The 72,089-nt window shown below is 40.9% G+C and overlaps 1 protein-coding gene across 1 annotated transcript; it reads right to left on the bottom strand.

Annotated features, from left to right (window-relative positions):
• Window positions 1-10,794: 10,794 nt before the first annotated feature.
• Window positions 10,795-18,566, bottom strand: LOC309328524 (vomeronasal type-2 receptor 26-like; the record flags this gene model as incomplete). Its single annotated transcript, XM_081838520.1, has 6 exons — window positions 10,795-11,693; window positions 12,642-12,768; window positions 13,530-13,757; window positions 15,321-16,184; window positions 16,572-16,863; window positions 18,307-18,566. 6 exons carry the CDS (start codon window positions 18,564-18,566, stop codon window positions 10,795-10,797), a joined length of 2,670 nt encoding a protein of 889 aa, XP_081694646.1.
• Window positions 18,567-72,089: the final 53,523 nt, after the last annotated feature.

A 72,089-nucleotide genomic window follows, 5' to 3' on the forward strand; every position in this document is an offset into this window, starting at 1 on the left:
TCAGTTCTTTCTCATTATTTGCTCCCTATTGTTCAGCTCTGGCCTCAGCAGAATGATGTAGCATTTAGGGGCAAAAATGCAGCCCAATAATCCGGCGCTGGAGGACAAAATGGAGAAGATCTCCACCTCCACCATTGATTTCCCTTTGGTGCTCAGATATGTTGGGATAAAGGTCAGCCAAACACTGCAAAACAACAACATGCTGAAGGTAATAAACTTGGCTTCATTAAAACTGTCCGGTAATTTGCGAGCTGCAAATGCCACAATGAAGCTGGCAAGGGCCAGGAGGCCCATGTAGCCCAGGACACAATAAAACAGGGTCACAGACCCTTCATTACATTGCACAATGGTCTCTTCTGCTACAGAGTCCATGTCTAGATCGGGGAATGGGGGGGAAGTCATCAACCACACAGTACAAATACTTGTTTGAGTAAGAGAGCAGGAAAGGACAGTGGCATAAGCCAGCCGTTTTCCTACCCACTTCCTTTTGCTAGATCCTGGTTTTGTGGCCATGAAAGCTACAATTACAGTGACAGTCTTTGCCAACACACATGAAACAGCCAGTGAGAAGACGATGCCAAACGTTGGTTGGCGAAGAAGGCAGGTCACTTCCCCAGGTTTCCCAATGAATAGCAAAGATGAGAGGAAGCAAAGCAGTAGCGAGATGAGGAGAATGTAAGTGAGATCCCGGTTGTTGGCTTTGACAATGGGAGTATCTTTGTATTTAATAAAAGTTCCTATCACCAAACTTGTGAGCAGTGAAAAAGAAAGAGCAAGTGAGGCCAAGCTGATCCCAAAGGATTCATTGTAGGAAAGAAAGCTTATTATTTTGGGGATGCATCCAGTTCTCTTCTTGTTTGGATACTGATCTCCTGGGCATATGATGCACTCATCCATATCTGAAAAGTAGAATAAGGTCAGATTCCAGTATCAATTCACGTGTGCTCTTTATGTTTTTTTTTTTTTTTATCTTATCCTTCTGATTTTAAGGGATTGATAATTATATAACAGTATATGAAATACTTTTTGAGTATTCTGCTGAATGTATCATGTTTGAATTTAAATATTAAGCTGCTGCTCCATGCACCCTGCACATCAGGGCTTGTTCCAACTACACTTATACGGGGGTGGGCATCAGGCACTGGTGGGTTCTTGTGTTGCTTGGGAGGGCACAAGGGGCCTGGTAGAGCATAGAATGAAAGCATGCCCCTAGATCAAGTGAGACTGGCCTTACATAACTCATCCCATGGTTGCCTTCTGGGATCCATGATATTTGTCTTGTGACACACCAGTGTCCAATGCTGGTCAACTCTCAAGGGTATTGATTGGGTGCATTTCAACCATCAAGTGGAATTTGAACTGTACGTGCTCATTGAAATTATAACCCTTATGCTTTTGCCAGCCCTGCTTGCCTGTCCAATAATGAATACAAATCTGGCCTAATTGCAACCTAATTGCAACTCCTAGGCAATTATAGCTCAAACATAACTTTGTTTATTTGGCGATCAGTACTATGAACGCGAGTGGTGCTGTGTGGGACACGGGTGGCACTGTGGTATAAACCACAGAGCCTAGGGCTTGCTGATCAGAAGGTTGGTGGTTTGAATCCCCGCGATGGGGTGAGCTCCCATTGCTCAGTCCCTGCTCCTGCCAACCTAGCAGTTCCAAAGCAATTCAAAGTGCAAGTACATAAATAGGTACCACTCCGGCAAGAAGGTAAATGGCGTTTCCGTGCACTGCTCTGGTTCACCAGAAGCGGCTTAGTCATGCTGGCCACATGACCTGGAAGCTGTATGCTGGCTCCCACGGCCAGTAAAACGAGATGAGCGCCGCAACCCCAGAGTCATCTGCAACTGGACCTAATGGTCAGGGGTCCCTTTACCTTCATCTTTAGGCAATTATAGTACTTGATATGTGTACAACAAAATACATTTGAGCGAAGTGGGGAGCACTTCCGTATCTAAGTTCATAGTATTGCACCAGGTTTATTTGTTTTTGAATATTTCCTTCAAATGTTACTGGGAAAATGCAGAAAAACATTAGCACACAACTCTAAGCAGGATAGTCTGGTTGCATGTAAAAATGTAGCATTTAAATAGATTTGACACAATAATCTTTACTAATATTGAACAATGAAAAATGTTGTGCACCATTTTGGTTGGAAATCTTCCCTTCTGGACATGGAGTACAATCATAGCAGCAAAATTTTTGTCCTTCCTTCCTTTTCTTCTGATTACCAGGGCGGCAGTAGTCATTACACAGAGAAATGGGCATCACCTTTCCAGAAACAAGAAATAATTTCATAAGGGAGAAACTGAACATCTTATCCAAAGTGCTTCATATGAGGTGCAGCAAATATCCCATATTTTGTTAGGGGACCAGAAAAAAGAAGCAAGACCAGAAAAAATGCAAGATACATGAAATCAGCTAGGGCCATTTTATCAGCTGTAACTTTAGGATAGCAAAGGACATGTGTGGAAAATGCTTAAATCTATCAGGCTCCTAAACTGGCACTAATTGAGTGAGGTCTTCATGATTCATAACACCTTTAAAATCTTGCAGTTTCTTACACAGAACCCTGTGACAAGTCTCTAGAATTAGAATCCACAAGGGGCTCAATTTTTTTGCCAATCTCTTTCCTTTCCCACACCCACCTGCCAAGTGACCAGAAACCAATTCAAGTAATGTGTATCCCACCTGTAGTTGCACCTGTTTGACACTCCTGGTGGAAGTATCAAAGTAGGTGGAATGAAGGTAGGCAGAAAAGGTCAACCACCCCATTTTGACCAGTCAATCATAGGAAGGAACATAAATTCCTGCTTGACACCAACTATGATGACAAGCTTATCTCATACTGCATATTGGGAGGGAAAGCTTGGTGCAACCTCTCCTAAGAAGGATGGGCGGAGGTAGGTGGAAATGACTTTATATCCTTTGTGATTTACTAACTAGCAGTAGCTCAAAACCAGACATGAAGCCAGAAAATGAGTTTTGGGCCTTCTAAGATGGGGTTCAGATTATGAAGCAATATTAGTTCTCTAGGAATACTGCAAAGGTTGGTTTTTTGTCAGTCCAATTGTCATGAAATTAATTTGATATGGGATCTGCAACTGAGCCATGGACTCTTTTCAAATGAAGCAGTAACCACCCATATCTGCCCCATGACTAAATTTTATCTGAATCTTTCCAAGCTCTGTCAAACAAAATGAAACCCAATGAATATTGTTAAAACTTCATTTCAACTAAGAACATAGAAATTAAAGCTCCGTTCACGGTTGCATCCAGCTAGGTTTTCAGATTTTTCCCATGAAGCAATCAAAAAGAAAAGTGGTGCTTATCAAGAGAGTGCATTGGGTCAAAGAAATACCCAAATTCCAGACCTGGTTAAAGCCTTTGTTCCACATAATCATGTCCTCATGAATGATTATCTCGTTTCTATTGACAGCAAGGGGATCCACCCATCCAACCTTCACTCGAAGGAAAGACTTGTTTGGGAAGGTGACCATGTTTGTGATGTCAAATCTACCTCCCATTTCTCTTTTATTAGCAAAGGTCACTCTTTCTCCAGCTGAGTTGTTAAATGAAATGTCAGGAAGAAAATGGTGCAACTAATTGAAAGAGAAAAGAAAGATTAAGGCAAAAGAACATAGTAGAGATATTGAAGAAAATGGCTTGATGTATAAATGAGCACCATTTACATATAATTATGTTTGCTCACTTTACTTGACAAAGCAGATGAAAAAATTGTTATGCATACAGTGAAAAAAAATTCAGCCAAATATACAGGATTAAATATGAAAATATAAAGCTTTGCCAGTTAGTGACATGAGGAATACCATTGCAGCATTACTTCTGCATGAAAATTGTGATGAAATCTTAAATTTGTAAAGCATTACCTGCCAAGGCTGCAGATCTTGAAGTTTTAATTTTCCACTGCTACCCAATGTTCTCTGCTTGGATGTAGACAAGTAAATAGCATGCAAAGTGTGAGCCACAACAAAAACAGCATTGTAGATACTGTAACTATGGCCAGATAGTTCCATTGCAAAAAGAGAGCCTGGAAGACTATCCAAACTCTCCTCCCCAGTACACAGTTCTTTGGGCTCCACTGTCAGATGGGGATTTGGAACTATACAGTCAAATGCTTGCTCCCAGAAGTCCTTGAGAAAATGATCTCCCTGACTCCAGGAAGGCTTGATGGTCAGAAGAAAATCTTTGAAATTTAGAAGATTTTCTGAATGAATTGTGAGGGATATGGCACCTTGAAAGAGTTGAAAATCCCAAGAACTAACAAGCCCTGTTGCAATGAAATCAGTATGTGCTGTCAAAATCCACACCTTTTTAATTGCTAAGTTTTCCTTATTGGTTGGATCTCGCAAAAATATAATAGCTCTCAGCGCTATAATTGTCAGAGATTCTCCATAGACAATAAATGTAGTGACTTTATTATCTGTGAGCAATGCATACAAATTCAAGGCGACCTCATGCATTTCATCCAGCTTATCAAGATGAAGTTGACGTGGGATTCTTTGTGTAAAGGCTGAACAAATTCCATTTTGAGAAAGCAGTGGCTCCAGGGTCTTGATGAAATATTCTCCAGTGTTATCATTTGGAGCAAAGAGTCCAACCCAGATCCATCCAAAATGCTTAAGCAAGCTAATAACCCCCCAAAATTGATGGGCTTCATTGGGCACCATTCGATAAAAGGACGGGGACTGACTTGTGTCACCCTCTGGAGGAAATGAACCATACGCAAGCTATATATATATAAAAAAAATCACAGTTATGAAGTTATGTGAAAAGAATTCATAATGTGCAATGTGAAATTTCATTTAACAAATATTTGTTTAAACAATGTATAGGTTAAATCCAATATGGTCAGTAGGAATACAAAAATCCCTATGCACCCCTTCATACATCTTACCTGGGGAATTTTGTAGAGACTTAATATATCAGCCATATGTAAGGAGGTATCAGAGCCAAGTCCTCCAATGATGGATATGAGGGTTTTCTTGGTGTCACATTTGTAGTTGGAAATAAATCTACCCATTTTGAAGAGGAGGTCTAACGTAGTGCGGTAGGTCATCCTTGCATCATAGTAGCTATCATAGATGTGGAACCCCAGTGTGACATTGTGCAAAATGTTGGGATTCTCATTTATTTCTTTCACAGCAAATGCCAAGGCAAGGACATGTTGGTAGAATTTTGTCACCACACTGCAAATAAAGTAAAGGAATTACAGAAATGAATAAACCACAATACTGGACACATTCCTCATCAAATTAATCAAAACCGAAAAGAAATTATTGGAAACCAAGCATTATGCGGAGCGATTGAAAGAGCTGGGTATGTAGATCCCGGAAAAGAGGAGACTCAGAAGAGATATGATAGCCGTCTTCCAATATCTCAAGGGCTGTCACATGGAAGATGGAGCAAGCTTGTTTGCTGCTGCTTTGGAGGGTAGGACTCAAGACAATGGCTTCAAGTTATAATTAATGAGGTTCTGGGTAAACATCAAGAAGAACTTTCTACAAGAGCACTCTGACTGTAAGACTTGTTCACCAATGCAACTGTCTTACTCTCCCTCACTTTTTCTTTCTTCTGCCCCAACCTTACTCTGTATACAATGTCTCACATCAAATGTAACTGTTCTGTAGAAAGAACACTACAGCCTGAACAAAGAGACGATGCACATACTTTTGTAAACGAAGAAAATATTTAATAAAAATTATTTAAAGAAAACAGTAGGTGACTGAAATGAGGAGTCCCTCAAGGTTGGAAAAACAGAAATTTTTGTCAATTATTTAAATCATTCCTTGCGAGCTAGTAAGTTACTGTTTAGATTGAAATATGTATCTTTTTATATTCCACCATTAAGCCAAAAAAATGTTTCACATTATAGCTTACAGACATCAGTGATAAGACAGTCCCTCCCCTTATTATGCTTGTTTAAAATACATGAGGCAAAAGGAAATGTGATTTGGAGGAATGTTAGGGGCATGGAAGATTCTTACTATGAAACATCAAAGAGGTTCTGTGTTGGGTTTTCCTTGAAGAAAACTTCATAGAAAATATAACAGATATGTGAAGCTATTTCACCAATGATGAGATCACCTGGCTGGTACCACTCATGTGGAACAGGAATAGGAACATTCACAGGACACCTGATAGCATTATCGGTATTAGAAACAGAAGGCATTAGAAAAAGCAACACCAATAGCATCAACATCCTGGTAGTCGAGCTTCCTTCTGAACACAGACTCTATTGTATTTGTTCCTACTAGCTGCCTAAGAAACGGCTACATTTGATGATGCATGACTCATTTCCCCCACACATATAATAAAGAGTATGAGCTGCATTCAGAGATTACAGCATCAGAAATTGATGCTGCTCCTGGCCCCTACTCCAGTTCTCAGTACATGGGGTTAGTTATAACCACTTTCAGGCTTGCTTGTTGTTTTCTAGCTGCTTCTGGGAAGCATCTGGAGGTTTGTTCTTGTGAAGAAATTGCCATGATTTGGGTAATTGCAGGGTAGGATTATGAATTACTTCTTCAGGCTTTTCATTCTGAGTGGCTCTTTTGCTATTTTTGCTCATAGTTCTGCCCCTTACAGGCATAAAAAGTGATTGAATGACTTTTCCATGGCATAAAAAGTGACTGAATGACATATCAATAAATTCAGAGTGAAGTCATTGGATAAATAACAAGGCTACATTTTGAGATAACGGCCACTTCCAAATGCCATTTCGCTTCAAGGGAATGGGAATAAAGACCTCTCTATACAGTGTGTGTGTGTGTGTGTGTGTGTAGCTTGACTGTCTTGCATGAATGAAGAGAAGGTGTTTGGAGGAGTGGGGAATCTTTTTCAGCCTGAGGATTGAATTCCCATCTGAGTAATCTTCCAAAAGTCATATGACCGTGGTGGGTAGAACAAGATGTGAAAATGGACTGAGCAAATTTTACTAATGCATAGTGTCTACTTTTTACTCTAACACATACACTCCTCTCTATTCCCATTCAGGTCACCAGGAGGCATTGTCAGAGTTCAAGGACATATTCCAGGGAGGCAACAACTCAGAATATGAAGTGGAGTCACTGAGCAATACATCCTAGGGAGAGCTCTGGGGTTTTAGAAAAAGACATTTTGAGGGCCACATGCAGCCGGTTGGCCAGGAGTTTCCTCTCCGCCACTGAATTAAAACTGCTTACCATAAACCAACCCACAGTAATGATTTCCTCAGCTCAATATGCCAGTGTGTTCTGTTCTCTTTTCCCCTTAATATTGCTTTGTACAAATCCTTTGTCAGCCTGTCCTATATTATATTGTAATGAACCTCAATCCAATAAAAGAGAACACCACACCGAGTTTCCTGATTTGCTCACTTAAATTCCAGAAACCATTGTGGGATGCAAGTCTGGTTGTAGTTAGCTGCTTCAGACACTTGCACACCCTCCAATATTCCTCAGGTGAAAATAATGACATTTTATTCTACATCAGTATCACTGCTTGACTCTTGGTCAAGTATAAACGTTATTAGAGGAAACACACAAAACTCCAGTATTTTAACATAGGTGAAGAATCTTCATTACAAACAGTCATTTAACCAAACAATCAATTGCTCTCCATTGCTATTGCTTCCACTTCCAACTGGATTTTTTAAACAACAGAAGTCCCTACAAAACCTTTAGGGAACATCTATGCTACTACTGAATTCCAGAACATGAGCACAGTCAATCTACATTTCAGCTTTCCTGAGAAGTTTACTCTTTTCTTCACATCAAGCCTCCGTATGTCACAGATTTTGCTTTGTGGATCAGCAGTCCACAAAGTCCAGTGGTTGGTCAGCAGCCTGTGCATTGGAAACTCTTAAATAGATTGATTTTGCTGCTACCACTGCAGAGAGACTTTTTCTTATCCCTGTGTGATCTGCATAGCCTCTGGGTTGAAGCATTTCTTCTGACTGTCCTAAAGAGGTTCAAATCTCACTTGGTTTTGTTTTTTTATCATGCTAAAAATGCCTTCACAAAAAACCATTGCAGTGTGGGAAAAGGAAGTCATATTTGGCTAATTGAGAGAAAAACTTAAAGTGTGGTTTCCCAATTGTCCGCACTCAATCAATCAACATTTGTAACAAAATTAACTTACTAACCTGAGACCTGTACAACAGTGCTAGGAGGTGCTATCTGGTGAAACTAAGGTGAAACTTAACTGTCAGACCCAACGTATCCTACATATATTTTTTGTCTGTCTCAAGAGAATGGATTGCACCTCTGGGGTGAAGCCAAACTGCTGTGTCAGCAGCCTCGCTGATGTGGTCCAAAGGAAAACAGAACTGTTACCGGACTTTAGTAATTGAAAATTAATAAAAATTATTTAACAAACAACAAAAACAAAGGAAAACAGAGCAATACATTTAACATCAGTTTGCCTGTGGAAGTTGCAGGAAGGAAGTGTAAAAGGTGTAACAATCTTAGGGGCTCCACTCCAGTTTCATATAGGCTTTACTCCTTAGCCTTTTCTTCTTCTGAAGATATTTCACAGGGAAGCAGAAGTTCTGGATCAGCATTTTTCTTCTCCTAGATGGGCTAACTCCCCAGGTTAAAAAGCCCTATCTGCCCCTCACTTTCCTCTACAGCATGTGTATAAACAGCCATCTTGACCATTGGACCCACCATTTGTCTTTTCCACTCAATCTGCTGGAGCCTGTCTTCACAAGCAGTTGAAGTCCCTAACTCACAGAGGGTTTGAGACTCATCAGCTACACTCACTTGATTTAGCCAGCCAGTTGAAGTCGTTCCCAGGATATGGTGGCTGTCGCATGGTGACAGCTGATAAGACCCACAGGTGAGAAATGAGTGCAGGGTGGAGACCAAAGGTTGACAAACAACCAAAGAAGGAGAATGATGTGTCCCCCAACAGAGGTACAACTCCTCTCCCAAAACAGAGATATCTGCCCTCTCAGCAGAGCAGACGGGACACCAACCATCAATCAAAACCAACAAGCAAGGCATGGTGGCATCCGCCTATTTCTAAAACTAAAGTAACAGTTCACCAACACACCCAAAAAGAAGACATGGAGATCAATTGAAGTGGGAGCAGAGGAACAGATTTTATTAGATTGACACCTTGTGCTCCTAGAAAAGGGCTAATGGCAGCAGAGTTGTTGCAAGTGGAATCCCTGGTCTTGTTCAGAGAATAAATGAATAAGCTCTCCACCAAAAGAAAGAGTCTCAAATGTTTCAATGTGAACTGTCTTAAACTAGTTACAAAATAAGTAAGCGAGAGTCCACAATTTAAAGGACATGAGTAAAACGAGAAAGCGGATTTGGAGGGATGTATATTCCAGAGAATATGTGGCTGTGGTTGTTGCTGTTTGCTGCTTTAAAGAATGCACAATACTAAGAATGCGACTGAGAAAGAGGAATGCCCAGGTTGGATCAAGTCGGTTATTTAAGGACTCATAGATTTATTGAGTCAAGCATTTCTTTGCCCCTCTCTTCACATAAACAAATCTGCCACACCAGTGGATAAATATCAACAATGTGATGCTACCTTGTCTGAGGCTTGCAATCTAAAAGGCATGAGACAAAAGGAAAGGAAACTGAGAGAGATGTAGAGAGGGAAACAGTCTTACTGTGGAACCTCAAACAGATTCTGTGAAGGAGGCTCTTTGAAAAAAACTTCATAAAATACATAATAGAGCTGAGAAGCTATCCCACCGATGATGAGGCCACCTGGCTGGTACCACTCGTGTGGAACAGGAAATGGATCATTCACAGGGCATGCCAAAGTATATTCTTTGCATGCAACAGGCGATTGCAGAAACAGAAATACCAAGAGCCACAACATCCTGCCTCTTAAAACGCAGAGCTTCCTGTGCCCATCAGTACCAGGTTCCTGCCTTGAACTGGCTACTGTGAATGATGCCTGGCTTTGCCAATGCAGTTCTACAAGAGAGCTCTGTGAGCTGTTTTTGAGAATCAGTTTCTTGGAAACAGGTGCCTTTAATAGATTGTCAGCACTTTGATTTCAAGTCTGGCAATTAATATGGGGTGGGAGAGTCAGAAAGGCAACTGATGAAGTATTGCCTATATTTTGCCCCTATTCCCAGCTCTCGATGGCACATGTTAATAATTTTCAGTCTTGCTTTTCGACTTTTTTAGTGCCTTCTTAAAAACCTATCTAGCCTTGATTATGTGAGGAAATTATAATGATTTGGATTATTGCAGGTTGAGATAATAAGTTGCTCAGGGTGGTTCCCCCCCCCAGCGGCACTTTTGGCAACAAGAGGCTGGTATTTGTGTCATCAAGTCTCATCACAAGCTGCCTATGCTCCTTTGTGGCACACAAATAGATGGCAATTGCCTTTCCATTTTCCAATGTAAGTCAATGCCAGAGTGGAGCCATTTTCTTCATGGCTGCAAAGCAGAAATTCCCAAACTATGATCACAGCCCAACTGAAGTTGCACCCACACAGTGAATATTCTTCTACACAATTTTTTTTTAAAAGTGTAGTCTAGAAAAGGACAGTTACAGGCCAATCCTACACATGAAAGTCTGGTTTAAATGTAAATTAAGCTGGGGAGAAGTACACCAGATTGAAAGACCATTCTGGAGCAGGGCTACTGCTGGCTGAGAAACCCAAACCTTGTATAAGGAAAAGAGAGCTTGAAAATAGAGTTTGAATCCTTCCTGCAAAAAAGGGACACTCTGAGGACATTTTTAGTAACCACCTATATACTAAAACCCTTAATATATAACAAATTAATACGACAAAAACAAAGGTATTTCTCAGTTCTTTCTCATTATTTGCTCCCTATGGTTCAGCTCAGGCTTTAGCAAAATGGTATAGCATTTAGGGGCAAAGATGCAGCCCAATAGTCCAGCACTGGAAGATAAGATGGAGAAGATCTCCACCACCACCATGGATTTCCCTTTGGTGCTCAGGTATGTTGGGACAAAGGACAGCCAAACACTGCAAAACAGCAACATGCTGAAGGTGATGAACTTGGCTTCATTAAAACTGTCTGGTAATTTGCGAGCTGCAAATGCCACAATGAAGCTGGCAATTGCCAGGAGTCCCATGTAGCCCAAGACACAGTAAAATAGGGTCACTGAGCCTTCATTGCACTGCACAATGGTTTCTTCCATTGCTGAGTGCATGTCTAGAGCAGGAAATGGGGGAGAAATAATCAACCACACAGTACAAGTAATCACTTGAATGAGTGAGCCAGAAAGGACAATGGAGTTGGTCAGTCTTTTTCCTACCCACTTCCTCATGCTGGATCCTGGCTTAGTGGCCATGAAAGCTGCAACTACAGTGATGGTTTTGGCCAACACACAGGAAACAGCCAGTGAGAAGACGATGCCAAAAGTGGGTTGACGAAGAAGACAGGTCACTTTCCCAGGGTGTCCAATAAACAGAAAAGATGAGAGGAAACAGAGCAGGAGGGCGATAAGGAGAATGTAGGTGAGATCCCTGTTGTTGGCTTTGACAATGGGCGTGTCTTTGTGTTGAATAAAAGTTCCTAGCACCAAAGCTGTGATCAGGGAAAAAGAAAGAGCAACTAAGGCTAAGCTGACACCTAAAGGTTCCTCATAAGAAAGAAAGCTTATAATTTTGGGGATGCATCCATTTTTCTTCTTATTTGGATACTGATCTTCTGGGCATCTGAAGCAGTCATCCATATCTGAAAAATAGAATAAAGTCAAACTCCAGTAGCAATTCATGCGTGCCTTTTGTCTACTGTATAACATTTCTGCTGGATCTTACATAGGTTTTTTAAAAAGTATTTTAAGAAGCCATGCTGTGCACCCAGCAGGGTGGTGGCCTTTGTCCAATGTCACCCAGATGGCAGAGCGAGTGGGACCTTGGTTTTTTGCGTTGACAGTTAACTGAGACAAAAATGTATTCTGCTCCCACATTTATCCAGGCTGGAATACAATTTGCCTTTCATTTGTTGCTGTAGCCATTTTTAGGCATTCTAAAGCCTTTGTGGGCAGGAAAGCCATTAGGCAGAACCACATCAATAGGGATGTACCATAAAGGCTTTATAAAATAATAGGAGCAAGGCATGTCCAATCTTGCCTAACTCTCTCTCTCTTTGACACGCACTCACATGCATGTGGTTACCTACTGGGACTCTGGAAGCTTATCTTACCAAACACAGAGGTGCAACCTTGTTCAACTCTGAAGGGTGCAGAGTGCATCCGCAACATCAAGTAGAATGGCACTCAAACAACAAGTGCTGCTTGGAATAATGACCCTATATTCACCTTTGTGCCATGCCATTCCCTCTTACCTGAAGCATAATGACTAGATTTCTGGCGTAATTTCACCCAGGATGGATGTCTAGGTTGTCCCAGCCACCACATAATTCTCAAATATTGTACTATGTGTCAGTTTCTCTTAAATTATGTCTAGAATGAAATCATTTTGGGGGGCTTAATTTCAGATCCACATGCATGGGATTTCACCAGCCTTCTACATTTTTGAAGTTTTTGATGTGAAGTTACTGGAACGTAGCAACGAAATATTAACACTACTCTGGGCAGGATATTGTGGTTACATGCACATTGTATTATTTAAATTCTTTTCAACAGATATTTGCTGATCTTGTACAATGAAACCTGTCTACCATTCTGGTTTGAAATCTTCCCTTCTGGACATGGAACACAATCATAGCAGCAAAATTTCTGTCCTTCCTTCCTTTTCTTCTGATTACCAGGGCGGCAGTAGTCATTGCACACAGAGATAGGCATCACCTGTCAATAAACAGGAAATAATTTCAGAAGGCAGAAACATTTGAAACTAATGTTCAGCCCCTGAACTTCAGATAAGAAAGTGGACCTCTCTTCACATAAATATCTGCATTGGATGGCTGCTTTGTATAATGAACAGGTATTAGCTTATTTTTGTTAGGAAACCAGAAAAAAAGAGACAACACATTTGGCATGGATTAAACTAGGGCCCCTATCACTCTCCTAAACCTGTCAGGATTTGGTAAGCCCTTTTTGATTCACACTGCCTTTGAGTCATAAAACTTCATGAAAGTGAAACAAGTCAACCTGAAAAGACATCCTTGTCTTCCCCACAGGCTTAAGAGGCCCATTGTAGAAGCCTCTTAAATCAGAATTCAGCTGAGAAGCATAACACAATATCTTCTTACCTTTAATATACACAGCTGTCAAGTGATGAGAAAGGCAATTCTTAAAATTATGTGGCTCCCACCAGTAGCGTGGGAAAATGTGCCAACCCTACCCCTGACCCCTTTTCTATTGAAACAGAGACCACCCTTTCGTCTCTCATGAACCAATTTTATCTGGATCATCCTGAGCACTATCGTACACAGTAAATATTATTTCAAAATTTATTTCAACTGGGAACATAGATTTGTTTGGCATGTTCATAATTTCATCTACCGCTATCCAAAATATTTCAATGGAAATAGTAATGGTTATTTTGGATAATCTAATTGACCCATATGGAGAATGTGGGGCCTAGAAGAAAACCCTACTCTCCAAACCTGATTAAAACCATTGTGCCACATGATCTTGTCCTCATGAATGATGAATTCTTTCCCATCAACTGCATCAGAATCAACCCATCCAACCTTCACTCGAAGAAAGGACCTGTTTGGGAATGTGACTGTATTCATGATGTCAAATCCACCTCCCATTTCTCTTTGATCAGTAAAGGATACAATTTCTCCCGCTGAGTTGTTAAAGGAAATGTCATGAAGAACAGGGTGGAGCTAATAAAAAGAGAAAAGAGAGTTGAATACAAAATGATATAGTGTAGATTTTGAACAAAATGCCATGGTTTACAGAAAGCCTTCTTTATGAATCTTATTTAGGTATAGTAAAATAGCTTCAGTTAACAAAGAACACGTGTGAAAAATCTGTGATTTTGACACAACAGGTGGAGACTTTATTATGTATTCAATGAATACATAATATTATTTCTATCAATATGCACACTATTTAAAATGCACACATTAATCTTTTTTCAGTGAATGAGATTTGCAATAACATTTCAACAGCACTTCTGGATTAAAATGTAATAGAGTAATAATAAATGAATCGTATTTCAACAGGCTGAAAGGAGCATAGTGTAAGACATTATAACTGAACGTGTTATTCCAAAACATAAACTAAAAATACCATTTTCCCGTAAATGTGTTAGGTTGGTCTATATGTATTCTTTTATAAGTTACTGTAATCATAGCTACTATGCACCAAATCTTCTCAATCAATTCAGATATAATAGGAGGAAGGCTACTTTCCCCCATTTTTAGCAATATTACTCTCCACAAAATAATAAAATTGCATACTATTACTTTATCATTTTCTGGAATAACATATTTTAGATAATGAAGCAGAAATGTTTTAGGTTCCAAGGGTATGTAAAATCTTCTGTTGTACTACTACTACAACTAATAATAATAATAATTTATTATTTATACCCCGCCCATCTGGCTGAGTTTCCCCAGCCACTCTGGGCGGCTCCCAATCAAGTGTTAAAAACAGTACAGCATTAAATATTAAAAACTTCCCTGAACAGGGCTGCCTTCAGATGTCTTTTAAAGATAGGGTAGCTGCTTATTTCCTTCACATCTGAAGGGAGGGTGTTCCACAGGGCGGGCGCCACTACCGAGAAGGCCCTCTGTCTGGTTCCCTGTAACCTCACTTCTTGCAATGAGGGAGCCACCAGAAGGCCCTTGGCGCTGGATCTCAGCGTCCGGGCTGAACGATGGGGGTGGAGACGCTCCTTCAGGTATACAGGTATATATATAATGCAGATATAATAACTTTTTTCTCTTCAGAAGTTAAAAATGCATTGACTAAGGTATGCAATGCCATTTAACAGCATGTGTGGATGAAAAGTATGATTAAGTTTGCTTCAGTCTTATTTTTCTAGAAAAAGAGGTGTCGGAACTCACCATGAACTCCTCCTTCTTTCTCTTAGAATGGGAATGTCACCCATCTGAGAGGTGCTGGAACTCACCTGACATGTTCCTGAACCCACCTGAGACTAGCCAGAACTGAGCTCTGGTGAGAACCCCCAAAAAGCCGTGGTCTGCTTTCCTTAAACTATCAGTCAGCGAGTGGGCAGCTCAGTTCAGGGGCAGCTCATGGGCTGGTTAAATGACCCCCGTGGGCCGCTTGTGGCACATGGACCTTAGGTTGCTGACGCCTGCCATCATCTGTCAGGCGGCATTGCTGCTTGGTCACAGTCCCACGTCAGTGATCCGATCTTGTACTAATTTATTCATGAAAACAATATATTTTGTTTCTCTTTATTTCGAAAACATTACCTGCCAAGGTTTCAGATCTTGAAGTTTTAATCGTTTGATTCTACTCATTGCTCTCTGCTTGGATCTAGTTGAGTAAATGTTCTGCAAGGCATGAGCCACAGTATAGACACCATTATAAATGCTGTAGCTGTGACCAGTCATGGACATTTCAAATAGAGACCTTGGAAGGTTCTGCAACCTCTCTTCCCCAGTACACATGTCACTGACCTCCATTGGCGCATCAAGATTTGGAAATACACAGTCAAATGCTTGCTTCCAGAATTTCTTGAAAAAACCATCTCTTTCGGTCCAAGGAGGCTTTATGCTCTGAAGAAACTCTTGGAATGCTAGAAGATTTTGTGAGTGGATTGTGAAGGAAATGGCACCTTGGAAGAGCAGAACATTCCAAAACTTAAGAAAACCCATGGATACAAAATCAGTCTGGGCTGTAAAGATCCATACCTTTATAAATGATGCGTTTTTCTTATTTGTAGGATCTGACAGAAATATAATAGTTCTCAGTGCTGTAATTGCTAGAGATTCTCCATAAACAATAAAGGTAGTGACTTTATTATCTCTGATTCGTACATACATATTTAAAGCTATATCTTGCATTTCATCGACATTATCAATGTGGAGTTGTTTTGGGATTCTTTGTGTGAAGGCTGAGCAAATGCCATTTTCAGAAAGCAATGGCTCCAGAATCTGCAAGAAATGTTCTCCACTGTTATCATTCAGAGCAAGGAGTCCGATCCACGTCCATCCAAAATGCTTAAGCAAGCGGATAATCCCAAGAAACTGGTGGGCTTCATTGGGCACCATCCGATAAAAAGAAGGAACCTGACTTGCATCACTCTCCACTGGGGGAAATGAACCATATGCAAACTGAAAGAAAATGTGAATATAATCTCAAATCATATGGAAAACATTCATCCTGTAGCATTTGGCTTTTTCTTCAACAAATTCTAAGCTTTCTTTTTTCTAATTGCACATTTTGATTTGAGCTGTGACTAGATCAGTCTCACATCCTTAGAAATAAAACAGAAAAAGAAATGTACAAGGAATATGGGATAAAGATGTAGCCTTTTATATAACTAAATTTTAAATTATTGATCCTGACTAAAACAGATCCATTAATTTTGTTGAGTTTGCTCTGAGTAAAACCACTGAATAGAATACTTCCCAATATGTCTGCTCTGTGTAGAACAAACATGGAAGTAACCCATAGAAGGATGAAGAAATAATTGCCATCGGCCCCTTCATACCTCTTACCTGTGGAATCTTATAGAGACCTAATGTGTCTGCCATATGGAAGGTGGTATCATGGCCAAGTCCCCCAATGGTGGATATGAGGGTTTTCTGGGTGTCACATTTGTAGTTGGGGACAAATGTCCTCATTTTGAAGAGGAGGTCTAGAGTCGTACGGTAAGTCATCCTTGCATCATAATAGCTGTCATAGATGTGAAAGCCAAGTGTGATATTGGGCAAGATGTTGGGATTCTCATTGACTTCTTTCACAGCAAATGCCAATGCAAGAACGTGCTGATAGAATTTTGTCACCACACTGCAAATAAAGTAAATTAGTTACATATATATATATATATATATATATATATATATATATATATATATGTACTGCAATACTGGACACATTCTGTTTCAAATTGAAATTATTTTATTTGTGATTAATACATCAAATAATACATCTACTTCTGCTTCATTGACTATGCAAAAGCCTTTGACTGTGTTGACCACAGCAAACTATGGCAAGTTCTTATAGAAATGGGAGTGCCATGCTCTCCAAAGAAAATCCATGATTGATCAGGGCATTACTACTTTGTAAGGCACTCTCTCACACCTGCTGTTCTTCTATTGCTTAACATTTCCATCTCGGTTGATCAAGGGGAAAAAAAACCCTAATCTGTATCTCCTTAAGTACTTGAGAACTTCATTTAACTGAAGAAATATGTTCTGTACGGAGAAAGTGGCAATGTTAACCCTTATATGAAAGTATAATTGAATTCATTGAAGCTTTCTCCTCAGCAGAGAGTTGGGGTAAGGTGAGGAAAATTGTTTGCACATCAGAACCACAGAATTGATGTGTGCAGTCCACAGTAGCTAAACACAGTCATTGAGCCATTGGGTGTCAGACCCAAAGGGGAGTCAGGTGGCATTGGATTTATCTTCTTACTGACGGTAAATTTTGCCTACTGTCTCTCTTCCTGGCCTAATGCCCTGTCCTTACAAACTTGTGCCATCTAACCTGACTCAATGCAATTCAACCCATCTCCAGAACCCTCCAAATACACCCACTTACTGAACTTGCATTAAAGCCCAGGGAGTTTCACCATGGAGCTTTTTCAGATCAGGAAAGAAGAAATGTTTTTCTGACATTTTCCTAATATTTAATGGAAATAAAACAATTCCCTCAAGTAATTAAAACCCAGCACACATTGAAACTTTAAAACACCTAGAATATGAGGGTAGTAAAACATAATACTCTTTTAAACAACAATGAAGCTTTGGGGATATTGAAGGAAAGTGTATGGTAGAGCTCTAGTTTTTTTTATTTCTCTGCAATGTAACCTTATCTATTTATTTTACATTTTCACCCTTCTCTTCCCCACAAATACCCTTGGAGTAAATTTAATAAAAAAATATGAAGACTCTTTCCCCATCCCTTTACAAAATAGAAATCATGTTTTACTATGGGAGAAGAAAAGCCGTATTTGCTGTCTGCAAACATAGTAGACTGTGGAAGACTCAGGAGGTGACAGAATGAGTCTCTCAGGAGTACATAAAGTTTCTTGTCAATCATTCAAACCATTTTTGAGCTGTGAGGAAATATTGTTTTAATAACTTTTTTATTCCACCATACAGTGAAAATGTGGCTCCCACTGCAGCTTTGAAACATCATTGATAAGACAAGCCCTCCCTTTAGGATTCCTGCCTGAAAGGCATGAGACAAAGGGAAAGGCAACCCAGAGGGGGAATGGAAAATTCTTACGATGAAACATCAAACAGGTTCTGTGATGGGTGTTCCTTGAAGAAAACGTCAAAGAAAACGTAACAGTTCTGAGACACAATCCCACCAATGATGAGGTCACCTGGCTGGTACCACTCATGCGGAACAGGAAAAGGACTATTCCTGGGGCACCGGGTAGAATTAGAGCTATTAGAAACAGGAGTGATTTGAAATAGCATCACCAGTAGCTGCAACATCCTAGCAGCCTGGCTTGTCTCAGAGTTTGATTCTGCTGTGTACATCCATAGCAGCTACTTTAAAGAGGCAACATTCAATTATGCCTGGCTCAGTCAATGCAGCTCTATGAGGGACGTTATGAGCTACATTTAATCAAAGTGTTACAAATGCACTCCTTGAGTAGTAACAGAGATTATATTGTCGTAAATTGAACTGATAAAGCCCTGCCTGACATTAGCCCCTCCATTCTCTCTCCATAGGTCATGGGCTTATTTTTTATCATGTTCAGGCTTGCTTGTTGATTGTTTCCTTGTTCTTTCAGGAAGCCATCTGGAGGTTTAACCTGGTGGGAGAAAGATGCAACAATTTAAGTAATTGCAGAATAGGAGTATTAATTACTTGTTCGGAGTTTGGAGTCTGAGTGACACTTTCCCTTTTTTGCTCCTAAAAACACATTCCCTTGGTGAGCTAACAGCAAAAGGAAGCTCAGAGTGAAGACACTGGTTCTGGGAAACAAAGCAGCAGTGCTATATTTTTAGTTTTCAACTCCGCTTCTCTTGCAGGATATTGGACTAAATTCTCCATAAGGTTAAGGTATATTTAAAAACAACAACAACACACAATGTGCATGAGCAAGCCTGGATAGCTCAGTTGGTCAGACCATGGTGCTGATAACGCCAAGGTTGCAGGTTCGATCCCTGTATGGACCAGCTGCATATTCCTGCATTGCAGGGGGTTGGACTAGATGATCCTCAGGGTCCCTTCCAACTCTACAGTGCTATGATTCTGCTATGATTCTGCACTGGTTTTAAGTTCATGTCAGCTTAATTCTAATGTTCTTTGTTAATGGGCTGTAGCTTACTTTGTATCAGTTGGTGGAACAATCCAAAACATGCACACCCATCAACTTTCCCAATTAAATTGGGAAAGCATTTTGCTGGCATGCTGTCATATTAAAGCATAGCACCAAAACCACACAAGACCATGGCATCTCAAAATGTGTGTTTTGGAGTACCGTGCTCTTGAATGGGTCACATAAATCTCACGGAAGCATGGCCCCAGAAAATGTGTATTCTGGTTTTGGTCAGCCTTTTAAGGTGCCACAAAACTCCATGCTGATCTTATTGTACTATGTTGTTTTTGTTAATTATATATATATATATATAGAGAGAGAGAGAGAGAGAGAGAGATATTTATTAAAGTTTTTAGCAAGATACAACAAAGAAGAAAAAACACAAAACAGAAAAATACAAAAAACACAGAAAATAGATAAAAAGAAAAAGAAAAAAAGAAAAAAAGAAAAAAAGAAAAAATCCATTATTTTTTTTGCTAACTTTAAAGCTCATATCCTTATTTTCCTGACCTCCTCACACCTTCCCTTTTTGTATTCCCATTTACATAATCAGATCAGCAAATCCTTACCATCTTTTATTAATCTTAACTCTATATCTTAACTCTATTTATCTTAACTCTATATCTTAACATATTACAACTCTATGTTTTCACCCATTATCAATTCACTTATTGCATACTCTTTTTAACTTTGTTGCTAATACCACTTATTTCCAATCCAACATCATTTTAGCATTCATTAATTTTATAATGTTTCTGCAGATAGTCTTTAAATTTCTTCCAGTCTTCTTCCACCAACTCTTCTCCCAGATCTCGGATTCTGCCAGTCATTTCCGCTAATTCCATATAGTCCATCATATTCATCTGCCACTCTTCCAGGGTGGGTAGATCTTTTGTCTTCCAATACTTTGCGATAAGTATTATTGCTGCTGTTGTTGCATGTTTTTGTTAATTATAGCATTTAATTTTAAGTTTGTTAAAGGCTAAGGAGTAAACCCTACACAAATCCAAACTGGAGTCCCCAAGATGGTTGGGTGGTGCCTTGAACGTCTCCTTCTTGCATCTTCTGCAGTCCAGCTGGTACAAAACATATTGCTCTACTTTCCTTTGGGCCACATAAGTGAGGCTGAGAGGGAGGGGTTCTTGTCATCTGGGAAGCCCAGGACCTCCACATACCCTGCCCAGGCTTGTGCCCCATGGAGGTAATTTTTGGTTCTGCTGGCACACTGGTTTGACGTCACCTCTGGAAGTGCACTCAATTGTTTCTTGAGACAGATGGATGCCAACAATATCTTAGCCTGATTTATAGGTATTCTTTTGTAAAATTAGTTTAATCATAGTTACTAAGGACCAAATTTCCTCAATCCATTCAGTTACAGCAGGAGATATGCCCATCTAGATTTTTAGCTATTATAATAATAATAGCAGCAGCAGTTATGACTGGAACCTTTTGCAACATTTTTGTGAGATTCACAGTTATTGTGAATGACTAACGTTGATAGGCAGAGCCCAGGGATGGGGGAATGAGATGGTTCATCACCCCCTTTAAGCAGGTGTGATAACACAGAGTGCTCCAGTAAAGGGGTCTGGATGGAAGATTCTGTCATGAATCCCAGCTGGGGAGCTGATGGGCCTTAGAACTTTAAATGGTGGATGGGGGGCAGCTTAGTAGATCAGTCTCTTGACTCTAACCCAGGCATGACCCTGTTCAACATCAACCTTCACCCAGGAGGCTGACTCAAGACGCATAGACAATACAATACCTCAGTCTACCTATATTCATAATCAAAAAAGTTGTGGCCATTATCAACTCCAGAACATTGTTTATTTTTTGTCCATTTGTCTCCAGGGGTCTCTGTGCAATACCTAATGTCAATAGGTGGGGAGTGGTTTAAATACAGCAGGGGAGGGCAGGCACCATCTTGCCCTCAGGATTGTGGGTGCCCGCTGCCACACATGGGTGTGCAACATCACGCAGCCAGTGAGTCACCCTTTTCTCAATGGAGGGACTGGAACTCAGAGGCAGGGAGACTCTAACTTCACACCAGAGCCCTACTCCCAGGGAAAGGATGCCTTGCTGTTTGGCTGTGATGTGCAGACCTGAACACCTTCTCTCACTTTCTTCATTGATTTTGTGGATGCCAGGCCCCCACAATTATATTATTTTGGGTGTTCAAACACCCACAGCTCCCTGGAGTTGGCTCCTATGGGGGAGGGAGAACTGTGTGCAGTGCTTAAAGTTTGTGTCTGGCCCACAGCACTGTCCCTTTGTTTCATTTACAGATAGGTAGCCGTGTTGGTCTGCCATAGTCAAAACAAAACAAATTCCTTCCAGTAGCACCTTAAAGACCAACTAAGTCAGTTCTTGGTATGAGCTTTCGTGTGCATGCACACTTCTTCAGTGTGAAGAAGTGTGCATGCACACAAAAGCTCATACCAAGAACTGACTTAGTTGGTCTTTAAGGTGCTACTGGAAGGAATTTGTTTTCCTTTGTTTCATTGTTAGTTTCTGTTTGCCACTGAGCAGCTGCTTAGAGTCACAAGGCTCTGTTTACATTCCAGACACCTTCCATACTGTTGGAAGTCTCACCGGATGGGAGACGGATGTGACGTTAGTGGTTTCCTGTTCCTTTGTTCCTCTGTAAGAACCTTTCTGATATCCTAGAAAGATACCATGCAAACCACCTTTGCCTAACTTTGGAGCTTTGTGGTGTATGAAACCACATGTCAGAACCAAAAATTCTCATGCGCTTGATGAATGGTTTCTTGCCAAACATCTTTTCATAGGGGGTACAACCAATCGGTGATGATAATCTGCGATTAAAAGTATAAACAAAACAGCTTCTTTTGCCCTTCCTCTTTGACAAATACACATGGATCAGCTTTACCTGGCTGAAAACCTAGACAAAACAACACTTCAGTGAGTTTAGAGTGCCAGCATCGTGCACTTTGTTTGAAACCATATGGGGACTTTTGGTGGAGAATGTGTTTTTGCCTGCCTGGAATATATCATTGAACAGTGATGATGTCTCCTGATAGTTTGAATGGGAATAGGGAGGAGTGTGTGTGAGAGAGACAGTAAAAAATAGACAGTATAAATTAGTAAAAATTGCTTTCTGTATTCTGCCCATTTTTACCTCTGGTTCCACCCACCCCAGCAATTGGCCTTCAGATGGTTACTCAGAAGGGAATTCAGACCTCATGCTGAAAGGTTTGCCATCCATTCAGTTCAGCAAGTGAGTCAAGCTACTTAAAAAAAATAACACCTCAACTGTATAGAGTAGTCTTGATTCTCATTCGCTTGGAGAGAAGCAGAGTTGGGAAATGGCCTTTATCTCAAAATTTAGCAATGACTTTCTGTCATCCGTTTGCCATGGAAAAGTCATTCGCTCAACTTTTCTGCTTCTAAGGAGAACTGTGAGTAAAATAGCAAAAGAGCTACTCAGAATGAAAACCCTGAAGAAGTCATTCATAATTGTCTCCAGCAATTACCCAAATCACAGCAATTTCTTCACCAGGTAAAACCTCCAGATGCTTCCCAGAAGCAGCTAGAAAACAACAAGCAAGCCTGAAAGTGGTTATAACTAACCCTGTGTACTGAGACATGGGGTAGGGGCCAGAGGCAGTCAGGGCTCTAGAAATTAAATTTCTAATTTTGAAATCACTGATTGTATTCAAAGAATGCATCTGATTAAATGCAGCACACACTCTCTATTATAGGGCCGGCTTAAGTGAGCCACATATCATCAAATGTAGCCTTTTCTAAGGAAGCTAGGATGGGTGAACACAAAAGAGTCTTTGTTCAGAGAGAAGCATGGCTGCCAGGATGTTCCTACTGTTGTTGTTGCTGTTTCTAAAACCTCCTGTTTCTAATCCTTCTAATACTTTCAGATGTCCTGTGAATGATCCCATTCCTGTTACACATGAGTGGTACCAGCCAGGGGACCTCATCATAGGTGGAATTGTTTCTCATATCTATTATGTTTCCCATGAAATTTTGTTCAACGAACACCCAACACAGAACCTGTTCGATATTTCAGCGTAAGAAACTTCCATGCCCATAACATTCCTTCAAAACACATTTGATACAGCAATGTCCTGATCACTCATCAATATTCATTGGTCTGCATGTTGTTTATTAGCTTAGATACATTGATAAGAAATAAAACAAACTCATTTCAGTATCAATTAATTTGAAAAAGAATGGTGTACAGTATTGTGGTATATTAATTTTTGTAATTCCTATACTATATTTGCAGTGTGGTGACCAAATTCTACCAACATGTCCTTGCCTTGGCATTTGCTGTGAAAGAAATAAATGAGAATCCCAGCATTTTGCACAATGTCACACTTGGCTTCCACATCTATGATAGCTATTATGATGCAAGGATGACTTACCGTACTACTCTAGACCTCCTCTTCAAAATGAGGACATTTGTCCCCAACTACAAATGTGACACCAAGAGAAACCTCATATCCATCATTGGAGGACTTAGTTGTGATACTTCCTTCCATATGGCAGATACATTAGGTCTCTACAAGATTCCCCAGGTAAGATACATGGGATAAAGGGATGTGGTGGTGGTTGTTTTTCCTTTCTAAGCTGTATGCAATTGTTTTACTACTTAGAAAAAAAAGAGTGTTCTTTGAGTGAAATGATAGAGTAAATATTACCTGATGTGCATACTCCGAGTAGAAAAATGAATCTTCTTGGAATAAGATTTAGTTTGCTACAACCTTACACCTTTATCCCAATTTTTCCTTTACATTTTTTCCTATACAAATCACAGATCAAAATGCCATTTTCAAAGAAGCTTAGAAGAAGCCATCAAAGAAAGAACCTATAAATAGCTTGAACTATTATTTGTTGAATAAAGAGTTAAATAATAATAATAATAATAATAATAATAATAATAGTAATATCTTTATTGTCATTGCCCCCTTTCAGGGACAACAAAATTTACTTGGCTGCTCCATCCACCCAGGTAGGGCACTCCACACAAAATCAGAACAACTATAAAAACACTAATTAAAACAATACAATATAATACAGCAAGGAAGATTAGATGACTTTCAAAGTCCAGGTTTCCCATTCAGGGCCGAGATCGCTCTGGAGAAGAAGCTGTTCTTGAGACGGCTCGTTCTTGTCTTCATTGTCCTGTATCTCCGTCCCGACGGCAGGAGCTCGAAGAGACAGTGACCAGGATGCGATGAATCTTTTACTATGTCCAGTGCCTTCCTATGGCACCTTGTGGCATAAATCTGCTCTAAGATGGAAAGTGAGCAGCCAACAATGCTCTCTGCTGCCTTAACAACTCTGCACAACCCCATCCTGTCCTGGGTAGTACAGCTTCCGTACCACACACATAAGCCATAAGTGAGCACGCTCTCAATGGCACAGTGATAGAAGGCAAGCAGCAGTTTCTGCGGAAGATGGTTTTTCCTTAGGATTCTCAAGAAGTACAGTCTCTGCTGCGCCTTCTTCACAAGCCCCCTTGTGCTGACACCCCAGGACAGATTCTCTTGTAATTCAATACCCAAAAATCTGAACGTTGTTACCCTCTCCACACAGACCCCATCAATCAAAAGTGGCTGGACATTACTGTTCTGTCTCCTGAAGTCCACCACAAGCTCCTTTGTCTTCCTTGTATTTATGAGCAAGTTGTTAGCTCTGCACCACTCTATCAGCCGCTCCACCTCATCTCTATAGTCCGTTTCACCCTCCCTTTCAGAGATGAGCCCAATCACAGTTGTGTCATCTGCAAATTTGACAACCCTATTACTAGGGTGAGCAGCGACACAATCGTACGTGTAGAGAATATAAAGGAGCGGACTAAGTACGCTAAGTACATGAGCTGTATGCAGTGTTTTTTTATACTTAGAGTAGACCCATCAGGTAATATTTCTTCTATAGTTTCAATCAGAGGTTGGGTGTGCTTTGAGTGAAACTACAGAGTAAATATTACCTGATGGGTCTACTCTGACTAGAAAAAAATGAGTCGTTAGTTTGGTAGAACTTTACATCTCTCTCCCCCCCCCCATTTTTCCTGTATGTTACTTTTCTCTATTCCGCCCCTCCTTTATCTGCTCAAATCACAAATCAAAATGCCACGACAGGAATAATTATTGGATTAAACCTATAAATGGCTTGAACCAATATATGTTGAATAAAAAGTCACATGGAACAGAATGAATTAATTTCACGTAACTACAAAACATATTTACATTTTCTTATAGCTTTCATATGGTTCCTTTCCTCCAGAGGAGAGTGACACAACTCAATCCCCATCCTTTTATCACATGGTGCCCAATGAAGCCCACCAGTACATTGGGATTATCAGCTTGCTTAAGCATTTTGGATGGAAGTGGGTTGGACTTTTTGCTCCTAATGATTACAATGGAGAACATTTCATCAAGAATCTGGAGCCATTGCTTTCTCAAAATGGAATTTGTTCAGCCTTTACACAAAGATTCCCACAACAAGTGCATCTTGATAACTATGATGAAATTCATAATGTAGCCCTAAATATGTATATACCCTTCACAGAAAAGAAAGTCACTACATTTATTGTCTATGGAGACCCTCTGACAATTATAGCACTGAGATTTGTTATATTTTTGAGAGATGCTTCAAATAGAGAAAACACAGGATTCATAAAGCTGTGGATCTTGACAGCCCAGACTGATTTCATATTAATAGAGCTTTCTAAATTTTTGGACTTTCAGCTGTTCCAAGGTGCCATAGCCTTCACAATTCATTCACAAAATCTTCTAGTATTCAAGGAATTTCTTCAAAGCATAAACCATTCCTGGACCCAGAGAGGTTTCTTCAAAGTCTTTTGGGAGCAAGCATTTGACTGTATATTTCCAAATCCCAGTGTTCCAATGGACACCAGTGAAGTGTGTACTGGGGAGGAGAGCCTGGACAGTCTTCCAAGGTCTATATTTGAAATGGAACTATCTGGCCATAGTTACAGTATCTACAATGCTGTTTATGTGGTGGCTCATGCTTTGAATGCCATTTACTTGTCTAGATCCAAGCAGAGAGCAATGAAGAGCAGTGGAAGATTAAAATTTCAAAATATTCAGGCTTGGCAGGTAACACTTTGAAAATAAAAAGCAACAAAGAAATATGATTCTTTCATGGAATTAATAAGCATAACCTAAGATTTCATTTTTTAAAAAATCATGGAAAAATAATGTTTTTATGGCAACGCCCATTTCACATATTGTCAATGCTTCAGCGAATCTGACCCCACCCACGGTGGCCAGCCAAGAATGGCTAAACAAGAAGCGTTCTTACCAAATCTATTTATTCAGTATTCACAAAGGAAGGCCTTGAAAAGTGCCTCTCTTGCAGTAATGGCATTGCTATGAGTAAAGCCCCACCTCGTACACAGCCCCATTAAACGTCATCTCTTCATTAGCTGATCTGTACTTTCTGTCTGCGCTTTCTGTTCTCCTGCCCTAAATGCCCATCGGGTTCTGGGGGAAGGGGGGTCTGGGATGCTTTCAAAAGACACTGAGTCTGTCAGTCTCTCCCCTAGTGCTTCTTCTGTTTCATCTCTCAATATTTCCCAGCTTCTCCCCACTGCAGCCTCTGAACTATGACTTTCTGCAAACCACTGATTAAAATCTATAGTGTCTCCCTCTTCTCTGGGAAGGGCAGGAGGAGTTTCTGTACATTTGGCTTGAAATATTCTTTTTCCATTGAATGCATAACAAAATTTCCATCTATTGTGTCTTTACCCAAATCCTTACATTCATGATGTTTTCCACAATTACCTGCTGCCTTATGGTCAATACTTTTTCTACTATATATTTCATTATTTACCTCACTCTTACTATAAAATAAAAAGGAATTCTGACATCTGTTTGTCGGTAACATCAAAAACATTATTGAAAATATTCACTGAAGAATTATCTACTTATTCTTAGGCAATATATTCCCAATCTTCTAACAGGAATGTCTCACATTAATTCTCCCAGAAAGTGGCTCATACACCAGTTGTAAATTTGCACCAGTTGTAAATTTGCACCGGCACTCAGGGAAACTTCACTCAATCATGAATTATAACCACCTCAGACACAAAGAAAAGGAGGCTTTTGCAGGCCGATTCCCCATTCAGGCTCTTACATGGCTTTTGAGCAATATATTGGTTCATCTGCTCATATGTCACTCACCCCTATCTTGGTTCACAGGAGCAGATAGGTTCTCAGTCTCCCAGCATAGAAAATGACATTTTCAGAGCATCGAATGTTCATCCCCTGTTAGATATTCAGTCCACCATCTACTGTGTCAAAGCAGCTTATTTTTAAAACTTCCTCTATGGAAAGTGAAGCTACAGTACTGTATCTAAATAATGCTCATAAAGAAAGGTGACTGTAAATCATGGTAGTTAGTTCAACACCTCCATTATGTTTCCACTCCTTATCTCTCTTTTCCCTTTCAATTAGTTGCACCATTTTCTACCTGCCATTTCATTTAACAACTCAGCTGGAGAAAGAGTGTCCTTTACTAATAAAAGAGAAATGGGAGGTAGATTTGACATCACGAACATGCTCACCTTCCCAAACAAGTCTTTCCTTCGAGTGAAGGTTGGATGGGTCGATCCCTTTGCTCCTGATAGAAAAGAATTCACTATTCATGAAGACATGATTGTATGGAACAATGCTTTTAACCAGGTAGAGAATCTGGGTATTCCTTTGATGCGATGCACTTTTGAGATAACCACCACTTTTATCTTTGATAGATTCATGGGAAAACAATGTTTTAATAATATTTATTACATTTCATTTATGAGTGGCAGAGCTTAGAATGATTCAGGTAAAAATTATTTATTCATGTGCAGAATATGGTTTGTCTCTACTTCAACAGGAAACTTTCCATGACTCAGCTGAAGAGCATGTCGAAATAGGGCTAACAATCCCTAATCTTCTAAGTATTCCTAGAAGGGGCCCAAAGGCTGTCATTTAGCTTCTTCTGACTTCATTTGTTGCTATATTCTGCTGCTGGTTAGGAGACCACAGAGGATCAGTGACCGCTACCTGCTTCCCCCTCCGCCTAGGTTGAACTAAATCTTCCCTTCTAGTATGCAGCATGAGATAAGCTTAGCATCATGTTGTTGTTGTTTAGTCGTGTCCGACTCTTCGTGACCCCATGGACCAGAGCATGCCAGGCACTCCTATCTTCCACTGCCTCCCGCAGTTTGGTCAGACTCATGTTTGTAGCTTCGAGAACGCTGTCTAACCATCTTGTCCTCTGTCGTCCCCTTCTTCTTGTGCCCTCAATCTTTCCCAACATCAGGGTCTTTTCCAGGGAGTCTTCTCTTCTCATGAGGTGGCCAAAGTATTGGAGCCTCAGCTTCACGACCTGTCCTTCCAGTGAGCACTCAGGGCTGGTTTCCTTCAGAATGGATAGGTTTGATCTTCTTGCAGTCCATGGGACTCTCAAGAGTCTCCTCCAGCTCCACAGTTCAAAAGCATCAATTCTTCGGCGATCAGCCTTCTTTATGGTCCAGCTCTCACTTCCATACATCACTACTGGGAAAACCATGGCTTTTACTTTCCGGCCCTTGTTGGCAAGGTGATGTCTCTGCTTTTTAAGATGTTGTCTAGGTTTGCCATCGCTTAGCATCATAGTTTGGGCCAATGTATGGAATGTATGATATATCCTGTGATTGACTGGTCAGAGTGGGCTAGGTAACTTATTCCACTTACTTTATCCACCTACCCACAAGTGCATGGTAGGTACAGTTACACTTCAGGTGAATTCTGGTTCTCGCCACTTGTCACAGGGCTCTGTGAACCATGTGGGTGACTTTTTGAAATAAACCTGTGTCATAGCAGGTTTAAGAGCCTGATAGAAGATTTAAACATTTCCCATACATGTTCTACGCTATTTATAATTTCCTAAAGTTACTGCTAATAAAGTGCATCTTGTGTCTTGCCTTTTTTTATTGGTTTCCTAACAAAAAAATAGGCCAATGGCTCTGCTTTGTATGAAGCAGCTTTCTAATGCCTTTTGTTTTATGTTTACTTTTTTATTTGCAGTGCAGTGACATAGAATTTTTAAAAATAAAAATCTCTCTCTTATGAAATTATTTGTTGTTTCTGGATAGGTGGTGCCCATTTCTGTATGTAATGACTACTGTCGCCCTGGAAATCAGAAGAAAAGGAAGGAAGGGAAGAAATTTTGCTGCTACGATTGTACTCTATGTCCAGAAGGGAAGATTTCAGAAAAGAATGGTATATGGCATTTTAGTTGTTCAATACTTCTAATGATCATTGCATAAGATCCTTGGAAAAGAATTAATGGCTACACTTTGCATTTGCCTGTACAGGCGCATAATGAATGACACAGGAAACTGGTATTGGGTTGAACTTCGCCACAACTTTATTGATTACTGGAATGAGTAAGTTTGGTTAAGGTATTGGGCATGTATCCAGCATCAGGTGGCCCATCTGCTACTTGGTAGGAACCTGGTGGGTTGAACTTGTGCTGGGGACTTGCCCCTGACATGGATTGGATTCAACAACCCCACAGAAGCCGCCATTTAGAGAGGTGCTTAGACGCATGAATCCCCTGGTGAACTCCAAGACAGAGTCACCCAACTGTGCAAGCAGTCCAATATTATTGCAGGTGAAAATTCTTCCCTGGGCCCTGAATACGGAGAACACATAAACCATAGGAAGGTCTGAAGGCAACATGCCTGCTTTCCCCCCATAGCTGTCAACTTTTCGGAATACGGGAATTTCCCTTTAAGAAAGGGAAATGTTGATAGCTATGCTCCACCCCCCCTGGGTGGGCCGTAAATATAGGTGGGTGGAAAACCACAAAACAATTGGCCAAGAGGAAGATGGTGGCCTCCCTGAACCCACACTATCCTGCTTAGAGTAGTGTACTAATCAGGAAGTACAATTGTCTGGCATTTGCAGATTTCTGATAGATTCAACAGAATGCTCAAAGGGTAATTCACATAATGTTATATGACTATCAGCTCAGAAAAAATCAAAAGGTTAAGATAACAGGAAGGAAAGGGTACACATGAATAGTCACTGAAATTTGACCTTATCCTATATTTCAGATATGGATGACTGTGTCAGATGCCCAGCAGATCAATATCCAAACAAGAACAAAAATGGATGCATCCCTAAAACAATCAGCTTTCTTTCTTATGATGAATCTTTTGGGATCAGCTTGGCCTCCCTTGCTCTTTCTTTTTCACTGCTCACAACTTTCGTGATAGGAGCTTTTATTAAATACAAAGACACTCCCATTGTCAAAGCTAACAACAGGGATCTCACCTATGCTCTCCTCATTGCGCTCCTGCTCTGCTTCCTCTCATCCCTTCTATTCATTGGACACCCTGGCAAAGTGACCTGTCTTCTTCGCCAACCAATGTTTGGCATTGTCTTCTCACTGGCTGTTTCATGTGTGTTGGCAAAGACTGTCACTGTAGTTGTAGCTTTCATGGCCACTAAGCCAGGGTCTAGCATGAGGAAGTGGGTAGGAAAGCGGCTGGCCCATGCCATTGTCCTTTCCTGCTCTCTTACTCAAGCAAGTATTTGTACTGTGTGGTTGATGATTTCTCCCCCATTCCCCGATCTAGACATGGACTTGTTAGCAGAAGAAACCATTGTGCAATGTAGTGAAGGGTCAGTGACCCTGTTTTACTGTGTCCTGGGCTACATGGGCCTCCTGGCCATTGCCAGCTTCATTGTGGCATTTGCAGCTCGCAAATTACCTGACAGTTTCAATGAAGCCAAGTTCATTACCTTTAGCATGTTGCTGTTCTGCAGTGTTTGGCTGTCTTTTGTCCCAACCTACCTGAGCACCAAAGGAAAATTCATGGTGGCGGTGGAGATCTTCTCCATCTTATCCTCGAGTGCTGGATTGTTGGGCTGCATCTTTGCCCCTAAATGCTACATCATTGTGCTGAGGCCTGAGCTGAACAACAGGGAGCAACTGATAAGGAGAAAGATGTAAACTGTATCTTTTTAAATATATATATATATATTGTATTTATGTCTATTAAATATTTTAGTGTGAAAATGCTCTGTCACCTTAGATCAGGGATCAGGAACATGCGCAGCTGAGGCCCCAATTCTTAGGCCATTTCTGACCAACCACACCTACCTTCCTTACAGCTGACATTTTATGTGGCTTCCAAGAAACAATCTGGAGCCTAAGGAGAGTTTCCACTTCTTCTCTTCCTGGGGTCCCTCTGGAGGGATCTTTAAAACAAATTTAGCCCCTGCATTTGAAAGTCTTATTAGAAGTTGCTGAAGGAAAAAGAGTGTGAGGAACATAATGAGATGCGTCTTTCTAGGAGCAGGCAAAACTGCTAAGTCTGCCTGTTAAACTTGCTGTAATGCTGAATACACACACTTGTATTTATGCTACTCAGATGTTGCTTTTGATATGTTTTTATTTTTGCTATTTTGTTGTTTTGCTTTTTTATTCTGAAATTATTTTGGCAATGATTGATTTTCAAATGCAATCTTTTAAAAGGGCATGGGATAATAATAATAATAATAATAATAATAATAATAATAATAATTTTTATTTATAACCCGCCCTCCCCAGCCAAGGCCGGGCTCAGAGCGGCTTACAAGCAATAATAAAAACAAGTTGAATGATTACAACTTAAAAACAAAATTAAAATACAACATTAAAATATTGAAACATTAAAATATAAAAATGTAGCCTCATTGCAGGAGGAGAAGGAAAAGAAAAAAGAAAGAGAGGGAGGGAGGGAGGGAGGGAGGGAGGAAATCAAATTGGCTCCAAGCCAAAGGCCAGGCAGAACAACTCTGTCTTACAGGCCCTGCGGAAAGAAATCAGATCCTGCAGGGCCCTGGTCTCATGAGGCAGAACGTTCCACCAGGCTGGAGCCAGAGTTGAAAAGGCCATGGCTCTTGTTGAAGCTAATCTAACTTCCTTAGGGCCCGGGACCACTAGGGTGTTGCTATTTATGGACCTTGAGGCTCTCCATGGGGCATACCAGGAGAGGTGGTCCTTTAGGTGCGAGGGTCCTAGGCCGTGAAGGGTTTTAAAGGTCAAAAGCAGCACCTTAAATCTGACCCTGTACTCCACCGGGAGCCAGTGCAGCTTGAAAAGCAATGGGTGAATATGCTCCCATGGCAGAGACCCCTTGAGGAGCCTCACTGCATCATTCTGCACCTGCTGGAGTTTCTGGGACAGCTTCAAGGGCAGCCCCGCGTAGAGCGAATTACAGTAGTCATGCCTGGAGTTGACCGTCACATGGATCACTGTGGGTGTCAATCAAATCAACCAAAGTCCTGATTAAAAAGGAACATTTTTCCCTGGCATCCAAAAATGTAAAATGATTGTGCCAGGTGAATTTCCCTGAGGAGAGCATTCCACAAACAGGGAGCCACTGTAGAGAATAACAATTTTTTGTGTTGCCACCCTCTGGTCCTCTTGAGGAGGAGGAACACGAAGGAAGGCCTCAGGAGATGATCTGAGGGTCTTGGTAGGTTCATATGGAAAGGGGCAGTCCTTGAAGTAATGCAGACCTGAGCCATTTAAGGCTTTATTGGTCAAAACCAGCACTTTTAATTGAGCATGTAAACAAATTGCTAGCCAGTACAGTTGGACCAGGATTGGTGTAATATACTCAAACCATCTTCCTCCAGTGATCAATCTGGCCGCTCAATTCTGCACCAGCTGAAGTTTCCGAACCATCTTCAGAGACAGCCCTACGTATAACACATTGCATTTATCTAACCATGAGGTTACCGATGAATAGACAACAGTAGTTAGGCTATCTCTTTCCAAATTGGGGCGTAGCTGGCCCACCAGCAGAAGTTGATGGAAGGCACTCCGGGCAACTGAGGCCACCTGAGTCTTGAGCAACAGCAAAGGATCCAAAAATACTCCCAAGCTACGAACCTGATCCTTCAGAAGAAGTGCAGCCCAATTGAGAGCAGGCGATCTCCCATCCATCTGGTCTAGAGAACTCAGTCTTATCTGGATTGAGTTTCAGTTTGTCAGCTCTCATCCAGTCCATTACCAAGGCAAGGTGCTGGTCCAGCACTTCCACTGCCTCATGTGTAGATGTAAAGAAGAAACAGAGCTGAGTGTCAACATACTTCTGACAATGTACTCCAAACCTCCAGATAACCCCACCCAGAGGTTTCATGTAGATGTTAAACCAGGTGTGGGATAGGATTGAGCCCTGCGGAACCCCACATTGAAGGTTCCACTGAAAAGCAATCCTCAAGCAACACTCTCAGGGAACAACCATCCAAGTAGGACTGGAAACACCACAAAGCGGGGCCACCAACCCTTAGTTCAGAAAAGAAGAGTCGTTCCAGAAGGATAGCATGGTTGATGGTATTGAAAGCTGCTGAGAGGTTGAGTAGAATTAACAGGGACATGTTTACTATCTCTCTCCCAACAAAGGTCATCATGCAGGGCGACCAGTTTGCCCTGTATATATTTTCTAATGTATACTTTTATTCTTCATTTAAGCAACTTTCCCCACTAAAATTGAAGAATCCGAGAATTGGGAAGAATTCTGTGCATCATCTAGTCCAACCCTCTGCAATGCAGGAAGCTCAACTAAAGTATCCATGACTGATGACCACCCAAACTTTCATTAAAATGCTTCAGTGAAATACTTTGCCTCTCTTGGGAATCTGTTCCACTTTCAAACAGCTCTAACGGTCAGAAAGCTCTACCTGAAATTTAGTTTAGGGTTGTCATGCCTACTCTTTCGGTGGTCCTCCATGTCCATCCAGGGGGGATTTTACATTTTAAAGCAAATGTCTTGGATTTTGGGTTTAAAAAAAAAAAAAAATTATGCTCGGGTTGCTCTGGTTCTGCTCTGGCTCTGCCTCAGGCTCAGATGTGGGTGTCTCAGACTCAGTGGCAGTGGAGGGGCTATCTGGTGATTGCCCTAAGAAAGCTGAACAACTTTTTGTGTCTGGAATGGGTGGAGGGGGAAGTGGCAATCATACGATGATCATGATCATTATGATGAGGAACCCTCCTTGCTTAAGTTCCACTGTAACGGCTAAGAAAATGTAAAATAAAATAAAAATAAAAATGTAAAATTTCCCCATTTCTCCAGCATGGTAATAGATTGGTGGGTTCCTGCAACTGAGTCAAGACAGCTGTTTTTAAACTATAGCTTTGCTGTATAGAGAAGAGTTGGTTCCTATTCCCTTGGAAAGAAATGGAGTTGGGATGTGTCCTTTATCTCAAAATTTAGCACTGCTATTTACCCAATAACTTCACTCTGAATATCCTGTTGTAAGATTACCATGGAAAATCATTTTATCACTTTTTCTGTCTCTAAGGAGCAGTACTGTGAGTAAAAAAAGACAAAGAGCCGCTCAGACTCCAAACTCTGACAAAGTCATTCATAATCATACCCATCAATTACCCAAATGACGGCAATTTCTTCATCAGGTCAAACCTCCAGATGCATCCCAAAGCAGCTAGAAAACAACAAGCAAGGCTGAAATTGGTTATAACTAACCCTGTGCACTGAGACCTGGGGTAGGGGCCAGAGGCAGGCAGGATTCTAGCAATTAAATTTCTGATTTTGAAATCTCTGACTGTATTCAAAGAATACATTTGTTACCCATTGATTAAATGCAGCACACACTCTCTGTTATAGGGCTGGGTTAACTGAGCCATGTATCATCCAATGTAGCCTTTTCTAAAGCAGCTAGGATGGATGAACACAAGAGAGCCTTCATTCAGAAGGAAGCATGGCTGCCAGGATGTTCCTACTGTTGGTGTTGCTGTTTCTAATACCTCCCGTTTCTGATATCTCTAATACCATGAGGTGCCCTGTGAGTGATCCTATTCCTGTTCCGCATGAGTGGTACCAGCCAGGTGACCTCATCATTGGTGGCATAGTTACTCATATTTATTATGTTTTCTACGAAGTTTTCTTCAAGGAACACCAAACGCAGAACCTGTTCGATGTTCCACAGTAAGAATCTTCAATGGCCTTAACAGTCCTCTCTAACACATTTCCTATTTGTTTTCCAATGGGATACAGAAAGAGACTTCATATTTTTTGTTTTGTTTACACAAACTAAATTTACAATCCTCTGCAGTACAAATATTGCAGAGCAGAATGGCGAAAATGAAAATAATAGTTAAGTATATAAGGTAACATATATATATATAATAAAAAATAGGTAAGTATTTAAGGTAACTTATATATAAGTATGTAAATAGTGAAGTGTATATGGTAACATATATTAGGAGATATGCAAAACATACAATTAGAGGTTTGCCAATGATGTTCTCCAATTTCACCAAAGATCTCTTCCCCTATAATTGAGTATTATATGTTACTAACTAATTTTCACGGTACTTTAATGTTTCACTGTGGGCAGGGTGTTGAATTGTTTATTACCATTATTATTAATAATGCCCTGATTGATCATCAGTGTTCAATATTCATTGGACTGTGTGGTGTTTATCAACTTAGATGCATTAATTGCAAATAAAATAATTTCATTTCAGTATGAATCAATCTGAAACAGAATGTGTTCAGCATCACACTATATTCCTTTTCATAAACCATTTGCTTTATTTGCAGCATGGTGACAAAATTCTATCAACATGTTCTTGCTTTGGCATTTGCTGTGAAAGAAATAAATGAGAATCCCAACATCTTGCACAATGTCACACTTGGCTTCCACATCCATGACAGCTATTTTGATGCAAGGATGACCTACCGCACTACACTCGACCTCCTCTTCAAAATGGGGAGATTCATCCCCAATTACAAATGTGACACACAGAAAACCCTCATATCCATCATTGGGGGACTTGGCTCTGATACTTCCTTCCATATGGTAGACATATTAGATCTCTACAAGATTCCACAAGTAAGCTATGTGTAGGGTTGATGGGGTTTTTTTATTCTTCCATCCTCTATGGGTTATATCCAAGGCTTGTTCTACTCAGAGTAGATCCATCAGGTAATATTTACTCTGCAATTTTACTCAAAGCAGACCTATTAATATTAATGATCTATTTCAATGGGTCTTCGCTGAATAAGTTTTAGTTTGATCCTACACTAAATCTTTATTCCACCTTCCCCTTTTCTTTGTTATTTCCTAGGCATGTGCGTCCCCCTTCTGGGACACGTGTGGCCCTGTGGTCTAAACCACAAGCCTAGGGCTTGCCAATCAGAAGGTTGGCTGTTCAAATCTCCGTGATGGGGTGAGCTCCCATTGATTGGTCCCTGCTCCTGCCAACCTAGCAGTTCAAAAGCACATCAAACTGCAGGTAGATAAATAGGAACCGCTCCGGTGGGAAGGTAAACAGCGTTTCCGTGCACTGCTCTGGTTTGCCAGAAGCGGTTTACTGATGCTGTCCACATGACCCGAAAGCTGTACGCCAGCTCCCTCGGCCAGTAAAGCAAGATGAGTGCCGCAACCCAAGAGTCGTCTGTGACAAGACTTAACAGTCAGGTGTCCCTTTATTGTTACCTAGGCATGTGAGACCGATCTAGTCAAATTGCAAATCACAATGCTATTTTAAATGAAGGTTAGATAATTATTTCAACATTACTGCACAACATCTTTACAATTTCTTTTAGCTGGCATATGGTTCCTTTCCTCCAGAGGAGACTCAATTCCCATCATTTTATCGCATGGTGCCCAATGAAGCCCACCAGTACACAGGGATTATCAGTTTGCTTAAGCATTTTGGTTGGACATGGGTTGGGCTCTTTGTTCCTAATGATAACAGTGGAGAATATTTCATCAATAAATTCCAGCCATTGCTTTCTCAAAATGGAATTTGTTCAGCCTTTACACAAAGAATCCTACAAAAAGCCCATCTTGATAACCTGGATGAGATGGATGATGTAGCCGTCAATATATATATGCCATTCACAGATAATAAAGTCACTACATATATTGTCTATGGAGAATCCCTGACACTTTTAGCACTGAGACTTATTATATTTTTGCGAGACCCAACCAATAAGGAAAACACAGGATTCAAAAAGGTGTGGATCTTGACAGCCCAGACTGATTTCATATTAGCAGGCATTTGTAGGTTTCTGGATTTTCAGCTCTTCCAAGGTGCCATATCCTTCACAATTCATTCACAAAATCTTCTAGTATTCAAGGAATTTCTTCAAAGTGTAAACCCTTCCTGGACCCAGAGAGGTTTCTTCAAAGTCTTCTGGGAGCAAGCATTTGACTGTATATTTCCAAATCTTGATGCGCCAATGAACACCAATGAAGTGTGTACTGGGGAGGAGAGCTTGGACAGTCTTCCAAGGTCTCTATTTGCAATGGAAATATCTGGCCATAGTTACAGTATCTACAATGCTGTTTATATTGTGGCTCACACTTTGCATGCCATTCATTTGTCTACATCAAAGCAGAGAACAAAGGGGAGCCCTGGAAGATTAAAACTTCAGAATCTGCAGCCTTGGCAGGTAATATTCTAGAAACAAAGACCAAGAAAAATATGATTATTTCATTGAAACTATAGGTATAACTTAACATTTCATAACAGTTCAAATGCAGAAGTCATGCTACAGCAGTATTGGTTATTTTTTTACAAGATTTTATTTCATCTTTAATATTTTTGTTTAATCTTTGATACAATTTTGTTAAAGGTTTTTTAATAATAAAATAGGATGAAATAAGCAAATCTTGAGAGAGAGAGAGAGAGAAGAAAAAAACACACCAAAGGAACACTAAAAATAGAACAAAATAATAAAAGATTTTCTGTCTATTACATAATAGAAATTATTCAAAATATTCACTCAAGGATGACATCCACCTGATCTACTTCATTTTAGGCAATATTTTCCCAATCTCCTAACACAAATGTCTTAGATTAATTTACTTCTTAAAGCTAGAAAGTAGTTTACACATCTTTCTGAAATTATCACTGGGTGACAAAGAAACCTCTACTACTATGACATGCCGTGTGAATGATCCTATTCCTGTTCCGCATGAGTGATACCAGCCAGGTGACCTCATCATTGGTGGCAGTGTTACTCATATTTATTACGTTTTCTATGAAGTTTTCTTCAAGGAACACCAGCAAAGATCCTGTTCAAGGTTCTATAGTAAGAATCTTCCATGCCCTTAAAATTGCTCTGTATCACATTTGCTTTTTGTTTCATATTTTTTGACTTCATATTTTTTTTTCTACACACAAACTGAATTTACAATACTCTGCAGTACAGATATTGCAGAGGAGAATGGTGAAAATGAAAATAATAGTTAAGTGTATAAGGTAACACACATATATAAGTTTATAAATAGATAAGTATTTAATATAACATATTTAGGTATATAAGGAGACACTTGGCCCACCATCTTCCTTCCCCAAAAGTCCCCATCTGCTGTGTCAAAACAGGTGGTTTTTTTATACTTGGTCTATGTAAAGTGAAGCTCCATAATTCATGCTCATAAAGAAAGGTCTTTGTAAATCATGGGATTTTGCTCAATATCTACATTATGTTCTCTCCCCTTCATTTTTCTTTTCAATTAGCTGCACCATTTTCTTTCTGACATTTCATTTAACAACTCAGCTGGAGAAACAGTGTTCTTTACTAATAGAAGAGAAATGGGAAGTGGATTTGACATCACAAACATACTCACCTTCCCAAACAAGTCCTTCCTTCAAGTGAAGGTTGGATGGGTGGATCCCTATGCTCCCAGTAGAAAAGAATTCATCATTCATGAGGACCTGATTATATGGAACAAAGGTTTTAACCAGGTTTGAAATCTAGGAATGCTTTGAGTTGATGCACGCTCCAGATAACCACTTTTATCTTTGATAGCTTCTTTTTTATGTCTAAATAGGGCTAACAAAAGCACAAAATTCCCTGTATTCCTAGAGAGCTAATATTGCTTCAAAATCTGAACCCAAGGCTGTCAATTAGTTTCTTCTGGCTTCATTCGCGGATATGCACTTTAGGATATGGGCTGGTTCCTAAAGTTACAGCTAATAAAGTGGCCCTAGCTTAATCCATGTCCTGTGCCTTGTCCTTTTTTCTGGTTTCCAATGGCTGTGCTTTATTTGGAACAGCTTTCATTTTTCTTTCTTTTTGTTTGTTTTGGAGGGGATGAGCAGTTAACTTTCTTATTTGAAGTGACTGAATTTTTAAAGCAATATCACTCCTTTATGAAATTATTTCCAATTTCTGGACAGGTGGTGCCCATTTCTGTATGTAATGACCACTGCCGTCCTGGTTATGAGAAGAAAAGGAAGGAAGGGAATAAATTTTGCTGCTACGATTGTACTCTGTGTCCAGAAGGGAAGATTTCAGAACAGAATGGTATATGGCATTTTACTTGTTCAATACTACTAATGATTATTGTGTCAGATCCTTGTAAAATAAATAATGACTACATTTTGCATTTGCCAGTACAGACGTATAATGAATGACACAGGAGACTGGTATTGGGTTGAACCAGGCCACAATTTTATTGATTACAGGGAAGAGTAAGTTTGGCTAAGGCACTGGGTATGTATACAGCATCAGGCGGCCCACTGTTACTTGGAGATGCCTCCAACATGGATTGGTTGTGAAGACCTCCATTGGGAAAATTGTATTGGTACATTGGTTCCCTTCTGGACTCCTGGAAGACATCACCCATCCTGGATCCCTCTTATGCGGTACCCCTGTGATTAAGCATCCAGCTCAATGCCTTAGTTGTGAGGGTTGCTATGAGGTAGATAAAGAGGCTACTGATGGCCAATGCTCTGCCCCCACAACTGGATTAGTTCTGCTGAAATAAGCCCTCCGTGTGCTTAGAGTGTCAGTTTGAATTGTTTAAAGAAAAAAATGGCAAATTCAGCAAAATACTCAAAGGGTAATTCACATAATATTACATGACCAGCAGCCGAATACAAATCAGAAAGTTAAGATCAACAGGAAGCAAAGAGTATGAATGAATTGCCACTGAAATTTGACCATATTCTCTATTTCAGATATGGATGACTGTGTCAGATGCCCAGCAGATCAATATTCAAACAAGAACAAAAATGGATGCATCCCCAAAACAATCAGCTTTCTTTCTTATGATGAATCTTTGGGGATTGGCTTGGCTTCCCTTGCTCTTTCTTTTTCACTGCTCACAACTTTCATGATAGGAGCTTTTATTAAATACAAAGACACTCCCATTGTCAAAGCCAACAATCGGGATCTCACCTATGCTCTCCTCATTGCGCTCCTGCTCTGCTTCCTCTCATCAATCCTGTTCATTGGACACCCTGGGAAAGTGACCTGCCTTCTTCGCCAACCAATGTTTGGCATCGTCTTCTCCTTGGCTGTTTCATGTGTGTTGGCAAAGACTGTCACTGTAGTTGTAGCTTTCATGGCCACTAAGCCAGGCTCTAGCATGAGGAAGTGGGTAGGAAAGCGGCTGGCCCATGCCATTGTCCTTTCCTGCTCTCTTACTCAAGCAAGTATTTGTACTGTGTGGTTGATGACTTCTCCCCCATTACCTGCTCTAGATATGGACTCGGTAGCAGAAGAAACCATTGTGCAGTGCAATGAAGGGTCTGTGACCCTGTTTTATTGTGTCCTGGGCTACATGGGCCTCCTGGCCACTGCCAGCTTCATTGTGGCATTTGCAGCTCGCAAATTGCCAGACAGTTTCAATGAAGCCAAGTTCATTACCTTTAGCATGTTGCTGTTCTGCAGTGTTTGGCTTTCTTTTGTTCCAACCTACCTGAGCACCAAAGGAAAATCCATGGTGGTGGTGGAGATCTTCTCCATCTTGTCCTCCAGTGCTGGATTGTTGGGCTGCATCTTTGCTCCTAAATGCTACATCATTTTGCTGAGGCCTGAGCTGAACAACAGGGAGCAACTAATAAGGAGAAAGATGTAAACTGTATCTTTTTTCTTTAATGTATTGTATTGTTGTATATCAAGGAAACCTCCTCCGGGGTGATACTTTTCTGTGGCAGGGATTTTGGAATGTTTATGAATGTGAAATTAAAGCAGATAAAAAAGCTCTGTCATCTTAACTCATGGATCAGGAACTTCTGGCCAGTGGATCCAATTTAGCGCAACAAGCTATTGTCTGGCCATTCCTGACAAACTGCACCCGCATGCCTCACAACTGACATTGCCTATGACTTCAAAGAAACAATTAGGAGCCAAAGAAGCATTTCCAGTTTTTTTCTTCCTGGGGTCTTTCAAACAATCCCATCCCCTGCATTTGAAAATCTTATTAGAAGCTGCTGCAGGAGAAGGACTTTGAGGGACATCATGAGATAGGTTCTCTTGTTATATTTGTTGCTACCAGGAGAAGTAATGTGGATTTTGCAATCTTTTTACATTTATAGTACTCAGAGGTTGCTTTTGGCATGCTTTTATATTTGCTATTTTATTGTTTAGCTATTTTATTGTTAAATTATTTTAGGGGTGATTGATTTTCAAATATGTCCCTTTATTTTTCAGTTAAGTCATTTTGCCCACTTTTTATAGAAAAAAATAATCCTAGAATCCTGTGGATCATCCTGTCTAACCCTCTGCAATGCAGCTACAGTGGTGCCTCGCAAGACGAACGCCTCGCAAAACGAAAAACTTGCAAGACGAAAGAGTTTTCCGTTTTTGAGTCATTCCGCAAGACGAATTTCCCTATGGGCTTGCTTCGCAAGAAGAAAGCCCATAGGGAAATCTCCAGGGACCTCTTTTAAATGCTGGCGGTGGGGAGCAAAGCCTTTCGCCCCCCTCCGGCCTTCAGAAGAGGTCCAGGAAGGCCAGCGGGGGCCGAAAGTCTTTGCTCCCCACCGCCACCGGTGCTGCCGACCCCCAGCATTTTAAAAGCCCCCGGGACAGCTGGGGGTCGGCAGCGAAGGTTTCGCTGCCACCCGCCAGCATTTTAAAATTGCTCCAGGACAGCGGAGAAGTCTCCGCTGTCCTGGGGGCTTTTAAAATGCTGGCGGTCGGCAGCAAAGCCCTCCTGTCCCCGGAGCTTGCGGGGCGGGAGGTGGGGAGAAGGGCTTTTCTTCCCACCGCCAGCCTTCAGAACAGCCTTCTGAAGGCTGGCAGTGGGAAGAAAAGCCCTTGTCGTCCCCCCCCCCCCCCAGCCATCAGAAGAGGTCGGGGGACAGACTGTCCCCGGACCTGGTCTGAAGCGGTTTCCATAGGAACGCATTGATTGATTTTTAATGCATTCCTATGGGAAACCGTGCTTCGCAAGACGAAAAACTCGCAAGAAGAAAAAACTTGCGGAACGAATTAATTTCGTCTTGCAAGGCACCACTGTATCTCATCTAAAGCATCCATGACAGATGACCATCCACCCTTTTTTTGAAATTCTCCAATGAAGTAGAGTCCACCACCTCTCGTGGGAGTCTGCTCCACTGTCAAACAGCTCTTACTGCCAGAAAGTTCTTCCTGATGTTTAGTTGGAATCTTCTTTCTTAAAATCCATGGGCTCAAGCCCTACCCTCTGGAACAGGGTAGTATGTTTGGAGAAAGTGCAATCAAATGATGATGGTGATGAGTATTGGGAACGCACCTTGCTCCAAGTCGGTGAGGCAATTTCCATTGTAAGTGCTATGAAAATGGATGATGGGGACTCCCCCTTAGCAGGAGAAACTACTTCTACCTACCACCTAGTTAGAACTAGGTCTGAAGGGCTCTAGGACTCTTCCAGAGCCTCATGCCTCCTTCCCAAAATCCACCTTGCTTACCTGGCTTTGAGAAGGCTGTAAAAGGTCTGCATGGGGGCATGCTGAGGGCTGTCCTTCTGCAATATGTGTAAGCATTTTCTCCTGCTAAATGGAGCCCCCACATCCATTTCAGAAGCAGTAACAATGTAAGCTGCCTCACTCTCTTGGAGCAACGTGGAGTCCCATTACCTATCATCACCATCACCATCATTTTATTGACACTTCCCCACTCTCATTACACACACTATCCCGCTCTGGAAGGTCGGACTCAACCAATCTGTTGCCATCTGTTTGTCTAGGGAGGCAATGGAGGAGTATGTCATTGAGAAGACAGCATTAGGGCTGGGGGTGGGGTTCAAACTGATTAGCTACACTCTTCTCAATGTGGTGGCTATTTCTTTTTTTATTTCTTTATTACCCCCCCCCCACATTATTATAAATCTTTCTAAATTTGCAATCTCAGTTGCATATCTTGTCCAGAGAGTGCCTCCTAGTTTTATCCAATTAGCAAAATTAAAGGAAGAATCTTCCCACTCTTCTGGATTGTTTTCAGAGGCTTATTCTTGGCAGAGGACTTGCACCCAGTGTTACCCTATTTCTGCATTGCAGGAAGGCAGTCAAGAAGTCAGATTATGCTTTAGTCTCCTTGATTCTTCCTGAGAAGGTCTGGGAGAGGCCATGTCTCATTCTCTCCCTCCCCTCTGTCTGAACTTCTTCACAACCCCCCGAGAGCTGGGAAACCCAGCCAGATGGGTAGGGTAGAAATAATAAGTTGTTGTTGTTGTTGTTGTTGTTGTTGTTGTTAAAGAACATCCACCACTAAATGTGGGCGTGGCAGGAAGCCTAAGCATGGCAAGAATAATCTGACATGGGATAATCCAATATGGTACTTTAATCATTGAACAAAGTTTTTGGTACATCAAAGGCACTCTTTGCACCCAGCAGGGCAATGTATGTCACACAAATTCAAGAAAAGAACAAAACAAATCATATGTCTGGATAGGCCCACAAGTCAGATAAGATTTCATCAGGCACATGAAAGAGTACACATACTGTGAATGTCTAATGTCAATATGCTTGGGACAGGGTTGGGGTGGAGGGTGAGATGGTTCATCGCTCCTTTGAGCAGGTGTGATATCTCACGGTACCAAAGTAAAGGAGTCTGCATGGAAGATTCTGTCCTGAAGTCCCACTGGGAAGTGGATGGGTCATAGAACTTCCAATGGCAGCAAGGGAGGGAGCAGCTTAGTACACATGTGTCTTGAGATGATGCTAGCCCAGGCATGACCCTGTTTAACATCAGCCTTCAGTCAGAAGTCTGAGTCAGAATACATACCTAATGCCTAGGCCAATGACGACCTACACCTGTTATCAATAAAGTTGTGGCCATTTTCAACTCCAGAATACTATTGTGTCTCCCTCCCCCCCACTTGCCCCAGGGTATACTGCACCTGCACCTACAATACTGAATGTCAATAGGTAGGGAGTTCCAAAGTACAGACTGTGTAGCACTAAAGGAACAACTCCCTAAAAATGCATAACAGACACTGCGCAGCACTTGAAAACAGACACTGCAGCACTTCTGCTCATGGAAGTTATTGAACCCGCACATGTGAAGGAAGGCAATTCCTTAAGTAAACTAGTGCCGATATGTTAAGGGCTTCCTTTGTGATTAATAACACTTTGACCATAGCCTGGAATCAAACTGGCAGCCAGGGCATATCTTTGAGCTCAGGCTTAATGTTCTGGCCATTCCTCCAACACAGCAATACCTTCTGTTGGTTCATGCAAGTGAGTCAAGACATGTGTTTTAAAACTACAGCTTTACTGCATAAAGATGTGTTGGTTTCATTTGGCTAGGAAAGAAATGGAGTTGGGATGTGTCCTTTATCTCAAAACTTAGCGCTGCTATTTAGCCAATGACTTCACTCTGAGTTTCCTGTTGTCATTAGCTTACCAAGGAAAAGCCTTTTGCTCAGTTTTCCTGCCTCTAAGGATCAGAACTGAGGGGGGAGGGGGAGGAAAAGTGCCACTCAGACTCAAGACTCTGAAGAAGTAATTCATAAACCTACCCTTCAATCATCCCTATCACAGCAATTTCTTCACCTCCAGATGCTTCCTGCAAGCAACTAGAAAACAAGCAGCAAGCCTGAAAGTGGTTATAAGTAAATCCACATACTGAGAGATGGCGTAGGGGCTGGAGGCAGGCAGGGCTCTTCCAATTCAATTCCTGATGCTGTAACCTTGGTGTTCAAATAATGCGTTTGTAACACTTTGATTAAATGCAGCTCATTCTCTCTATTATAAGGCTGGGTGAACAGAGTCATGCATTAGCCAATGTAGCCTTTTCTCAGGCAGCTAGTATGGATGAATAAAAGAAAGTATGCATTCAGAAGGAAGCTTGGTTGCCAGGATGTTGCTGCGATTGATGTTGCTGTTTCTAACACCTCCAGTTTATGATACCATGAGGTGCCCTATGAGTGATCCTATTCCTGTTCCACATGACTGGTACCAGCCAGGTGACTTCATCATTGGTGGAATTACTTCTCATATCTATTATATTTTCTATGAAGCTTTCTTCAAAGAACACCCCAAACAGAACCTGTTTGATATTTCATAGTAAGAATCTTCCATGCCCCAAACATTCCTCTGTATCACATTTCCTTTTGCCTCATCTCTTTTAAATAAGAATCCTAGGGAGAGGGTCTGTCTTATTTTTAAGCTGCAATGGAAGACATTTTTTTTGCCTGGATGGTGGAATATTAAAAAGATATCTCAATTTTAAAAGTGACAGAAATAATTAACAAAAAATCCTGTTTATCTACCCCTGAGGGACTCCTCAGTTTCAGTCACCTTCTGAGTCTTTTACAGCCTACTAAGCTGGCAGACAGGAAATACTAATTTTCTTCTCTCATTAAAACAAAAAAATGCTTTCTGTTTTCTAAAGGGTTATAGAAGGAGACTTCGTATTTTCAATTTTCTTCACACAAACTATAATTTCAATCCCTTTACGGTGCAGATATTTTCATAGTGCTTTAATGTTTCAATCTGAAAACTGTACTCTTCAGCAGTACATATACTGGGAAGGAGAATGGTGAAAATGAAAGTCACTAGATAATTAAATAAGTTAATATGGAGGACAAATTCAAACATACAACTAAATTTCTCCTCAACCTGTTCCACGAATTTCTCTAAAGCTTTCTTCCCCTGTGATTGATCTCCTGTTCATGGTGCTTTGATGTTTCACTGTGGGTGGAGTTTTGAGTTTAACTCTTGAGTATGAGCATAGTGACATTGAAGCAGGGTTTTTTCTTTCCATTGAACATTCTTCCATGCCTCCTTATCTGGAAAGGCTCCATGGGAGAAGTTACACTTTGATGAAACTCCCTGGACTTTAACGTAAGTTCTGGAAAGTCTCATAACTACCTGGAATCACTGTACTTGCTAACCTTATTTTTCCCACAGAAGGCCTTACTTTTATTTTAACAGATAAATACATAAAATTATTCTGCATTAGGTTACTTCAACACACAAAAAAATCTCTTTTCCTAAAAATAAAAATGAATATTTGTCGGCAGTAGAGAGTGCAGTTTCCACAGATTTCCAACCTACAGAAAAGTCAGTGGAGAATATCATGGCCATTCATGGCACTGAAAAATCTGGAAAGACTGAGCAATGCAGATACATTTCCAGATTCACCCATTATCCTCTATTCTCAGTGGGTAGGAAGAGAGCCAAGCAGTGGAGAGCTCAGTTCAGTGTGAGTGTGGCAAGGCCCTTTGCTTAGTAACTTTACTCTGCTCTCTATGCCATAGCCCACCAACCCTTCCTCACAGAAAACAAATGATGCTCAGTTTTGGGAAGGCAGGAGAATGTTACATCAAGTAGAGCACTAGTTTTTATTCTGTTCACATTCCTGTTTTGCCTAATTTCCATGTCCCCTATTGCTCACCTCTGTCCTTTTGTGACAGTCGTTGTTCTCTCTGCTTCATCACATGTTATAATCATTGTTCAACACTGATTTATCCCTGAAATTAATTTGAAACGGAATGTGTTCAATGTCCAATGCTAGATTCATTTTTGTAATACTTTTTCTTTATTTGCAGCGTGGTGACAAAATTCTATCAACATGTTCTTGCTTTGGCATTTGCTGTGAAAGAAATAAATGAGAATCCCAACATCTTGCACAATGTCACACTTGGCTTCCACATCTATGACAGCTATTTTGATGCAAGGATGACCTACCGTACTACATTAGACCTCCTCTTCAAAATGGGTAGATTCATCCCCAACTATAAATGTGACACACAGAAAAACCTCATATCCATCATTGGGGGACTTGGCTCTGATACTTCCTTCCATATAGCAGATACATTAGGCCTCTACTACATTCCCCAGGTAAATATATGAAGGGATGCAAAGTGATTCCCCCCCCCTTCATTCCTCTATGGGTTGTATTCAATGTTTGTTCTACTCAGAGCAGACTCATTGATATTAATGAACATCTTTAATAGGTCATCTTGGAATAAGATTTAGTTTGATAAATCTTTCCATCTTTATCCCAACGTCCCTATACATTTATTTTTCTCTGTTTTTTCTAGGGATTTTAGACTGACCTGGTCAAATCACAGATTAAAATGTAATACATTAGATTTACTGCTGAATAAGTGTTTAATTGTTAGTGTCTTTTTTATTTATTTAAAAACCAATAAAAAGATGATAAAAAGATGAGAAGAAAAAAGGGGAGAAGGAAAAAAATATTGGATTTAACATGGTTGAAAAATTATTTGTTGAATGTAGAACAGAATGAATTGTTTTCAAATGGGTTCATAACATCTGTACATTATTTTTTTTTTAGCTGACATATGGTTCCTTTCCTCCAGAGAAGAGTGACACAACTCAATTCCTGTCCTTTTATCGCATGGTGCCCAATGAAGGCCATCAGTTTGTGGGGATTATTCGCTTGCTTAAGCATTTTGGATGGACGTGGGTTGGACTTTTTGCTCCTAATGATAACAGTGGAGAATATTTTATCAAGACCCTGGAGCCATTGCTTTCTCAAAATGGAATTTGTTCAGCTTTTACACAAAGAATCACACAACAAATCCATCTTGATAACCTGGATGAGATGGATGATGTAGCCGTCAATATATATATGCCATTCACAGATAGTAAAGTCACTACATATATTGTCTATGGAGAATCCCTGACACTTTTAGCACTGAGACTTATTATATTTTTGCGAGACCCAACCAATAAGGAAAACACAGGATTTAAAAAGGTGTGGATCTTGACAGCCCAGACTGATTTCATAGCAACGGGAATTTGTAGGTTTCTGGATTTTCAACTTTTCCAAGGTGCCATATTGTTCACAGTTCATTCACAAAATCTACCAGTATTCAGGGAATTTCTTCAGAACATTAACCCTTCCTGGACACAGACAGAAGGTTTCTTCAAAGTCTTCTGGGAGCAAGCATTTGACTGTATATTTCCAAATCTTGATGCGCCAATGAACACCAATGAAGTGTGTACCGGGGAGGAGAGCCTGGACAGTCTTCCAAGGTCTCTGTTTGAAATGGCGCTATCTGGCCATAGTTACAGTATCTACAATGCTGTTTATGTGGTGGCTCATGCTTTGAATGCCATTTACTTGTCTGGATCCAAGCAGAGAGTAATGAGGAGCAGTGAAAGATTAAAACTTCAACATCTACAACCTTGGCAGGTAATAATCTAGAAACGAAGACCAAGAAAAATATGATTATTTAATGGAAACAAAAAGATTTCATCACAATTTTATTGCAAAAGTAATTTTGCAATGGTATTGCTCATGTCACAGAGTGACAAAGCTTTATGTTTTACCATTAACTTTCATACATTCCACTGATTTTATTTTTTACTGAATGCATAACACATCTCCATCTATTGTGTCTTTTTTCTTTTTATCTTTTTATTATGATTCTATTAATGTTTTTAATACTGAAATAAAATGAGATAAATTAATCTAAATAAAAACAATAACAGAGAAAGAGAAAACACCAAAGGAAAACCAAAAAAAGGAGAGAAGAAAAGAAAATAGGAAAAAAGATTAAAAATGGAAGGACCTGATTTTTTTGTCAGTAACATAAAATAGAAATTTCAAAATATTCACTCAAGAAAGATATCCAGCTTATCTACTTTTTGTTAGGCAATACCTGGCCAATCTTTGAGCACAAATGTATCAGATTAATTCACTTCTTAAAGCCAGGAAGTAGCTCATACAACAGATGTAAACTTCCATCAGTAGACAAGCTTCTCTTAGTCATAAATTATAACCCTCTCAGAGAAAGGGAGCCTTTTGCAGGCCCTATGCCCATGAGGGAACTTACTTGACTTTTTGGCAATATATTTTGTAATCTGCTCTTAAGTCTCTCAGTCTTGTCTGGAATTCCAGCACCTGAAAACTTCTCAGCCTCCTGATGTAGAAAACGGCATTTCCAGAGCTTAAATGTTTAACTCCCTGGGAATTTTATAGCTGAGTTTTTTCTCTTAGGTAGGATCAGTCACTAGGTAAATGTCTGTCAGCAACTTTCCAACAGCAGACATTCAGTCTGCCATCTTCCTTCCCCAGAAGTCCCCATTTGCTGTGTCAAAACAGGTGATTTTTTAAATATTTGGTCTATGTAAAGTGAATGGACGCAGGTGGTGCTGTGGGTTCAAATCAAATCAAATCCGTTTATTGTGAGGACCATGCCTGTGCACAAAAATCAACACTAAAATCAATAGTTAAAAATATTAAAATTCATTACATACTATGCCAGCAATACCTTCTTCCCACAAAGTAGAAAAGGAGAGAAAACGAGCAGCGAGTTAAACAGACGGTGAAGGGGTCTTTACATTGTCAATCATAAATCTTTCCCTGGCTTTCATGGCCTTCATCACAAAGACCGCTACCACATGGGTAATGCGTGGGTTTGCATCAACTAACAAAAATTTTACTCTATCTTCAGGACTGGTTATAGAGATGGGTATAATTTGCAGCAATGCGTCTCTAAAGCCCGAGTAAATGGGGCAATAGAGGAAATAATGTGTAAGATCCTCTTTAATTTTCATAGAACAAGGACATAAACGATGTTCAACTGGGGTTTTTGTGTATCTACCAGTCAGATAAGCAGTTGGCAATGTTTGAAACCGTGCCATGGTGAAAGCTCTCCGAAGGGTGGGATCAGTGATCTCCACCAAGTAGTTGGCACTGTGGGTTAAACCACAGAGCCCAGGATTTGCCAACCAGAAGTCAGCGGTTCGAATCCCTGCGACCAGGTGAGCTCCCATTGCTCGGTCCCTGCTCCTGCCGACCTAGCAGTTCGAAAGCACTGCTTTCGAAAGCACTTCCGGCGGGAAGGTAAACAGCATTTCTCTGTGCTGCTCTGGTTTGCTAGAAGTGGCTTAGTCATGCTGGCCACATGACCCGGAAGCTGTACGCCAGCTCCCTTGGCCAATAAAGTGAGATGAGCGCCACAACCCCAGAGTCAGCCACGACCGGACCTAATGGTCAGGGGTCCCTTTGCCTTTACTTTTATGTAAAGTGAAGCTCCATAATTAATGCTCATAAAGGTCTTTGTAAATCATGACATTTTGCTCAATACCTACATTATGTTCTTTCCCCTTCATTTTTCTTTTTCAATTAGCTGCACCATTTTCTTCATGACATTTCATTTAACAACTCAGCTGGAGAAACAGTGTCCTTTACTAATAAAAGAGAAATGGGAAGTGGTTTTGACATCATGAACATGGTCACCTTCCCAAACAAGTCTTTCCTTCAAGTGAAGGTTGGACGGGTGGATCCCGGTGCTCCCAGTAGAAAAGAATTTATCATTCATGAGGACCTGATTATATGGAACAAAGGTTTTGACCAGGTTTGAAATCTAGGAATGCTTTGAGTTTGCATCAACGCTCCAGATAACCACTTTTATCTTTTATAGCTTCTTTTTTATGTCTAAATAGAGCTAACAAAACCACAAACTTCCCTGTATTCCTAGAGAGCTAATATTGCTTCATGGATAAAATTTGGAAAGCTAGCTGGAAACCACATCTTATCAGTTGAAATGAAGTTTTAATAACATTTATTACACTTCATGTTTGTATGGCAGAGCTTAGAATGGTTCAGATTTACGTATGTAAATTTATGTATGTGGAAAATATGGTTTGTCTCTACTTCAAATGAAAAGTCTCTATGTCTCAGTTGAAGATCCAAGATCTATTAATTTTTGTGTTTAAATTGGGCTATCAAACCCCCAAACTTTCCTGCATTCCTAGAGAGCTAATATTGTTTCAAAATATGAAGCCATCTGGGAGGTGTAAAGGCTGTCAATTAGTTTTTTTCTGGCTTCATTTGCAGATATGTGCTTTAGGATATGGGCTGGTTCCTCAATAATAATAATAAGAAATTTTATTTGTATCCCGCCCTCCCCGGCCAAAGCTGGACTCAGAGTGGCTAACGTCATGTAAATAAGACAATATACATAATGCAATATACAATATGCAAATAAAATAACATTATTCAACATTCATTAAAATAATATAGAATATTAAATATCATCATTTCAAGATTAAACAGAAATCCACTCCTAACAGTTACAATAAGTGATTTCTAAACTCCAATCAATAAAACAACAGCAAGCCACAGTGCACAACATAATACAATACAAAATGAGAAGCAGAGATTGGAGGGTGGGGCAAAGCAGGTGGAAAGAGGCCTTGCCTGATGGAGTCTCTCCCCTCAGTGGTTACAGCTAATAAAGTGGCCCTATCTTAATCCATGTCTTGTGTCCTTCCTTTTTTCTGGTTTCCTGACCAAAAAAAGGACCAGTGGCTGTGCTTTATTTGAAGCAGCTTTCTAATGTTTATTGTTTTCATTGTTTTTTGTTTTTTAATGGGATGTGTAGTGGCTCAAATTTTTAAAAGCAATATCACTCCTTTCTAAAATTATTTCCAATTTTTGGACAGGTGCTGCCCATTTCTGTGTGCAATGACTACTGCCGCCCTGGTAATCAAAAGAAGAGGAAAGAAGGGCAAAAATTTTGTTGCTACGATTGTACTCTATGTCCAGAAGGGAAGATTTCAGACCAGAATGGTACCTGGCATTTGTCATTGTTCAACATTTGTAAAGATTATTGGGTTTGATCTCTTTAAAATAATATAATTATTACATTTTGCACAGATCTACACTATTCTGCTTGGAGTGGTGTGTTAATATTTTTCTGCTGTCTTCCAGTAACTTCTGAAGGAAATATTCAAAAACAAATAAGACTGGTGCAATACAATGTACATAGATTTGAAAGTGCTCCCCACACATCTCAAATGAGTGGGGCTTGGGTGTATGACTGCAATTAAACAGAGCAGACATACATGTTGGATGAAATTAGGCCAGACTTTATTCATTATTGCACAGATAAGCAGGGGTGGCAAAAGAATAAGAATCTACAGAGGGTTATTATTCAAATAAGGACCTGCTGTTCCAATTGAACTGAAAGAGCGAGATGCACACAATATGCTTAGGAGTTAACCAGGGACGGACACTGGTGTGTCTTAGGAAAAGTGTGAAGAATCTCACTTAGAAACCATGATACTGGTTTATTAAGGCAGCCTCATTTGAGTTCTGGGCATGCTTTCATTCTGTGCTCTACCAGGCCCGTTCTGGTCTCCCCAGCAACACAAAGAGCCCACTGATGCCCAGTGCTCTGTCCCCACCACTGTATTGGTTCTGCTGGAATAAGACCTACATGTGCAGGGTGCATGGAGTGGCAGTTTAAATGGCTTAAACACAAATATGATAAATACCACAGAATACTCAAAGGATAATTCACACAATGTTATATGACCATCAGCACCCTTAAAATTATGATGTTCCAATCAATGAAAGCATAAAGCACACATGAATTACTACTGAAATCAGACCCTATCCTCTTTTTTAGATATGGATGACTGTAGCAGATGCCCAGCAGATCAGTATCCAAACACAAACAAAAATGGATGCATCAGAAAAATAATCAGCTTTCTTTCTTATGAGGAACCTTTAGGAATCTGCTTGACCTCCCTTGCTCTTTCTTTTTCAATACTCTCAACTTTAGTGATAGGAACTTTTATTAAATACAAAGATACTCCCATTGTCAAAGCCAACAATCGGGATCTCACCTATGCTCTCCTTATTGCACTCCTACTCTGCTTCCTCTCAACATTACTGTTCATCGGACACCCTGGGAAAGTGACCTGCCTCCTTCGCCAACCAGTGTTTGGCACCGTCTTCTCTTTGGCTGTTTCATGTGTGTTGGCAAAGACTATCACTGTAGTTGTAGCTTTCATGGCCACTAAGCCAGGGTCTAGCATGAGGAAGTGGGTAGGGAAACGGCTGGCTTATGCCATTGTCCTTTCCTGCTCTCTTACTCAAGCAAGTATTTGTAGTGTGTGGTTGATGACTTCTCCCCCATTCCCTGCTCTAGATATGGACTCGGTAGCAGAAGAAATCATTGCGCAGTGCAATGAAGGGTCCGTGACCCTGTTTTATTGTGTCCTGGGCTACATGGGCCTCCTGGCCATTGCCAGCTCCATTGTGGCATTTGCAGCTCGCAAATTACCAGACAGTTTTAATGAAGCCAAATTCATTACCTTCAGCATGTTGCTGTTTTGCAGTGTTTGGCTGTCTTTTGTCCCAACCTATCTGAGCACCAAAGGAAAATCCATGGTGGTGGTGGAGATCTTCTCCATCTTGTCCTCCAGTGCTGGATTGTTGGGCTGCATCTTTGCCCCTAAATTTTACATCATTGTCCTGAGGCCTGAGCTGAACAATAGGGAGCAAATAATGAGAAAGAAGTGAACAATAGCTCTGATTTTATTTTGGTTTTTTATTTTTTATTTTTTTATGATAGAGGTAGTTACTATGATTGAGTCCACAGTGTCACTCTTTTGAGGAATCTATTCAAACATGTACATTTAGAATTTTTTTTACTGTTAAAGTGCTCTGTCACACTAGCAGATGGGTGAGGAACCTTCCCAAATTTTGCCCAGCAGGTCTCCAATTTTCAGGACATCCCACACAAACCACATCCACTTGCACCACACTTGACATCGTATGTGACATCAAGTGTAGGACAAGAACCAATGTGTCACCTGCAGAAGAATCAGAATCCTAATGTAAGTTCCCAGTTGTTAGTTTTCTGGTGAAAAATTCCCCCACCAAGTAGTTGGTGGGTAATGGCAGCACAATTATCTTCATGTAGCATTAAAACCAGAATACATTTAAGGATCTTGCAAAGAAGAGCAAATGTTTCAGAAAGAGCAGGCGAAGTCTAATTTTTGTGCATTTGACCCAATTCAGAATTTGCCCTACAACCTATGGAGAGTAATGATCATTGACCTAGTAGAAGGGACTGGTGGACTTTAGCACTCTCATCCCTGCCTGTTTGCTTGCACACATCCATTGCAATGGGAGTGCAGAACCTTTGGCCTTCCACATGTTGCTGAACTACAACTCCCATCAGCCATAGCAAATATGGCCAGTGACCTGGATAATGGTAAGTCATGGTTCAGAAAAATCTGGAGGGCCAAAGGTTCTACATTCATGAATTTGCACATAAGCAACATCTGGAAAACAGATCTGGAAAGTGACATCTGGAAAACAGATTTATAAACTGAAGATTAAGAAATGCTGGAAATGTGGAGAGGGGGATGGTGAGTTCTATCATATGTGGTGGAAATGCAGTAAAGTAAAAGGCTTTTGGGAACTGATTTACAACGAACTTAAAAAATAAATAAATTAAATATACTTTTCCCAAAAAGCCTGAAGCTTTCATGCTAGGAATAGTTGGCAAGGAAATCAAAAAAGAGGACAAAAATCTGTTTCTATATGCCACAACGGCCTCTAGAACTATGTTAGCTCAAAGCTGGAAAATGGAAATAATACCTACTATAAATGACTGGCAGATCAAGATGATAAATTATGCTGAACTAGCTAGAATAACAGGAAGACTAAGAGACCAGGATGACCAGAAGTTTCATGAAAATTGGAACAAATATCTGACGTATATAAGAGATAAGTATAGAACTTTGATGACTCTGGCAGGGTTGGAACAACTCTAACAGTGTTTGGCATATATGTAAAGGAGATAAAACACGTAACTTTAGAAATTATCTGATATTTACCAATGAAGTGAAGGGAATTCTGAGGCTCGGCGGAGCCCAAAATAACTTTGTACTATATATATGAGTCTTGTAACAGCTATGTTATATGCAATTTATGTAATCTAGACTGTATATATGTATAATCAATGGAAAACCAATAAAAATTTATATGAAAAAAAAGAAAACAGATGAAAGACTCCACAGATGAGCAAAAAAATCAACTCTTCCCTCCAGCCTCAGCTTAACTAATTACATATTACATTTTATTTATTTTGCAATAACCATCTCTGTCTTTCTGGACAATTTTCCATAGACATATGTGCTGAATTTAATCTCAAGAGGGTTCAACATTGCTTCATTTTATTTATTTGTTTATTCATTAATTTAAATTGTATATATGTGCTGCCCTTTAATAAAGAGTACTCAGGTAGCCCCAAATCAAAACAACAACAGTTAAATAATGCAACACTGTCCCATCTCATACCAAATCCTAGGCACTGTTTTGAATTAGATTAAGGATCCCTTCTCCTCTAATACTATATTCTACTCAAAAATTTAGCTACAGTTGCATTGTATAGATAAATGTTGACTTTAGGAGCCTACAAAAACTGGAGTTCAGTAGTGGCCTTTTTTCAAGCGTTGGGTCTCATGCTTTGTTTCCCCAAAGGCAGGGGTCTCCTCCTGCTGTTTGCTTACCATGAATAACTTTTTCTGTCACAAAACATCATAAGAGACTTGTGGTCCAATGTGGAGGGGCGGGGAGCAAAATTGCTACTCAGAGCCAAAACTCAGATGAAGTAATTATCTTCCCTTGCAATTATCCCAAGCCCTGTAATTAGTTCACCTGGCCAAAAGATCTAAACATTTTCTAGGTACCACCATAAGTAAGCCTGGAAGTGCTTACAAATATCCCCCTTGGACTTTAGAAAGTTGAGATTAGAGGAAAGAGGCAGGAGGGACTTGGATTTCAGACCCACACAGCCATTTAATATCATTGGAGACAACTGAAATTGAAATGTTGGAAAAACGCAGCTAGTATTCAAGGCATTTATTTCCTAACCTTTGATTTTAAAAATATGTATTGCAGATGCCTTTTCTGGGGTTGTTTTGACAGAGCCAGGCAATAGCCACTGCAGGCTGCTTTAGCCAAGCAGCTATTATGGATGGACACAGGAGAGTTTGCATTTAGAGAGAACTAGCCTTGATGCTAGGATGTTGTGGCCATTATCGTTGCTGCTTCTCCTAACTCCTGCTGTGTCTAAAGCAAATACTCTCAGGTGCCCCAGAAATGATCCTTTCCCTGTTCCACATGAGTGGTATCATCCAGGTGACCCCTCTCATTGGTGGGATTATTTCTCAGGTGTATTATGTATTCTTTGAAGTGGACTTTGAGAAACACCTTTCACTGAATATGTTTCAGGTTCCATAGTAGGGATCTTCCCCCTTCCTCTCCAATGCACCTTCTGAGCCTCACCAGTTCACAGACATTCTTTTAAATGATTGACAGAAAGCCCATGTAGGGTCACTGTGCCCAAGGGTACTCGACCTTCTCAGCCACTTATTTCTAAGACAACTAATTTTACAGGAAGTAAATGTGGATCTTGTTGTGCAACAATGACAATTCTTTTTATTTTGGAAAGCAACATATGGATATGGAGCAAGTTATGTTCTCTCTTCCCAGAACACTAACCTCAGGTTACCCAAATCACTGAAACCTGGCTTTGATGATTCCCTGCATTATGGTATAATGTTCTGGGGACATATGGCTTGCTTACTGCTATACTGCTTTACAGAAATAAGATGTACAGTGGTACTTCAGGTTACATATGCTTCAGGTTACAGACTCCACTAACCCATAAATAGTATCTTGGGTTGAGAACTTTGCTTCAGGATGAGAACAGAAATTGTGCTCCGGTGGCACAGCAGCAGTGGGAGGCCCCATTAGCTAAAGTGGTGCTTCAGGTTAAGAACATTTTCAGGTTAAGAACGGACTTCCGGAACAAATTAAGTACTTAACCTGAGGTAGCACTGTATGTCTAAGGAGCTTAGTTCAGGTGTTCCCCAACTGTGGCTACACATCCATGGTCTGAGTGGAACTATAAAATAAATATTACCTAATGGGTCTACTCTAAGTAGAAGAAAACATTGTATACAGCTCAGAAAAGAAGAAAAACATTCCTATATGCTATATATCTTACCTGGGGAATCTTGTAGAGATTTAATGTATCTACCATTCTTCTCTGCAATATCTGTACTGCAGAGGAATTGTAAATAAAGTTTATGTGAACAAAACAAATCAAAACAAAAATATGAAGTCTCTTTCTGTACCCCATTAGAAAACGAAAAGGAAATGCGATATGGAGGAATGTTAAGGGCATAGAAGATTCTTACTGTGGAACATCAAACAGGTTCTGTGTTGGGTGTTCCTTGAAGAAAAGTTCATAGAAAATGTAATAAATATGAGTAACACTGCCACCAATGATGAAGTCACCTGGCTGGTACCACTCATGTGGAACAGGGATAGGATCATTCACAGGGCACCTCATAGTATTAGAGCTATCAGAAATGGGAAGTATTAGAAACACTAACACCAACAGAAGCAACATCCTGGCTGCCAAGATTCCTTCTGAATGCAGACTATCTTGTGTTCCTCCATCTTAGCTGTCTTAGAAATGTCTAGATTGGATGATACATGGCCCTGTTAACAGGGGTGTAGGAAGGTGGGTGCAGTGGGAGCGTGGTGCCCCGGGTGTCATACAAGAGAGGGGTGACAAAATGCCCCCCACCGGGTGGATAGTGCCGTGCTGGCGTGATCCTCCTGGCGGGAGTCAGATCGGCCCCCCGCTGGGAGGATTGTTCGGCAGTGCCGCGATCGGCCTATCAACCCAGCCCTACAATAGAGAACGTGTGCTGCATTTAATCAACATGTAAAAAATGCATTCTTTGAATACAATCAGAGATTTCAACATCAGAATTTTTTTTTTAAAAAAAAGATATTTATTGAAGTTTCAAAAAAAGGTTACAGACATAAAAAGAATAAAAAAGAAACAAAAAAAATACAAAAACATAGAGAAAAACAAAAACAATTAAAAATAAATCCATCTTTCCATGTTTATCCTTCATTCCCTTATTTCCCTGACCTCCTCACACCTCCCTTTTTTGTAATCCAATTCAGTTGGTTAATTCAGCAAATCCTTTCCCTCTTTGTTTTTATCTTAATCCTTCATCTTAATATATTATAACTTTACTTTCTCACCTGTTTACAATCCGTTTTCACATACTCCTTAATAGCATTACTGCTAAGAGCCACTTAATTTCATTCCAACATCATTCTAACATTCATTAATTTTACAATATTTCTGCAAGTAGTCTTTAAATTTCTTCCAATCTTCTTCCACCAACTCTTCTCCCTGGTCTCGGATTCTGCCAGTCATTTCTGCCAATTCCATATAGTCCATCACCTTCATCTGCCATTCTTCCAGGGTGGGTAGTTCTTGTGTCTTCCAATACTTTGCAATAAGTATTCTTGCTGCTGTTGTGGCATACATAAAGAAAGTTCTATCCTTCTTTACCACCAATTGGCCGACCATGCCCAGGAGAAAGGCCTCTGGTTTCTTCAGGAAAGTATATTTAAATACCTTTTTTATTTCATTATAGATCATTTCCCAGAAAGCCTTAATCCTTGGGCACGTCCACCAAAGATGGAAGAATGTACCTTCAGTCTCTTTACATTTCCAGCATTTATTATCGGTCAAATGATAGATTTTTGCAAGCTTGACTGGTGTCATGTACCACCTGTCAATCATTTTCATTATATTCTCTCGTAAGGCATTGCATGCCGTAAATTTCATACCTGTGGTCCACAACTGTTCCCAGTCAGCAAACATAATGTTATGTCCAATGTCTTGAACCCATTTTATCATAGCAGATTTCACCGTTTCATCCTGAGTATTCCATTTCAACAGCAAGTTATACATTCTTGATAATATCTTAGTTTTGGGATCTAGCAATTCAGTTTCCAATTTTGATTTTTCCACCTGGAAGCCAGTTTTCTTGTCCAAATTGTAAGCCTCCCTTATTTGATAATAATGAAGCCAATCACGCACTTTATCTTTTAGTTTCTCAAAACTCTGCAATCAACATCAGAAATTTAATAGCTAAAGCCCTGACTGCCTCTGGCCCCCTCCCCGGTCTCAATACATAGGACTAGTTATAAGCACTTTCAGACTTGCTTGTTGTTTTCTTTCTGCTTCTAGGAAGCATCTGGAGGTTTGATCCCATGAAGAAATTGCCCAGATTCGGGAAATTGCTGGGTACGATTATGAATGACTTTGTCATTGTTTATATTCTGAGCGGCTCTTTTGCTTTTTTTTACTCATAGTTCTGATCCTTAGAGCACAAAAAGAAAATGACATTTCCATGCTAAACTGATGACAGGAAACTCAGAGTGAAGTCATTGCTAAATTTTTAGATAAAGGCCATTTCCCAACACTGTTTCTCTCCAACCGATTGGGAATCAAGGCTACTCTATACAGGTGTTTTTGGTTTTGTTTAGTAGCTTGACTCACTTACATGAACCAACAGAAGAGATTGCTGAACTGGGGATGGCAAACCTTTCAGTGTGGGGACTGAATTCCCTTCTGAAGGCCAATTGCCAGGGTGGGTGGAATCAGAGGTGAAATTTGTCAGAATACTTAAAGCAATTTTTACTAATTTATAGTGCCTAATTTCTACCCTCTCACTCACACACTCCTCTCTCTTCCGATTTAGACCATCAGGAGACATCATCACAGTTCAAGGATATATTCCATGCAGGCAAAAACTCAGGATATGAATCGGGGGGACAGTTCTGAGGGCCAGACAGAAATTTTAAGCACTGCACACAGCCTTGTGACTTGAAGTTATCCCTCCATGCAGAAAAGGGTGACTCATTGGCTGCGTGACGTTGCACGCCCATGTGGCTGCAGGCACCCACAATCCTGCCCTCCCCTTCTGTATTTAAACCACTCCCTAACTATTGACATTAGGTATTGCACAGAGTGGAGATATATGGGAAAACATAAACAATATCCTGGAGTTGAAAATGGCCACAACTTTATTGATTATGAATATAGGTAGACTTAAGCATTGTCTATGCGTCTTCTGGTTGAAAGTTGATGTTGAACAGGGTCATGCCTGGGTTAGAGTCAAGCTGCCCCCCATCTGCCATTTAAAGTTCTATGACCAAACTGCTCCCCAGTTGGGATTCAGGACAGAATCTTCCATCCAGACCCCTTTACTGGAGCACTCTGTGTTATCACACCTGCTTAAAAAGGGTGATGAACCATCTCATTCCCCCACCCCTGGGTTCTGCCTGTCAATGTTAGGCATTCACAATAACTGTGAATCTTACAAAAATGTTACAAAAGGCTCCAGTTATAACTGCTGCTATTAGTATAATAGCTAAAAAAAAATTGGGGGGGCATATCTCCTGCTATAACTGAATGGATTGAGAACTATGGTTAAATTATATATATATATATATATATTTGCTTTCGTAGATTGGACAAACAAACAGACGAATAAATGCACGTATCGCAGAACACAAGAATGCCGTCAAAAAAGAAGAAAAAACTTCCTCTCTTTTCCAACACATGAAAGAAACAGGACACGAAATTAATTTTGCAGATTCCAAATTGCTCTTTAACACGGAACATCACCACAAGAGAATAATCATGGAAGCCATCGAGATAGAGAAACACCCTCACAACATGAACAAGCGTGACGACACATCCCGCTTGCCAGACATCTGGAAATTAGCCCTCCCCACAAAAAACTGACACCAGATCCAGAGGCACACAGAACGCCAACACCAATCAACCACACCAGACCCAAAACCCAGACCCTCTCCACAGATGAATTACAGACACCATCCAGTAGCCAATCCATGGTGGCACCTCCGGATGCTGCACCCCCCTGCAATCCCTACACAGATCTGGCTGACACAAGCCACAAAACCACAGCTCGCCCCTATACACGAAGCCAAGCCAGAGCACAACTAAGTACAGTACAGCCATCTTCTCATGAAAACTCTTCACAAAGTTCAAGAGGTCAAGACACAAAGACTTTAGCAACTAATCCACACCTAATGACCCACCTAAGTGGTACTCAGGATATCACTCAAGAAATCACTCAAGATATCTCTCAAGTAATTAAGGAACAAAAGAAGAAAAGGCACACTAGCCTGGGAACTTCCTCTCTGCCCAGAACATTGGAGGCTATACACCACACCCCCTCTACAGTATTTATAGGAACTCAAACACTGAGATCCTGCTCTGTTCCAGTAACAAGAAGCCGAAAGCACCAGCCTGAAGATGACGAGTGAGACCTCGTCGAAACGTCGCCTAGACACCCCAACTTTTACACGGGAAGACACCCGAGGACACCAAAACCTGCATATATATATATATATATATATATATATATATATATATATATATATCAGCCTAAGATATTGTTGGCTTCCATCCATCTCAAGAGACAATGGAGTGCACTTCCAGAGGTGAAGTCAAACCACTGTGTTAGCAGAACCAAATTTTCCTCTGTGGGGCACAAGCCTGGGCAGTGTATGTGGAGGTCCTAGGCTTCCCAGATGTCAAGAACCCCTCCCTCTCAGCCTCACTTATGGGCTCAAAGAAAAGCAGAACCAAATTTTCCTCTGTGGGGCACAAGCCTGGGCAGTGTATGTGGAGGTCCTAGGCTTCCCAGATGTCAAGAACCCCTCCCTCTCAGCCTCACTTATGGGCCCAAAGAAACGCAGAGCCATAAGTTTGGCACCAGCTTGACTGCAGAAGATGCAAGAAGGAGGCATACAAGGCACCATCCAACCATCTTGGGGACTCCAGTTTGGATTTGTGTAGGGTTTACTCCTTAGCCTTTAGCAAACTTAAAATTAAATGCTATAATTAACAAAAACAACATAGCACAATAAGATCAGCATGAAGTCTTATGGCACCTTAAAAGGCTAACCAAAACCAGATTGCACATCTTCTGGGGCCATGCTTCCATGAAATTTATGTGACCCATTCAAGAGCACAGCATTCCAAAACACACATTTTGGGATGCCAGAATCTTGTGTGGTTTTGGTGCTGTGCTTTCATATGACAGCATGCCCCCAAAATGCTTTCCCAATTTAACTTGTTTTGAGAACTAGCTTTAATCTCAAAATATAGCACTGCTGCTTTGTATCCCAAAACCAGTGTCTTCACTTTGAGTTTCCTTTTGCTGTTAGCTCACCAAGGGAATATGTTTCTGTCACTTTTTTGGCTCCTATAAGGAGTAAAAAAGGGACTCCAAACTCTGAATAAGTAATTAATAAATGGTACCTCCTGTTAAGAGGAGGTAATTAATTCGTTCTGGAGGTCCATTCTTAATCTGAAACTGTTCTTAACCTGAGGTAGCACTTTAGCTAATGGGGCCTCCCGCTGCTGCCGCGCCACCACCACGTGATTTCTGTTCTCATTCTGAAGTAAAGTTCTTTACCTATTTCTGGGTTAGTGGAGTCTATAAACTGAAGCGTCTGTAACCTGAAGCATCTGTAACCCGAGTTACCACTGTACTCCTATTCTGCAATTACTTAAATCACTGCATCTTTCTCCCACCAGGTTAAACCTCCAGATAGTTTCCTGAATGAACAAGGAAACAATCAACAAGCAAGCCTGAACATGATAAAAAATAAGCCCATGACCTATGGAGAGATACCTTAGGGGCTAATGACAGGCAGGGCTTTATCAATTCAATTTACGACAATATAATCTCTGTTATCACTCAAGGAGTGCATTTGTAACATTTTGATTAAATGTAGCTCATAATGTCCCTCATAGAGCTGCATTGACTGAGCCAGGCATAATTGAATGTAGCCTCTTTAAAGTAGCTGCTATGGATGTACACAGCAGAATCAAACTCTGAGACAAGCCAGGCTGCTAGGATGTTGCTGCTATTGGTGATGCTATTTCAAATCACTCCTGTTTCTAATAGCTCTAATTCTACGCGGTGCCCCAGGAATAATCCTTTTCCTGTTCCGCATGAGTGGTACCAGCCAGGTGACCTCATCATTGGTGGGATTGTGTCTCAGAACTGTTACATTTTCTTTGACGTTTTCTTCAAGGAACACCCATCACAGAACCTGTTTGATGTTTCATCGTAAGAATTTTCCATTCCCCCTCTGGATTGTCTTTCCCTTTGTCTCATGTCTTTCAGGCAGGAATAATAAAGGAAGGGCCTGTCTTTTCAAGGATGTTTTTAAGCTGCAGTAGGAGTCACATTTTCACTGAATGGTGGAACAAAAAAGTTATTAAAATATATATATACTAGCAGCTCAAAAAAAAAAAATGATCTGAATGATTGACAAGAAACTTTATGTACTCCTGAGAGACTCATTCTGTCACCTCCTGAGTTTTCCACAGTCTACTATGTTTGCAGACAGGAAATATGGCTTTTGTTCTTCCATAGTAAAACATAATTTCTATTTTGTAAAGGGATGGGGGAAAGAGTCTTCATATTTTTTTATTACATTTACTCCAAGGGTATTTATGGGGAAAAGAAGGATGAAAATGTAAATAAACAGATAAGGTTACATTGCAGAGAATTATTTTTTTTGAAAGAAAAAAAAAAAAAAACTAGAGCTCTATCATACACTGTCCTTCAATATCTCCAAAGCTTCCTTGTCCTTTAAAAGAGTATTATATTTTACTACCTCATATTCAAGATGTTTTAAAGTTTCAGTGCGTGCTGGGTTTTAATTACTTAAGGGAAATTTTCTTTCCGTTAAATATTTGAAAAATGTTAGAAAAAAACATTTCTTCTTTCCTGATCTGAAAAAGTTCCATAGTGAAACTCCCTGGGCTTTAATGCAAGTTCAGTAAGTGGGTATATTTGGAGGGTTCTGGAGATTGGTTGGATTGTATTGAGACAGGTTAGATGGAACAAGTTTGTAAGGACAGGGCATTAGGCCAGGAAGAGAGGCAGTCGGCAAAATTTACCATCAGGTGTTTCTTCCAGTAAAAAGATAAATCTAATGCCACCTGACTCCCCTTTCTGTCTGACACCCTGCAGGGTCAATGACTTTGCTTAGCTACTGTGGACTGCAACCCTCAAAGCTGTGTTTCTGTTGTGCAAGACTCTTTCTTGACCTTATCCCAACTCTATGCTGAGAATTCAAGTATACTTTCATATCAGGGCTTATTACATTTCACAGAACAGAACATATTTCGTCAGTTAAATGAAGTTCTCGCCCACTTAAGGACAAATTAGTTTTACTTTTTCCTTGATTGATTGTGATGGAAATGTCAAGCAATAGAAGAACAACAGAAGTGAGAGAGTGCCATACAAAGTAGTAATGCCCTGATCAATCATGGATTTTCTTTGGAGAGCATGGCTTTTATTAGCTTAGATGTGTTAATGACAAATGCAATATTTTCATTTGAGTTTGAAACAGAAGATTTCCAATGTTGTAGTAAATTCATATTTGTAAATAATTTACTTTATCTGCAGTATGGTGCCAAAATTTTATCAGCATGTCCTTGCATTGGCGTTTGCTGTGAAAGAAGTCAATGAGAATCCCAACATCTTGCCCAATATCACACTTGGCTTCCACATCTATGATAGCTATTATGATGCAAGGATGACCTACCGTACGACTCTAGACCTACTCTTCAAAATGAGGACATTTGTCCCCAACTACAAATGTGACACCCAAAAAACCCTCATATCCACCATTGGGGGACTTGGCCATGATACCACCTTCCATATGGCAGACACATTAGGTGTCTACAAGATTCCACAGGTAAAAGGTATAAAGGGGAGAATGGGAATTATTTTTTTCTCCTTCTATGGGTTGCTTCCATGTTTGTTCTACACAGAGCAGCCCTATTGGGAAGTATTCTAGTCTGTTTTATTTCTAGGGATGTGAGACTGATCTAGTCACAGCTCAAATAAAATGTTCAATTAGGAAAAAAAGAAAGCTTAGAATTTGTTGAAGAAAAAGCCAAATGCTACAGGATGAATGTTTTCCATATAATTTGAGATTTTATTCACATGTTCTTTCAGTTTGCATATGGTTCATTTCCCCCAGCGGAGAATGATGCAACTCAGGTTCCTTCCTTTTACCGCATGGTGGCCAATGAAGCCCAACAATTTGTGGGGATTATCCGCTTGCTTAAGCATTTTGGATGGACGTGGATTGGACTCCTTGCTCTGAATGATAACAGTGGAGAACATTTCTTGCAGATTCTGGAGCCATTGCTTTCTGAAAATGGCATTTGCTCAGCCTTCACACAAATAATCCCAAAACAACTCCACGTTGATAATGTGGATGAAATGCATGGTATAGCTTTAAATATGTATATACACATCAGGGATAATAAAGTCACTACATTTATTGTTTATGGAGAATCTCTAGCAATTATAGCACTGAGAGCTATTATATTTCTGCCAGATCCTACAAATAAAGAAAACACACCATTTATAAAGGTATGGATCTTTACAGCCCAGAGTGATTTCATATCTATGGGTCTTATTAAGTTTTGGAATGTTCTGCTCTTCCAAGGTGCCATTTCCTTCACAATTCACTCACAAAACCTTCTGGCATTCCAAGAATTTCTTGAGAGTTTAAAGCCGCCTTGGACCCAGAGAGATGGTTTTTTCAAGAAATTCTGGGAGCAAGCATTTGACTGTGTATTTCCAAATCTCAATGCACCAGCGGAGGTCAATGACATGTGTACTGGGGAGGAGAGGTTGCAGAGTCTTCCAAGGTCTCTATTTGAAATGGCCATGACTGGTCACAGCTACAGCATTTACAATGGTGTCTATACTGTGGCTCATGCCTTGCAGAAAATTTACTCTCCGAGATCCAAGCAGAGAGCAACGGGGAGAAGTGAAAGATTAAAACTTCAAGATCTGGAGCCTTGGCAGGTAATGCTTTCAAAATGAAGAAAAACAAAATATACTATTTTCATGAATAGATTAGTACAGGACCGATGATGTGGGACTGTGACCAAGCAACAATGCCGCCTGACAGTTTAAGGCCAGTAGACCACAGCTTTTTTCAGGGGAACTCACCAACACTCAGTTCCAGCATGTCTCAGGTGGGTTCAGGAACATCTCAGGTGAGAACAAAAAATTGCAGTCGTTAAGAGTCGTCAACAGGCTCATCACAGCTATCTGCCAATCACCCATTCCCACCACCCTTCTGAGTAATACCCCTCCCCACCTTCTCACTATATAGAAGGGTCTGGTGACTTCTGTTTCAGTGTATCTGAAGAAGTGTGCATGCACACGAAAGCTCATACCTAGAACTAACTTAGTTGGTCTTTAAGGTGCTACTGGAAGGAATTTTTTGTTTTGACTATGGCAGACCAACACGGCTATCTCAGGTGAGATTTGACACCTCTCAGACGGGTGCCATTTCCATTCTAAGAGAAAGAGGGAGGAGTTCATGGTGAGTTCCGGCACCTCTTTTTCTAGAAAAATAAGACTGAAGCAGACTTAATCATACTTTTCATCCACACATGCTGTTAAATAGCATTGCATACCTTAGTCAATGCATTTTTTACTTCTGAAGAGAAAAAAGCTATTATATCTGCATTAGTACAAAAGAAGATTTTACATACCCTTGGAACCTAAAATATTTCTGCTTGGTTATGTAAAATACCGTATTTTTCACTCTATAGGACGTACCAGATGATAGGACGCACCTAGTTTGGGGGGGGGGGGGGAGGAAACAAGAAAAAAAAAATCTGAATCCCAGAAGCCAGAACAGCAAGAGGGATCTGTCTTCTGCGATAGCCTCTTGCTGTTCTGGCTTCTGGGATAGCCGCTGGGATAGCTAGGATAGCTTTGCACGAAGCCTCCGCAGGGCACGGAGAGCCCTCATTCCCAAGCCCTGCGGAGGCTTCGCGGGGCCATCCAAAAGCCAGAATAGCTAGAGGGAGCACTGTGCAGCGCTCCTTCTACAGTGGTGCCTCGCAAGACGAAATTAATTCGTTCCGCAAGTCTTTTCGTCTTGCGAGTTTTTCGTCTTGCGAAGCACGGTTTCCCATAGGAATGCATTAAAAATCAATTAATGCGTTCCTATGGAAACCGCCTTCAGACCAGGTCCGGGGACAGTCTGTCCCCCGACCTCTTCTGAAGGCCGGTGGGGGGGCGAAAGTCTTTGCTCCCCCCCCCCGCCGCCTGCCTTCCCGGGAGAGCGGAGAAACGCAGCGCTGCGTTTCTCCGCTCTCCCGGGAAGGCAGGCAGGGGGGACAAAGACTTTTGCCCCCCGCCCGCCTTCAGAAGAGGTCCAGGACCTCTTCTGAAGGCCGGTGGGGGGCGAAAGTCTTTGTCCCCCCTGCCTGCCTTCCCGGGGGCTTTTAAATCGCCCCGGGACAGCGGAAAATTCCTCCGCTGTCCTGGGGCGATTTTAAAATGCTGGCGGGCAGCAGCGCTGCCGCCCGCCAGCATTTTAAGATCACCCCAGACAGCGGAGGAATTTTCCGCTGTCCCGGGGTTTTTAAAATGCTGGTGGGCTGCAGCGAAGGCTTCGCGGGCAGCAGCGCTGCCGCCCGCCAGCATTTTAAGATCACCCCAGACAGCGGAGACTTCTCCGCTCCCGGGGCGATTTTAAAATGCTGTCCGGCGGCAGCGAAGCCTTCGCTGCCGCCCACCAGCATTTTAAAAACCCTGGGACAGCGGAAAATTCCTCCGCTGTCTGGGGTGAGCTTAAAATGCTGGCGGGCGGCAGCGCTGCTGCCCGCCAGCATTTTAAAATCGCCCCGGGGCAGCGGAGGAATTTTCTGCTGTCCCGGGGCGATTTAAAAGCCCCCGGAAGGCAGGCAGGGGGGACAAAGACTTTCGCCCCCCACCGGCCTTCAGAAGAGGTCCTGGACCTCTTCTGAAGGCCGGTGGGGGGCGAAAGTCTTTGTCCCCCCTGCCTGCCTTCCCGGGAGAGCGGAGAAACGCAGCGCTGCGTTTCTCCGCTCTCCCGGGAAGGCAGGCGGCGGGGGGGGGGGAGCAAAGACTTTTGCCCCCCGCCCGCCTTCAGAAGAGGTCCAGGACCTCTTCTGAAGGCCGGTGGGGGGCGAAAGTCTTTGCTCCCCCCCCCGCTGCCTGCCTTCAAAAGCCGTCCGGGAAAGCGGAGAAAGCGTTTCTCCGCTCTCCCGGAAAGCAGGCAGGGGGGAGCAAAGACTTTTGCCCCCCGCCCGCCTTCAGAAGAGGTCCAGGACCTCTTCTGAAGGCGGGCGGGGGGCAAAAGTCTTTGCTCCCCCCTGCCTGCCTTCAAAAACCATCCGGGATAGCGGGAAGCGCTTCCCTGCTATCCCGGACTGCTTTTAAAATGCTGGCGGTGGGGAGCAAAGCCTTTCGGCCCCCGCCGGCCTTCCTGGACCTCTTCTGAAGGCCGGAGGGGGGGAAAAGGCTTTGCTCCCCACCGCTAGCATTTAAAAGAGGTCCCCGGAGATTTCCCTATGGGCTTTCTTCTTGCGAAGCAAGCCCATAGGGAAATTCGTTTTGCGAAGCGCCTCCAAAACGGAAAACCCTTTCGTCTAGCGGGTTTTCCGTCTTGCGAGGCATTCGTCTTGCGGGGCACCACTGTAGCTGGTCTAGCTTTGCGCGAAGCCTCTGCAGGGCACGGGGAGCCTTCATCCCCGTGCCCTGCAGAGGCTTCTGGGACAGCCCGTGAAGCCTCCGGAGGGCAGCGGGATGAAGGCACCCCGCTGCCCTGTGGAGGCTTTGCACATCTAACCCTGAAGCCTTTGGAGGCGAGTTCCCGCTGTGCTCTAAAGGCTTCAGGCGGCTATCCCTGAAGCCTGGAGAGCGAGAGGGGTCGGTGCGCACTGACCCCTCTCGCTCTCCAGTCTTCAGCAAAAACAACGCGTAGCCTCCGGAGCACGGAGGGAGCACTCCCTCTGCACTTTGGAGGCTTCACATTGCTTTCACTGAAGCCAAGGAGCCTGTATTCGCTCCATAGGATGCACAAACATTTCCCCTTAATTTTTGGAGGGGGAAAAGTGCGTCCTATAGAGCGAAAAATACGGTATGTTGTTCCAGAAGATAATAAAGTAATACTGTGCAATTTTATTACTTTTGTGGATAGTAATATTGCTAAAAATGGGGGAAAGTAGCATTTCTCCTACTATATCTGAATGACTGAGAAAATTTGGTGCATAGTAGCTATGATTTCAGTAACTTATGAAAGAATACATGTAGACCAGCCTAACACATTTATGGGAAAATTGTATTTTTTTTGTTATGTTTTGGAATACCATGTTCAGTTATAATGTCCAACACTATGCTGCTTTCAGCCTGTTGAAATAGTATTTATTTAGGCTCTTTATCATATTTACACACACACACACACACACACACACACAACTCTATTGCATTCTGATCCAAAAGTGCTGTTGAAATGCTATTCCAAATCTTATTTACTGAAAAAGATTAATGTGCACATTTTAAATTGCGTACATGTTGATAGAAATAATATTATGGGTTCAGTGAATGCATAATAAAGTCTCCATCTGTTGTGTCAAAAATGCTGATTTTTGTTAACTGAAACTATTTTACTATACCTAAATAAGATTCATAAAGAAGGGTTTTTGTAAACCATGGCATTTTGTTCAAAATCTACTTTATATCATTTTCTATTCAACTCTCTTTTCTCTTTTTATTAGCTCCACCCTGTTATTCATGACATTTCATTTAACAACTCAGCGGGAGAAATTGTATCCTTTACTGATCAAAGAGAAATGGGAGGTGGATTTGACATCATGAATACTGTCACATTCCCAAACAGGTCCTTTCTTCGAGTGAAGGTTGGATGGGTTGATTCTGATGCAGAAGATGGAAAAGAATTCATTATTCACGAGGACAAGATCATGTGGCACAATGGTTTTAATCAGGTCAGGACAGTAGGGTTTTCTTCTGTGCCCCACATTCTCCATATGGGTCATTTAGATTATCCAAAATAACCATTACTATTTCCATTGAAATCTTTTGGATAGCGGTAGATGAAATTATGAACATGCCAAACAAATCTATGTTCCCAGTTAAAAGGAATTTTAAAACAATATTTACTATGTACGACAGTGCTCAGGATGATCCAGATAAAATTGGTTCATGAGCGAAGAAGGGGTGGTCTCTGTTTCAATAGAAAAGGGGTCAGGGGTAGGGTTGGCACACTTTCCCACGTTACTGGCGGGAGCAACATAATTTTGAGAATTGCCTTTCTCATCACTTGACAGCTGTGTATATTAAAGGTAAGAGTATGTGGTGATATGCTCCTCAGTTGAGTTCTGATTTAAGAGGCTTCTACAATGGCCTCTTAAGCCTGTGGGGAAGAGAAGGATGTCTTTTCACATTGACTTGTTTCAGTTTCATGGAGTTTTATGACTCAAGGCAGTGTGATTCAAAAAGGGCTTACAAAATCCTGATAGGTTTTGGAGAGTTATAGGGACCCTAGTTTAATCTTTTCCAAGTGTATTGCCTCTTTTTTTCTTTTTCTAGTTTCCTAACAAAAATAAGCCAATACCTGTTCTTTGTACAAAGCAGCCATCCTATGCAGATATTTATGTGAAGAGAGGTCCGCTTTCTTTTTTTTTTTAAATAATTTTTATTAAGGTTTTCCAAATTAAAACAAATTAAATCCAATTTATAAACTTTTTCCAATAACTAGGACTTCCCCTCCCCACCCCCTCATGTATTCCAAATCTTCCAAATAAACAATTAGGTTCAACAAATTCTTATCCCCAAATTGCAATCATCCTCCATTACCCAGTTTAGCGTAATTCCCATCCCCCTAAGATCGATCTATTCCCTTCCACGAGTTTCCCCCTTTCAAACATAATACAGAAAAAAACAACAACATAGAATTAAATAATAATTTTACAACCTTTGGATTCCAACTTTCCCTCCCCTTTTTCCCTGTTACGTTCCTCCTAGCCCTCCATCTCTAATATCTTCCTGGAGTTCCCACATTGCGTTAAACCCACATCCCTCTGATTCTTTGCCAGTCTTATTAATTGCGAATGTCCAATCATTTAATTACGAATGTCCAATCCTAAAAGAAGTCTAACGAGAAGAGGGTCCATTTCTTCTATCCAGATTTTTATATCCAGGAGTAGAAACTCCAATTTTAATTCCATAAGCTTGTCAAATCTGGATATCCCAAATATCCCCTTTCCCATTTCTGTCCAGTTCTTGTTGTTTCCTTATTCTTGTCGGCCATTCTCCTCCTTTTTGTTTCTCTGTTCTCCCACAGAAATGTTCTTTCTCCAAAAGTTTCTAATATCCCTGCAGAGGCTTGTTGTTCAGGAACAAAACATTACATCATGATCCTTTCATTTTCCAACAGATAGTTCCATTGTTTCCTGTAGTGTGTAGACCTCTGTAGACAAAATAGTGTTCCATTTCTGCAGTTTCCCAGGAGATTAAAAGTTCTATTCAACTGCACAAGTTTCCTGTCAAAAACACATGCAATATCCCTCAGCTCCTCTAGATGGATTCCCGTAACAAAGTTCCCTTCCAAAGCCCATCCACCAGTCCAAATAACTTGTTTATCCTTAATTTATACCCAACTTATATCAAATGTAACCGGCAAAGTCCATAACCAAGTCTCTGTTACATTCTTCCGTTTTGACAGCTCCTTGACAGCTGTCAAAACCTGTCAAAACCTCCGTTACTCTTCTCCAGGCATTTTCACGAATCGCTCCAGGGATTCCGGGGGGGGGTGTGTGTTGCTTTTTGATACAAATTCCACTTTTCTCCTCCGGCTCAATCTTATAAATTTCCCTCGCGAAGTTGCTAATTCGGTGAAATAAGGTTACTCTCGATCTTAGTTATCCATTCCTTTGTTTTGGCTCTTCTACAATTTCGGGGGGGGGGGGCTGACTTCCTTTTTTCCACC

Source organism: Podarcis erhardii (genome assembly GCF_964252035.2).
Source record: "Podarcis erhardii genome assembly, chromosome: 13".
Lineage (NCBI taxonomy): Eukaryota > Metazoa > Chordata > Lepidosauria > Squamata > Lacertidae > Podarcis > Podarcis erhardii.